This window comes from Pochonia chlamydosporia, chromosome 2 (assembly GCF_001653235.2).
Source record: "Pochonia chlamydosporia 170 chromosome 2, whole genome shotgun sequence".
NCBI lineage: Eukaryota > Fungi > Ascomycota > Sordariomycetes > Hypocreales > Clavicipitaceae > Pochonia > Pochonia chlamydosporia.
The window spans coordinates 1,252,233-1,319,348 of record NC_035791.1 but is presented as its reverse complement, the minus strand read 5'-3'; the positions used below and the strand labels follow the sequence as shown (position 1 = coordinate 1,319,348).

Below are 67,116 nucleotides of genomic sequence, written 5' to 3'. Positions count from 1 at the left end.
GATTTGCAGAAACGCAGGAGCAGACTGCTGCTACGGACTGAAGAACCGCGGCGCCGGTCTGTAGTCCGCAGGCGGAACTGACGCAGTTGAATGCAGCTTGCTGGATGGCGGACGATGAGGCGCATTGGCATGATAGGTTTTGCTGGTCACATCCGACTTTTCCTGCTGCGGAACCGATACAACTCGACGCACAGGCGGGTACCTTGCTCTTGACGGCATCACAAGGGGACGAGGGAACACAGGTAGGACCAGTGGTCACGGTTGGACCGGTGGTGGTACCCGTGCCCGTGCCAGTGGGAGTTGTCGAGGGTGCTGGCCCAGATGTAGTAGAGCCGCCTGGCTTGGACGTACTTCCTGTTGGGGATGTAGATGGAGCATTTGTGGTGGTAGCAGGATGAGATGCTACGCAAGCACAGAGGGAACTTCCCGCATCGATAGCAGGGGGGAGGTCGGTTGGATTACAGGCTGCAAGCGCACAGCCAGCAGCAAGGGACTGGATGGCACTAGACGACTTTGGATTACACTGGCCTGTGGCTATCATCAGTATGTATGTTTGCGAATATACCTTCTTAGGAGTATGGGCATCACCAACAGCTCAAGTCAGCGGTGTTGGTACACCCGACTGAGGCAGCGGCCTTTGAAACGCACGAGAACGGGCATTTGGGGAATTTGCTGGTCAAAGAAAGGCAGGGATCATCCGTGGCAATAGCATAAGACGAGAGAGCTATGAAGCTCAAAACGAGGGAGTTCTTCATGATTATGTATAACGAGTGTACCAAACGAAGGAAACGACGGTGGTATGTGGTGATCTGGGATATTGGGCATCGGGACCTGACACCAATATATAATTTGGACTAGATCGTACTCCTGGTCGAGGGATTGAAGAGGGGAAACAAGCATTGCGGTGTAACTCGCCCTTCCGCTTCTACCCAGGCGCATGGTGATGAAGGTCGTGTAAGTGGTGTGGTTGCCGGTTGTCGGGATTGGCTTCAGTTTGGGCAACCAGCCAAATTGAGTTGATGCGGGGAATTCGCCGTGAGTGGCTACCAGTTTGAGATGCTTGTGATCGTTGAAGGATTAAACCAACGAAAATATAGAATGCTCAGGAACCTGTTGAGGTGACATACAACTGTAGCATGTGAACGACGCAAGTCATGTATCTAGCATCTACACTCGCATTAAGTTGAGACAAACCACCACATCTCATCGCCTTGTCCGAAGAAGCGCCAGCAACTCACGATGTCCTCGACTAAGCAGCTAGGTGGGTGTAGCAACTGAATCTCTTGCTGGAAGAGTTGTCCCCAAGCCCTGACGGCGAACCCGTCGTCTGTGCCTAAACAGGAACGCTTTCACTCTGATTAGCACTTACTTGGTTAGAGTATTGAGTGTGGGAAGACGATCACCGTCCCATTAACCAGTTTAGCCACGGCAGTGCGCTCAACCAATGACCAATGCAGCGCAACGGCCAATCACCACTGATACCCGCCCAGAAGGGAGTTTCATTTCTCGTATTTTCCGGCTGCAGAGTGGCGTTCAGACCTTGGTGGTGTTCGTCAAACTAGTTTGGGCTGATGGCGCTGCTCATCGCAGAAAATCTGGGGTAATGCATCCAGGATCTATTTTGGAAGAAGAGGAAACTATGACGTCTGCACCCTGAGAATGCCGCTGCGAATTACAAGAGAATGGGATCTCATGTAAGAAGATTCTTGTGAGCAGACAAGTCTCATAAACCACCAACAGGGGAAGAGGAGTAATAGGGTTGGTTGTGAGTCAGTGAATGCGGTGTGTTGCAACAGTCAAATGCAGAGACCGTCCCTTGAAGTAACCACACGCCGAATAGCAGGGTCGGACAACATGTCACTGATTTTGAATGTCACGCACACCGGCCAACCCTCGGTGTCTTCAGCGAAGCCTCGCGGACTAGCATTGCTCACCTCGTAAGGGTACCAACGAAGGATGAGCCTTGTGCTGCAATGGACACAGCACGGCTTGAGCTGCCGTGTGGAAATGAGCAGACCATTTCGTCCCAAGTTGGTAGGATCAACGGGCGAGTGGCGCCTTTCACACGTTATTGGCGATGGGACGCCACGGATGGACTGGAGCTGGCCGTGCCGTTGATGGCTTTCTGCTGCTGATCGACAATTGGGGACAGAATGCGGGGATTTTTATCACACTCATTGCGACGCTGGGACACTCAAGGTGTAATGCTGCTCGAGTTACATCTTGGGCGCAGAGGTTGCCGAGTGTGTTTTTGAGCGCGGTGAAGAAGTTGTTTGAGAAATGATGTAAGTCTCGGATTATTCGCATGGCTCATATGAGTTCTCTCTGCAAACCAGTTACCTTTACTATTATAGCAGTATGTCGGGCCTCATAAAGGGAGATTGCTGCACATAGATGACAATGTCTTACCTCTTTTATGACTTGTGACACTACAGTGTTTAAGAAACAGTATTCATGAAATACCGCAGGTCACAATTGTTCTGATGCTTAGAGACACTATACACGGTACTCAGTTCTCAGAATGGATATGTTGCACAAATAAAAAACTATGCCGTTTCCCAGCAATCGCCCAGTTCAGACTTTAGTTGGGAACCTGCAACGTGAGTGAGTCATCGTAAGCATCTCCGTTATGCCAAAATCCAAGACATTCAACGACCACCGCTTCAACAACCACGACTTCCCAAGTAAATCATTTGTATCACCCAACCGCCACATATGGCAGCCTACGTGTGGATCAACGGTTTCCCAGCCGTCGGAAAGCTCACCGTCGCCAGGGCCCTCCAAGCAATGCTACCCAACAGCGACTTGATTGACAACCATTCGCTCATCGACGTCGTCCAACTTCCGCGAGACCACCCCGAATACAACCGCCAGCGAGAACAGGTCCGCGACGAGGCGTTCAATCGGTTCGTCTACCCTGAGACAGACGAGCAGAGCGCATGCGGGAACAAACAAGAACAGATGAGGCGCATTGTCATATTCACAGGCATGACCAATTTGACACCCCTCAAGGTCGCAGTTATCTCTTGTATCTAATTCCTCGTTGTAGACTTCTTCACGAACGGAAAGATAGGAACAAAGTGGTCTACTGCGCATAAAGTTGCGGCTGACAGGGCAGGCCGCCCGTTTATACCCATAAATCTGTGCTGCGAGCGGCAAGAGAACCTCGCTCGGTTGGTAAGCCCAGAGAGGATGAAACTTGAGAGGAAGAAATTGGTTGATCCGGAAGTGGTGGCTGGTTTTTTGGACAAGCTTGTGCCGTTCTCATTTCCTGGGTTGAGTGTGGAGATTGATACGACGGGATTGCAACCTGAGGAGACGGCAAAGAAGATTTTAGCTATAATACAAGAGCATGGTTGCTGGCATCAATGAATATGATCTGGTTGTCTATTGGGATACATTTGACTCTTGGTGAAGTTAGACTTCCGACATCTCATGTAGCACAAACACACGTCAACGAAACATTACTTAACTCCGTAGCATCATAAAGTCAAATTACATGTTAAACTACCTTTGACGGCCTTAATAAATGTGACACTACTACAAAGTCCAGCATTTCCAAAGTTGGTCAAGGTCACTGTCAACGACCCAAAAAGTCTAGGGCAGCCGCTTGATCAACTCTCAAAACGGCGAGTAACAACGACCCACTTTTATCCTGTGCCTTGCAGCAAGCTCAACGATCTCCAAGCAACACCTCCCAGCTCCGTCACAAACAAAGAATTGATCGCGACCGACATCTGCCTCGTCACCCATTCACATCACAACCAGCCCAATGCCTCCGTCAATGGATCAAACCGAGGCGGAGGCGGCGCCCGAGGACGTCACATCCACCCACCAGGGCGGCGATGTCGAAATGACGGAAGAGAACGAAGTCACCAGAGGTCCAGAAGTTGAAGAAACTGCCGCCAACGATAATGAACCGCCCGCCAGAACCTCCTTCATGTCCTATCTGTCGTCGCCAGTCGTCACACTAGTCATTGGCCACGACGAAAACCAGAGTTTGCTCACCGCGCATCAAGCACTGCTCTGTAAGAGCCCGTACTTCGCAGAGCTGTGCCAATCCTTCGTTGACGACGGCAGCGTACGCAACCCAATTGCAGTCCACATGAACATGTTTTCCGAGAGAATGCTGACCCCATCCAGCCGCGACAACTAGAACTTGACGAGGACACATTTGCTGTCGGTTCATTCCTCGAATTCCTCTACACAGGCGAATATTTCCCCAAGAAGATCCCCGGACAGCGAGTTCTCGAAGTGGATCCCGACATGCCCAAGGTAGATGACACAGGTGTACATCTCCTCAAGCATGCGCGCGTGTATACATTGGCCGAGAAATTTGGCGTACCGGAGCTGAAGAAGCTGTCGTCGAGTAAGATCCACTGCATCGATTCGACGGCCAAGGGCGAGATCGAATACGCACGATACGTCTATGCGCATACTACCAACGACGATTCCAAGGTTCGCGCACCGATTGCGAGCTTTTGGGCGACGAGATCGCACACTTTGCGGGCCGAGGCGGAGGACGAGTTCAAGGCTTTGTGCTTGGAGTATCCTCAATTTGGTTACGACGTTTTGAGTATGTTATTTTGCCATTGTCTTTTTCCTCTCCGATTTTGTGTTTCTGTGGTTCACGTCAAAGTTGATCACTTTGCTGACCGGAATTTTTACAGCCCGCGTCCTGGACGACAAGCTCAAGCGCGAACGGACGGACAAGATGCACCCTTCTACAACGAGTGGCCGCAAGCGTGCAAGACACAGCAGCAGTGCGGCGGGATCTGTCGCTTAATTTCGATAATGAGTGTATTTAGCTATAGGAATATTGGGCCATGGTTGCGAAATGCGGGAATAGTGCGATTGGGACAGGCGCGGCGGTCGTGTCTGACGTTGACCGTTGGCTGAATTGGGATCGGGTTTAATGTTTGCCTTGTATTATAATTGGACATCATGGATTACTTAATGTAGGATGGACTGACGTAGTAGATATCTAGAAGTTGGTCTGTTATCTCTTTGCGTGCAATATTGCTTCTGAGTTCCTGAATGTGATAGTTGTTATGGACTAGCCAAGCTTAAGGCTGGTATTAGCCCAAGAGGACGGGAACAAGACGCGGCATTGTAGTAGGACGTATGGATGCCTAGCTTCGTACTACGCCCTGGCTGTCTGCATCGTCAGCACGGGGCATCTGCTACGTATATGTAGTTTGTTTTAAGCCGTTGGCAGCAGTATGGGATCTGCATTCATCTCCAGGTACCAAAATGTCATGGGATATGGAATGCATCCGTCGCCGACGTAGGATCAGCCAGCTCCATCCTGCAATTGGGAAGAGCCCGTGGACAATAGGATAATACCACAGATGGTGTCGCGTATCCCCGCCATCCTCAAAGTAGGGATTCGGCTGGTAACATAATGACGCAATGTTGAAACTGCCAGAAAGGAAACGAACAGTGTAGCCGTCCATTCGCTGCTGAGACGTTTGCTGTTCTCAATTTGACTTGAAAGGGTAACCAAGAACCTGCAAGACCTGTGGGAAGACGAGGGTTGCATATCCAGGAAAGGATACCCTATCCAGATTTTCCAGAGTTTACATCTACAATAAATATTGTATGGCTTCGCGGCAGCACGGTCCTTTGAGAGAGCTTGTCGAGGTACAACTGGTGTTCATGGCATGGCAATGGGCCATTAATCCTAAAACTGTCATCAACATATCGCCCTCGTATCATTTGGGGCAGCTGACTCCAGAGAAAAACATGTTGCTCCCAAATAACCATTGAAGAGAGACAAATGAACGCATCGACGACATTAGTGGCTGACTTACCCCGGTGGATTGACATGCCACAGACAGCCGAGGCAAATGCGCGCATTGTCATGGCGTTCAAGTCGACCACGCCGAACATCAGACATATTTTCAATCCGGCAAGGTGGTGTTGTCTGAGCTTGGAAGATAAAAGACATGATGTCGGAGCCTGGCATCCGCCGCTTCCTCATGGCTTGCCGAGAGTCCGAGAAGTGTGGAGATCAAGAGGAGCAGGAAGGTGCGACCCCCAAAGGAGGTTGCCAGTGCCTTGCATACGAGCAGCTTGATCGTCTCGTCTCGGAAAAAAAATTCACGTCTTGGTTCTTTCACTTGAATCCTGTATTTGACTTATCAGTTTGTCTTCTCTTTTGGAAAGTGTAAACATTTTCCAAGTTGTTTCCCAAGTTGCAAACATGGGTGAAGAATGGCCCACTGCTCAACATTCAACAGGGACCCTGCCATCGGAGCTTTGCGAACGGGTCGAACAGTTCGCCAAGCACGCGATCTGAGAAATCTCTTGGCCAGGCTAGCCTTGCCGCCTGGGTCGCTTCCCACCACGCCACCGGAATTCGGCATGGAGACGTCAGAAATGGGGAGAGACAATGACAATCATTTGCTCATCGTGATGCGCCATGAGACACACCAAACTCGCGATACGGCATCAGTCCGCAATCTTCGGCAGCGTCTGTCCAACCGGCACATGGAAGTTTTGCAAGTTTTGCATCTCCGAAGGTGGCAGCATTTGATCGATGGTTTCAAAGGCAAAATGAGTCACGGCCCGATACATGACGGCATGGCACCGTGGGGCAGAAAGGGATGAGCCGTCATGCTGCTTCTTTCACGTACCGCAGACTCTCGAATTTGTGTCGTTAAAATGGCACGAAGAAATATAAATCAAAGCGACGGATAGTTTTAAAGACTTGGCGATACGTGGAGATCCCACTTGAGCGCAGACACTGGGTCTCCCTTATTCAGACAAAGCGAAACTTCAATCAGAAACTGCAACCGTGGGGGCTCTCGTGACCAGGGTGGTCTCGGATGTCGAGGCAGCAAGCGAACTTCCCCTCATGCTCGGACCGTCGCCGTAGTATGATGAATCAACCTTTACGGAGTACGTACAGCTTTGAATCGAACCTCTTGCTGGATGAAAACGGGACGCACTGACGGCAACATAACAATTCTAAACTTGGCGGAGGTCTGCTGGGTTTGGTGGTTTGGCGATGGGAACAGCCGCCCATCTATTTCGAATTGTGGCGTCGGTAGCGTCAGTGCCACTTTTGTTGGGCATGGATGGAATGAAAAAAAGGCTGACAGTTTCAAGACGTTTGGCACGATACCAGGAGAAGCAAACTTGTCAATACTGGCACTTGGTGTGCTGCTCGCGATGTTTTGCAATCTCAACATCCCGTGTTCTCCTGGAGTCAAGTGATGAAAATTCCTTCAACTTGAGCAGGGCTCTGTGGTAGTTGCCAATGGACGCAGCTGTCCGGCAATGGCATGCCGACAGGCGGAGTCAGAGTGGCAGATGAGTGTCTGGTCGGGAACAACAAGGGGGAATTAATCGACAGCACCGAGCTGGTTTCCACATGTCTGTTGCCTTACGCACCGACTTACGTAGGGATTGACAGGGCTGTGATAGAATAGACGCGCGTGACCGCGTACACTGGGTATTTGATGTCAGATCGTTAGAAAACTGGTGCCTGGGTGTTTGTTGGTACGCATAAGAACTGGTAAATGTTGCGACATTTGTGGCTAAATCGATAGACTGAGCCGACTGACGGCCCCCTCGTGAAGGAGCCCAACACCAGACTCAAGCATGAACATTGAACGGAGCTAAGGGTCCAGGGAGCTGCACCAGTGCACCGGACCTTGACTTCCCAATGCCAGTCAAATTTGATGTCAAGTTGTTCGATGCCGAGATGTCCAGTCCAGATGTCAAGTCGCTCCGGACATGGACCACACTCGAGTCGCTCAGGGCTGGGACTGCTACTGACAGAGCTCGACCATTGCTGGGCTAGGTCAAGTTGGCTAGCTTGGCTGGCTGGGCTGGGCTAAAGATGGGCCTGGCCGAGTTACCCGATTGCACTTTACGGAGAAATGGTGCCGAGAGCACCAGCAAAACAGCCAAAGTGTGGGGCATGGCTTGCCGTCTTAGCCGTCCGGCCAGTGCCTGCCTTTCCTCCATGTTTTGACATTCCCGGCTCAAATTGAAAGACCAGAGCCCGTTTGTCTTCAAACGTAGAAAATGCACTTGTTCGTCCGCTGGTGCTCTGCTGGTTCGGTTCCTGTAGCTTGCACGAGGACAGTCCAGACGAGCACAAGCACGAACACGAGCACGAGACCGAGTGCCATTGCTGCTGCTGCCGCCGCCGCTGCTGCATCAACACCAGTTGACCATCTGCTGCGCCAGCTGGCTACACCTGACAACGCTGCGCTCACCTGTTGCACCTTTCCCGCACCTGTGCCCCGGATACGTATCATGAAGTGGATGAGACATTGAGGGACGACGAGACAACCGCCATATCGCCACCGGGAGACACATCCAAAGGGAGTCAACCCAGAAGAAAAAGCCCGTCGACCCGCATCTAACATTCGTCGCCGATACGAAACCCTCGACATACACACACCACCACAGTGCCAGCCGCTGGTCACGACAGAATCAACTCTCTCTTGGCTAAACCGGCGCAGAAGCCTCGTAAGACGCAACACCATACTGTTCGTGCACCAGAGCCGCCCTTGCTGCTCATTATTGCATGGGGTGATACCGCCGGCAGTTGCGAATCGGTCGGTGACAAAACAAGGTACAAAACGGGACGGGGAGGTGGTGGCTAGATGAGAACATCGGGGCGACACCAACGACTGACGACTACCACCACCATCGCATTCGACTGGTTTCTATTTCCATCATGGCGTCGCCGTCCTCACCGACCCTCGGCGAGAAACTGTCGGTGACCACGGCCATTATTGGCCTTCTCGCTGTAGGTGGTAAGACCATCGATGCCTTGTGGGATCTCAATACACCAGCAACCAAGGCCAACTCCATCTTCGCCACAGCGCTGCAGGAAATCAAGCAGTGTCGGTCCACAGTTCACATCTTGTATAAGACGTTTTCGCTCGTTGAATCGGCACAGTTACCGTTCCCTGAACGGGGAACATGGATCGAAGCCGATTATCTCATTGCGACACTGACCGATACCGTTCTTGCCGTGTCCGACATGCAAGCCATCTGCGCAACCTTGAGCCTCGAAAGGGAAGGACTGGCAACTCCACCACCTGAGGATACCACTTTAGGCCGTGGCTATCCTTCTTATGAACAAAGCATCAAATCATTATGCTCGCGCATTCGATGGCACAGCCTCTCTATGACGATGATGATGACCATCTTGAAGTGGTAAGTACTTTGTTCTTTTATGTTTCTGTATTCTCCATCTCTTTTTTGTTTCATCACGGCAATTCTTGGCAAACCTTAGCCCTGCAATTTAGTGCAGATGCCAAGGAAGCCACCTCGGGTGCACAGCGGGAAACGTGAAAAATTGGAGACTTTCAGACCATCTTGCTCACCAGTTGTGTTTTCACTCTTCTAGTCCAGGCGAATCCGATGCCCAGAATAGCAGGGTGGGTCTGGAGCGACGAATGACGAGATTACTGGCAGCAAACACCAACTTATCTGGAAGGATGCGTCAACTCGAAGACGTGTTTGACGGTCAAGCCATGGACCGGGAATCACTTCCACATTATAGCCCATCAGCTCGCCAACAGGCATTTTGGGTACCACAACGAGCTGCGTCATCGGCCTCCTCAATAGTAGCCACTGGCACCGGCGGCGACCGAGCCTCCGACAACCAGGACACTTTACGAGCGTTGTCACCCTTCTCTGGCTATACACTTGCGGATGTGCCCGTACTTTCCGTCATTCCGTTACCCGTAACAACCGGCGAGTTGGTGGATGGCAACGAATTTTACACATTTGCCTACGCCCGACGTGTGAGTCGTGACCTGGGTGAATTAATGCAATGCCAAGCTGGGCAAGGCACCAGCCAAAGTTTGGGGGTGATATTAGGGCGAACCAATACCGGCATGGAAAATGGTGCGAGCACGAGCAGCACAGGGAGTAGTAACGAGAGCGGCCCTGTCGCAGTTGAGCCGCAAACTGACACTCAGCGCAAGAAATGGCGGTTTCGCACCTTCGGAGTAAGGCGCCGGTGGCGCTTCCCATGAATTTGGAAGATGTTTGATCTTGGCCACAAAACTTCACCGGCTTAGAGAAGTGACGTACACAGACAGACCCCTTTACGAACTCGAGCATAGCGACGTTTTTCTGTTTTAAATGAACTTTTGGCGACATTGGAGTCCTGCTGCAACAAGTATTGGACATCTTACTTTTGTTGGACCTCAGTTTTGTTCTTTTTATGGTTATCCAAGTTTTTTGAGTTTTCGGACATGGTCTAGCTCAGATGATAGCATATTGTTCCTGGAAACTGGAGCCGGGAGGCTTCTGAATTGGGTATGGCGTACAGGTGGCATTGGCGGCATTGGCAATGAATGTAGTCACAGGAAAACGGTAGAGAATGAAAATACATACATTGATACAAGATAACGAGTGGCTCGTGATTAAAACGCCCAACTGCTATGTAAGACGGATGTGTTTGCTATTACCATGGTCATCTGCAGACGAATATAGGTGGGTGCAGGGTTGGGAACCAATGACTTGTTGTCATATCCAACCTGTCACGATACATATGACATCTCGACGGTATTGATCTTTTACTTTGCTGAAACACAGTCGTTGACAGCCGCTGGAGCGATACCTCCGGGCGGATTGCTATGTCCGCCTGGCTGGGATAGCTTGGGTCAGATACATCCAGCTCACAGAGTCTATCATGTCAAGGCTACCGTAAGATCTACAGCCACTCTGTCAATCACGGATGTTCTACATTCATCGTAGGATAGTTGCGGCTACCACCACCTGAGAGAGTCGTACGCGATGTGGCAGTTAGTTTCTGAGTCCTTCTAACCACAATTGTAAGAGGATCCTCTCGCCCCGTTGATGTGTCGTTTCCATAATTATACCCGAGCAGCTGCTGCATGTAAGAGAAATTTGAAGTTGGGTCGTATCCATACCCAGTTTTGCAGTAAGCAACGGCGCCGGTGATATCAGTCAGCCTCATTTCATGGCATGTTGACAACCGCATGAGACCTATCGACATATCCAACGCGTTATTCAAGTATCGACGGGAATTATGGATGCAACTGGTCGATGGAGGAAGAATTGATGCCTGAATTGAGCGGTCTAGAGGGGGAGAAAAGTACTTTGTATAGTACTTGAAGGTGATTTCTCCTACCTAGGTGGTCGAAGACAAACTGCATGTCATTGACATGGGATCCAAGGAGCGCGATCCCGAGGATGTATCCCAAAGAAGGCTCACAGAACAAGGCCAAAGCTCCTCTTGTTGACACCGAAATTGCTCTCGTGGACTTGGGAGACCGATTCAAGGACACCAAGTGCCGTTGCTTTGGGACGAAAAGGGGCCTTAGCTCTCTGGGATGGACTATCTGGTGAAGGCCAGGAATCCGGCGGTATACCGCCCATGAGATCTAAACTCTCGATGGGGCGTCATAGAACAAGGCCACAAGCAGCCTCAATGTAGGCCATATGCAGGTGTCGGCAAAAGTTCCAAGTTCGGCGAATATTGTAAGAGGAGGTTAGGCATCGGGCAATAAGCCAACAATGTTGGTATTTGCGCTCGGTGACTCAAGGACGAAGCTGAGAATCCTTTCCTACAACACGGAAAAGTTACCGGCTACCAATCAATGAGTTAAAAGTCTGAACAAAGAACGTTGTTGCCACGTAAAGTGTCCTTGTACGTACAATACAGATGCCACACCATTTCTGACTCAGATATCGGCCATGACTGATGTACAGGCAACTCCGCCGCCCCCAATTGGTTCCGTAAGATGCTTCGCAATGTGGTGACTACATTTAATGTTGTAATAGCCGTGTTTGCCATTGATATCAGTCGGTTGGCTGAAGAACTTTGTCAACTAGCCCGTGCGTGTATGTATGCACCCGTGTGACAGCAGTCTCGTAGGTCAACTTCAGGCCGGTGGTCCGCGGAACAGACCCGTCAGCAGGGAGCTTTCGATAGCATCATGGGGGCAACGCTCATAATAGATCGAGACGTGGCTGAGGAAAGCGGCTGCATCCGCTGTAGCGAATGCAACGGGACGCGGTTTAACGCCTCCACGTCAAGGTCCTCTGTTTCTGGGTCGGGCGTCTCTTTCGAGCCAAGACCATACAACCACCCAAGAGAACGGCTGATGCTGTTTGTCTTACTATCGGTAGACTTGTGACATTGATGTTGATAAGATGGAGGGAGCAATGGTGCCAAGTAGTGACCCAACGTCGGGCCTCCTCTGCTCATGTAAGTCTATCATAACTGACAACTTTGATCGAGGCTTGTTTTCTCGTAAAACTGGACGCCTGCAGCTCCTTGCACAACCTTTACAGTACCCCTTTATCGTAGATTAGCGCCCAATCGGTGTGTGAATGCAGTGTTGCCTGTGACAAGTCCACATGGCTTGGTTCGTCGTTTGTTACACCAGTCTGGCAACCTCTCCGAAAAGCCGCAGTTTTCTCAAACTTGAACCAAGTAGATCATGTTTTCTCCTTCAGCTGACCAGGATTGCCAACCACCGTCGATGCCGCAATGTTTGCTGACCCTTTGGCTGCATGGTTTGTGTGTAAGCGCGGAGTGATCTCCACGAATGGCCATAATTGGCCCGCAAGCACACGGAAGGCTCAGCCTTGTGTGACGATACATTCTGCAGGTTCAAGCTAACTGGCGTGTCGAGACAATCACTGTCTCTCAGATACCTACTCTGGCATGGTACTGGCGCGCACAGTGATCATGCCGCAAGCCGTGTGAAATCTGGCGCCGTCACATCCACCATCACGCAGCCATTTATGAAATCATGGCTACTCCGACGCTGGCCTGCATACCGTTTGATTAATGACTGTACTCTGTACATATATTGGTTTTTCTTGGATACAAACTAGTCTCTCGTAGTCAGGCCGCTGTCGCTTGTCCGCCCTGGATTGGCAACTCGGCAACAAACCTGGCCGCTGCGTCGAGTCCATGCTGTTTCACCACATCGAGACCTAGTAGCGCGTAGTCCCGCCATTTTGATGAATTCTCACGTCATGAAAGGAGGCGGTTTGATTATTGACCCCGATTAGGATGGTCACATTCGGCCCTTGAGGCCTGGTGCCACCTGAAGTTTGGACTGAATGGTCAGCACCGCATTTTGTGAACTTTATATACGAGGAGTTGACCGATCTTGAGCGAGGCTCAAGGCGGCTCCGTAATTTCTTGAATCTGATGAGGAAGAATAAGATATGTATATCGTTCTGTTCGCCCACACAGGATTCATGCCAGTATTGTTTTCAACTACACACCTTTTTCTACTTTTACATTTATCTTCACTATGAGTTTTGATTTTATTTTACTCTCCTTCAAGCATATATCGAATCCATCTACGAACTTCGAACGATCATCATTCACGAACACGTGATATGCCGCCAGCTATCGTGGCATCACACCGGTGTGCCGAGAAGTTGATGAATCTGTTGATGCACTCACTCCCACCGGGGTTCCATTTGAAGCCGGAAAATGGAATATAACCACACTCGAGCACAGCCGTGCTGGTGGGCCCAGCGAAAATGAAAGAGACGTGTGTAAGCTGCCTCACTTACCACCGGGAGCGTTCCGGTAACACAACATCATCCTTCACCTGTATGCCCTGCCCAGCTGACCACAGCCAAGTTGGTGTGGTCACTGCCCAACCATGGCAGATTACGCGTTCAAACATTCGCAAAGGTTCGGAGGATCAGGCAGCACTCACCGGTTGACGATAAAATCCTGTCTCGGCCAGTTGTTGTCACAACAAGGGTGACAACGGTGGCTTGCCAGTCATGCTGTGGTGCTGCCGTTTCTCTGAACAAGCAGGGAGGAGGCCTCAGAGAACGAGGTTTGAGGGAAATCCCGTAATGAAGCCGAAGAGATCTGCGACAGAGTGTTACACAGACTCGAACGAAGCAGAATCGACGAATCCCGAGTTATGAAGCAACGAACGAAGGAACAAGGGCCAGACGGGCTCGATATTCGAAAGAGATTATACTACGATGCCATCATAGTCTTGACAGTATTCATCAGAAGGATATCCGTCAACACAGTGTCTTTCCACTGAGTTTGTCCAGATCGAATGTGCTGCTCTCTCCAGTGTGGCGGACCCCTGTTCCCCAATACCAGGGACTTCACCATGGACACTCTTGACCATCACAGTAAGGCAGATTCGTGCTGGCCCGGGCTCTGCAGGTGAATTCTGGGTTAATTCATCTGCTTGTAGCAGCAGGTATTTGCTCAACAAAAATGTGCTCTGAAAGGTGCTGTGGTCGTGGCGGAGCCCGCTGTGCTGTCGCCGGGACTGGGACTGATACCTCGTGTACATGGAAGCCACACGGCGAAAGAAGTTTGACTGAACACTGTACGGTGGTTTCATGCGTTTTTGCAGTGGGATCAATTCACTGAACACTTGATACGGGAAGATTTGGCGGTCGAATTCTGCCCCTTCGGCGAGGTATAAAATCTTCTCCTGGTGTTGGCACACCCGCTGCTTTTTTCTCCTCAGGAAACTCTCCCATCGATGCAGCAAGAGTCTCACATCTTTATTGAGCGTCTTTTGAAATTTTGAAGCAAATATTGTCCAAATCACGACAAAACCCATCTTCCACATCACCCAGGAAGAACAGGCTCCATCTGACAATTTCAACACCACGCAATCTTGTCGTCGGAAATGGACAACATTTCCAATCGAGCTGCCTACAACGGGTATGAAGAGAGTAATAGTAATATCTATGCATCACGCTGACATTCCGGCCTCAGCTCAACGCCCCGAAAGCCGGGCCATACTTACACCAACTACCAACCCCATGGTACGACATCCGGGACTGCTGGCACATCCTCGGGCGCCGGCCAGGCGTATGTGCCCCTCGGGGACCAGAATCGGTACCAACGCGTATCGGAGGACGCTCGGCGGGCTGATCGGGCCTTCGGGCGCTAATAAGACTCACGGTGATCCAAGAATGTGTATGGCTATCCATGGGAGCTTCTACTTGTCGACGTTGAAAAGACGGGGCGAGCCGATGTTGAAGATGTGAGAAGTGATCTGGTTAGGTTCTGAGGCAACAAACCGTTGGAAACCTAACGGATCTGGAGCAAACTGTGGGCGTTGGGTGAAAAAGCAATTCGATTTCGGGGCGGGTTTTCTTGTTTTCGTTAGACAGCATGGTCGTACCTCATAGATTTCTTATCATATTTTGTCTCTTATCGCCTATCCTGAATCGTATTTATGCTCCTATTCTAAATTTTCTCCAATATCGTTGTGCTGCAGACTCTCTGATGCTTACGAGGCTCTGGAATATATTGAATGGCTTGACGAAGTTGTAGGTATAGCCATGGAAGCCGAGAATGATGTACTATGATCACAGGAAGCTCTCGTCTTTGCCAGAATGACCACTACGACAGCAGAGCTGTTTAATGTGCCGGTATCTCGTTCAACCGAGTTAGCTTCTGGACTCTCAATGTATCCAGAGGAGAATTTATTCAACATGCTTCCACTATTCCGAACTTCAAACTGATGGTTTGGGTTCTTGGCGTGAATGGCTAGAGTCGATCGTAGTGCCCTCACAAATGGACTTGACATATGGACTGATTCCATCATGCGTAACAACTCCGCAGTCCAGTCACCTTTCTCACAGAGACAGGCTAATTGAAACCAAAGAACTCCCAGTCAACACCCTCAGAAGCAACCAAGGGAGGGACTGAGGAGTACGAGTGATTTTGCTCCTCTCATGGGCACTACACTCTCCCAGCTACGAATGGGTAGACGGGCAGTGTCCGCCAGTCTCTACATCTTACCACACAAGACCTGGTCAGTCAGAAATCCGAGCCCTTGATCCACTCAGAGTGTGGCCTCTGGCTCGAGAAACAGCTCAACGTACAAAGGACTTGGACGGTTGCAAGGGGGGGACAAGGCGAGCACATAAACACCCTCCTTGTCACCTTGATTTTGGTGTGTTTTGCACACAAGACACAGGGGGGTAGGGAGTGCATTACGAAAGAAGTGGTCCTTTACGCTGCGAAAAGTCATTCGTATTATTTTGTGCATTTCATGCTTCAAACAACTCATATTATGACTAACAGCTTCGCCCCGGCTTGTTCATGTTGTTCATATTTCATATACACCCCCGTGTAAGAGACACACCCCAGCCTGGAAGAGGACAAACTGGTTCATCATCCCTTACAGGAGGAAGGCAGCCACGCCAGCCACAGCGGCAGCGAAGCTGTATCCGTTGGCAGCAGCAGCAGCAGCAGTGGGCGCAGTTGATCCAGAAGGCATATTCGTAGACGTACCACTGGGCATATTTGTTCCAGAGGCAGTGCCAGTGGCGGTTCCAGACGGCATCATGGTACCCGTTGCGTTGCCAGGCTTCATAACGGTAGGGTATTTGTCGCACATGGCATCCTTAGGTGCCTTGGGGCAGGTAGCTTGGTCGATGCAGATGGACTGCAGCTGAGGGCCCTGGGCCTTGATAACCGTGGTTGGTGGTCCACACGCAACGTTGAAGATGGAGTTGAGAGCTTCGGCTACGGTGGTGATGTCGTCCTTGGCTACGCCAAAGGAGGCCGCTGCGAGACCGACTTGAGTAACGAAGTAGTCCATCTCGGGTTTGCCCAAGTCCATGAACTTGTGGACCTCTGCCATCGATGCTCGCCCACTGTAAGCCTTGAATCCAGTCATTCCCTGCATGCTGCATCCCAGGAGAGCCCCAAAGAACTCGTAAAGGTGAGTGAGGAGGAAGCTTGACATTGGTTAGTCGGGGTTTATCGATAAAGCAAGATGTACTTACTACTGGTGGGATGACATGTCATTGGCTGGCTTGTTCTCTTTGAGAGGCTGTCTTTGTTTAGTACAATCCTTCTCCAGTAACTAAGAACGGGTTCAACTTACTGCCGCACCACCGCCATCGAGGAAGTTGACGGACTCGCCCATCTTTCCACCGGTATTGGTCGAAGCCAGAGCCCCAGAGAAGTAAGGAGCCAAGTTGACCTTCTTGCCGTCTATCTCACCGGGGGCAAGGATACCAGGAACGGCATTGTGATTAGGCATGGTATCTATATTCTCGAGTTAGTGTTCAGTAACAGTGACGATAAGATGGAGAGGCCCGTACAGTTTCCAATGACGACGGTGTTAACCAAAAGAGTCAACAGAGTAGCTTGGTTCGTAGCATTGTTGGTCTTGAGCAATGCGGTCGTGTAATAGTCGCAGATGCTCTGGTCCTTTGGTCGTTGAGCCTCGACGACAGAGCCGGCAGCGGCTGCTAAAACAACATTGCCGAAACGCATTATGAACGAGTTATCTGGTCAACGCTAGAGTTTGTTGAGTTGTTATAATCTGTGATATGGTATACGGTGGACGATGTGAGCGAGAGTGTTGGAGTACGGTCGTCCCAAGTGAAAGCTGAGTGAAGAAGGGTGGAAGGGGAATAAGCAGGGACAGCAGAACATAGCAACTTATTCAATAGAAACGGGGTGGCAACCGAGCAAGTGGCAGTATCCAGCCCATGTTTCTGTCTTGGAAGGTAATGAGCTTCCGGATAGCTCATGCTCCGAGGCAGGGTACCGCCGGCCCCGCGTCTCCAAGTGTCATGGACTCTGGGTTGGACGGAATTTGCCATGGCCTTGGGACATTACCTCTTTGTTCTAGTTTAGGACAGCTCAATTACAGACTTGGTTAGAGGCAACTCCGAAAAAGATGGGATTTGGACTAGTCTGCATGTCCAAGACGCACAGGTGTAAGAGGGAGGAGTAGTACGGCAGGGCGGCATTGGTATACGCCAAGCAAGATGATTCGTTTGTAGGAGCTAGTGAAGTGACTTTGGAGCCCAGATGTCTAAATCTGGAATGTCACTTGTAGAACACATGGGCTGTCGTTTTGTGCCAGAGCTTTGTGCCAGAGCTGTGGATGAAAATTCTCCGCAAGGGAAGTACAACTTGTCTGAGAACCGAGCTTGGATGCGGGGATCGGTGTAATTATCCAACCGTTTTCAATCTTTAATATTGTTAACTTTCTTGCTTGGCTTATCTTCTCACTCTACACTGGTAGTTGTTGTAGTGAAAGTTCCGCTCAATGGGAGACAATTGACCGATTGTGTCGTTGCTACAGTTTGAAACGTCCGCGCCTTAAACAAAAACGACGACGCCGTCCATATCTACCTGACCTCTTACCTGCTTTAAGATTACCATGGTAACATCATCGTGCATTTAGCTCCAGCCCAGACTCAGGTCCGGTGGCACTAGTGCCCTGCCCTCGAAATGAATGATTCCAAAGACTTCACACACCCTTCGGAGGAGCCTTGGCTCTTGGCTCTGGACTTGCTTCTCCACCCACACATCAATTATAGGGCTGCTTAGCTACTTGCCTTTGCGTTGGCAGACCTCCTGCTGTCTTATGCTGGATGCTCCTGGTGGCAGGCGGCAGGCGGAACGAGTCTATCCCGCGCCTACTCATAATTGCCCGCCTGCGAATCTGGAGACGAGGGCCGTGCTGGTTCCAATGAACCTTCTGGCATTGACATTATACACGTCTTCGGGCGCCACGGTGGAACTAACAAACTGACGGGAAGTTACAAAGCTAACATTATGAAGAGATGGACCGGTGTCTCCTTTGGGAAAGGATCGTACGCGATCAAGCAGCTCTGCCTAACGGTGACTTAACCACGGCGCGTCTTCTATACTGGGAGGCTGAAGTCGACGGTAACAAAAAGTCTGGGTGGGCTATTGTACCGTGCCAGATGACTTACACAAGACCAAGGCCATACCAGACACCGTTGTGACCACATCAGCATATAACCGTCGTTGCCCAGTACCCTATGCTTCCATTTCATAAACCCACCACAAATTGGTTTCATACCAGGAAAGTCCCACGAAATTGTTTTCATCTCCAGTGGAAACAACGGCAGACTACTCCATTGACAAAGACAACAATGTGGAGAAGAAGCGTAGCGCCGTCTTGGTGCCGGGCTATCCCCATCCAATAACAAGATTTGGTTTAGCAATCAACCAGATATCGATGCCCCCGTTCCTTGATGACATCAAGACTTGTCGTTGCCCTGCATGGGCTGTCTGCTCAGCCTCGCCGCTTCGACTGTCTCTCCCCCGTGGGAAAATTGTGGAACTGGATTCCCCGGATGTTCGTCTTCCCGCGACGGATGCAAGCCTGCCGACGCTAAAACAGATTTCCAATTGAGTCCGGACCATCGGGCCAATAGGCGTCAAGGTAATGAAATGCCGTTCACGACATTTCTCGGAGCGACATGGATGTGGGTTGTTTTGGTCATTTTCTATTTGTCGGGTCGTCGTGCTTGGCTGACAAGGATGCCCGAGTGTACAAGTGCCCAATTGCTTTTGTAATGTTGGTTCAGCAATATCATCGCGAGTTGTCCGAGCTGTCACCGTGCGTTGCCGTGTTAGACAGTTGGGTGCTTTGACCGACGACTCTCGTCACGGCGGTCACGATAATATGTCTGGTGAGCTAGGGTGGTCCGCGCCTCGCATCCCGCAGTATTAAATATGTGGTCCAACGTAAGGGTAGAGAACGGAGGTTGTTGGAAGAGTAATAGTGAGACAGCACTCTAGATTTGATCGTTGTTGCAAAACTGAGGCATGTCGCTCATCACTAACAGGAGAAATCCTCCTGGCAGCACCCCGTATCTTAAAGCACAACAATCGAAAGTCCCATGCTGACAACCAAATCGAAAGAGATATAAGAGCAACGTGCCGGCACGTTCGACGTTCACATGCCCCTTGAACAACAGAGGCCATGCCACCTGAGCCCCCCATTGTGCCCCAAGACCATCGTCCTATGTTATCCAGAGGGTGATTCTCCATGGATACACAAACACTACTTTACTATTCCCGTCTGCCGTGGCTGTGATGCTCACATGTCTATCTCTTTCAGACTCACTTGCTTGAGACCTTACACAAACCTTCTTCCACGTAGGATGTGAATTCGGACGGATTTCCCCCTGCATCGCAAGTGCCGCTTAGATCCAAACTACGTTGCTTGCTCAGGATGGGTGGATATCGTGGTGGAATTTGTTTTGCAAAGCGAGAGAGTAACATTTTTTGGGCTCTACGACTTGGGTCGAGCAGTCTTTTCACTTCCAATTTGCTTTGCTCAAGCCGATTGCATCGTCATAAGGAAGCCTCCCAGCCTATGCAAACAGTACGGTCTGACTAGGCTACCGGAACAACAGCAATTCCGCATCAGTATGTACCGAAAAAAATCAGGAGAAGGTAAGTTGGCCGGCAAAGGAGAACGCTCCGCTGATGTAGAGCCATGGCCTACGTTCCATCCTTTGGCAGGACGCGTCTTAAGAACCCCATCAAACGGGGCCTGGTGAGATGTCACAAAGCCTACGAAAACAAACTCAGGGGACAAAAAAGGTCCCAGACACATCAGTTACGGCTATTGCTACCTTTGCAGATTTCGAGGTAAGGTGCCGCCATGGACAGAGCGTAACTAGGACATGTCTCAGTGTCTCCGGCTTCAAGCCTCATGCTGTGTAAAACTTGCTTTGGGGATCCGTGTATTTAACTGCCGTGATATTCCCAGTCAATGTCAGCACTCACGGCTGGTAACACATGTCACCACATCAGGTGAGCTCGTGATAACCTACGAAAGCGTATGTTTCAACTCCCAAGTCCGTGACACCTGATGAATATATTACAGTATGGCAGTATTGGCATATACTAGTTATTAGGAGAGAATTAATTAATCAACTATCAGAGTAGTAAAATTTATGGAAGATATTCCGTTGCTGGGGTATCTTCGGAGAGAGGGAAGGGAGGTAGAAAAGAACATCAAGGCATCTCACATTGACAAAATCTCAACCTCGGTTCGAGAGCCCTTTGTCGGCGGCGTTCCGAGGGCTGCTTGACGAGTTCCCACCGAAGACCCTGATCGGCACATTGGGTCAAACAAACGCAATGTGCCCAAATCATTCAGACACACACAAAGTATTGTTAAAGGTCTTCCGTCACATTGCGACCACTTCATTTACCGGCTACGATGTCACTCGCGTGGGCACAAGCATGACTTTCGGCGGGCATCTTTGAAGCATTGTCTTTTACACATCCATTGAAGCATATTCCTTCCAAATTGTCAACCTCATGTAAATACACCTTTTTGTCGGGGAGTCTGCAGCTGTTGGAGTGCAGGGAGCAAAAGGTAGCAGAGAATGAATAGTACAACGTCTTTCGACTTTTTCAAAATACCGCTGTCCAGTAACCTTATGGCACCCCATTTTCAAGGTCTGCTGAATCCATGGCTTCTGCGACCATTCGCTTGGTGATAGCCTCTGTACAGGGGACACTATAAACCGTCTGCATTTCTCGATTTTACGAACACCGCCATTGACGACCACTCCCGGATGTAGGGTAGCCAGATATTCCAATGCAGACAAGAAGGTTGCCATAGATTGCGACCGTTGTCGATAGAATAGGCTTTATGACCTTATGACCCTGAAACCACGGTCAATCTAAGACTAAAGAAGAAACATTAAAGTTCGTGGCAATTAACCCAATCCTCCCTCTCCCAAGTCATCAACACCAGAACCGTCACTGCGCTGGATCAACCTTTCTCTAAAGAAACACCTAAATTGAATAAAAGACACCACTTCCTACCATTAATTTAACAAGTCTTGATGAAATATCTGTCTTAAAATACATGCTGAAAATGTGTCATTCTTCTTGCCTCATTTGCTACAATAACCTCCAGACCTGTGGCGCCGAAACCCGCCGATTGGTGGACCCCAACCAACAAAAATCTTCACCAATATCTCAACTAAACTTCATCATCACCAACACCATCACCCTCATCGCCAAACCGCCAAAATGGCAATCGACTCATCCAACCATGCCCCCTCCTCAGACACCCCCCGCACCACACAAGTCCAATCCCTCATGCACAGCCTGCTCGCCAAATCCCCCATCTACAACCTCATCCTCTCCGACATACAACTCACGCACGTCCACCCCGGCAGCGTCACCCTGCACCTCCGCCTATCCGCAACACACCTCAACAGCAAGGGCGGTCTTCACGGTGCCGTTAGCGCCACGATCGTCGACTTTGTGACCGGGCTAGCGATTTGCGCGCACGACCTGCGCGAAAAGACGGGTGCGTCGGTCGACATGCATCTGAGCTTCTTGTCGACGGCCAAGGCTGGCGATACGGTTGTCATTCACAGCACGGCGGAGAGAGTGGGCGGGAGCTTGGCGTTTGTTAGTATTAAGATCAATAAGTTGGGGGAGGATGGGACAGAAGTGCCGGTGACGTTGGCGCGGCATACGAAGTATGTGAGGTCGGCGGCTCCCAGGGAATAAGAATAATGGTTATGAAATTTACGTGATATGAGTTCTATAGAGTGGTGTTTAAATCTAGACTATGTAAAGTACGGGATAATAGATGGTTGTGTATTCATCCAAACGCAGTCGTATCATCTTGAAACATGTTTCGCACAATTTCATCAATGTTGCTTGAACTTTCATCGGGGAAACAACTCGCAAAAGAGTCATTACCAAGAAAGTCGTCAAAAAATGCACTAGGCTCAATCATAGGTGTGAAGCCCATTCCATCGGCAGATAAATCAACGTCGGGTAATGATATCGGCGTCACATTCGCTTGTCGCTGTACCGTCCGTCCTCGTCGTCTTGGCTCCCTCGCCGGCATCTGACTCTCCGGCGTGAGGAGATCCTTCATCGTAGAACGACCAAGTTCATCCAATATATCGCGACACCTTCTCGCCCCTGCCCAATGCTCGCCTATTGCGCTTAAAATACTAGACGCGATGCTCAGATCGCTCATCAGCTCCGGCAGCTCCGTTTGCTGTCGGAGGTCTGGCACCATTTTCACGCAGTACATTATGCTTAACGTGCTGAGGACAACGGCATGAAACGTCAACCAGCTGTGGATAAGTGTGTTTCTGATGTATAGTTTGTTTAAGAGTTTCAATGCCTCCCGCGCGCTGAAGTGACACTTTTCCAACGCCTGCCTGGTTGGTTTGGGGATGGCAGGACTTGGTCGTAGGAGGACCATTCGTAATGTGTGCCCCTGGATACGACAGACAACGTCTAGGTGTTGCGTTGTAGGGGAGCCGTCGCCGCTGGGGATGTGCTCTTCCCACTGATCGATCTGCTCGAGCATGGTGGTTTGCCATTCGAAAATGTCAATCACGGCGGGGTATGCGTAGACGGGGGTTTGTCGGACGACGCTGTTTGCGACGTACTTGATTTCTGAGTTGAGTTTGGCGAGCCGGAAAAGGTGTATTGAGTATGCGATGGGCTTGAATACCGAGTTATGGGAGTGAGGAGTCCCAACGGTCATGAGATCGTCGTCATCCACAAGCCGGGGTAACTGATTCGTTAGCTTTTGACGTATTTCTCGTTGATATTAGAACTTACTCTCAAGTCGCACGCTTCATCCCTTAAACCGATAGGACGGCCCATGGTAGTAGCAATGATTCGGTCCATCATAAACACCACCCAAAAGATTCTCGTTCTCATTTCCTGCTCAAGCAGCGAGATTCCACTCTGAGTTGTAATGTCACGTTGCAATCCCAGGTCAACAACCGCGGCAATAGCCTGGTAGTTCAAATACCAAATATTCACTCTGACATGCGGATTATGCAACGTAAAAATGAGAAGCAACAGCAAGCACTGCAGACCAGACAGGGAATTCTCAACGTTTACACGATCAAAATATCGCAGGGCCGACAAACAGTACGACTCAGCCGGCAACCTCGCCTTGAGTCTCTGAGACACCACCAAACTTCCCATCGCGAGAACCATGTACACCTGGAAGGAAACTTCAGGTGAGCCACCTTGTAAACTGTACATTTGATCCAAGAGCTTGGAGAACGTGGGCCGATGTAAGACTGGATACATTGCATGAAGACTGTCGAAGAAGGCATCGCAAATTTGGTCGGCAATCTCCCTCGCTGGCAGGCTTGCCGCACTCTGGACCGTCTCAATCAGATCCGTTGTAAACGCCATGTCCCTGCTTCCAGTAATTGCTTGTGAAGAACCCTTTGTGAGCATCACTCTGGCGAGGAAATAGCCACTTGAAGGACCGATATACCGCGGATCTTGACTACTTCCCAGGGAAACAAGGCCAATTTCATGAGACGAAGCTGTCCTCGTCTCGCTTTGATCAAGTGTTGACGGGACGGGTACGACTTGTCTCACGGGCGTGGCTTCACTGTGTAGAACGGACTGCAAATCCTCACAATTCGGCCCCTGACTCAAATCCACATCTGGACATTTTTCTTGAATAATACTTTCGAGCCACCGCACCCTGTCTTTCAAGTTTGTAATGTACCTGCCTCATATTAGAGTCGCACAATTATGTCAAGATGCAGAACTTACGCTCTCGGAAAGTCCTTCAACCTCGCACTCTCACCATCCACGCACTCCGACCCCGTGTTTCTACAATTCTTACATTGAGGAAGTTCACCATCGCACTATGAAGCCAGCACAATCAGCGAGCGACCAATACATCATGTAGGTAACCCACCTTGATCTTGCGGCGCTGACATCTCAGGCAAGCTAGCCGCAAGCGCGGATTGCGAGACTGCCTGCGAGTAGACGCCCTCAATGGGCTGGCTGTATGACTCTCCGACTCAGACATTGATGCTTGAATTGCATTTTGTTACCTTGTCGATGACTGCGAGAGGTGAAGGCGGCAAAAGGCCGATGGGGGAGGGTGACGGAGAAAATCCGTCAAGATGATTTTGTGGGGCGGAGAAATCCCGCGGGCAAGACCAACATCTACACTTTCAACCTGGTTCTCAACTTGTTATAAAATATCGAGGTCCCTGTTTCTTCATTTTCATGATTGCAGCTGATTGCTCACTTTGCTAAGACTATCAGTATCTCGCAATATATTCTAAATGGCCTCAATGGAGCAGCAAACAAAACGACATGCATCCCCATCCGAAGCAAAACGCCTGGTTGAGGACATCCTCAAGGGCAACAACGTGCCCGCTGCCAACGCCGCCATCATTGCAAAATGCCTAATTGCAGCTGATCTCCGTGGCGTTGACACCCATGGAATGAACCGAATCCCCTCCTACATGGAACGTATTCGACAAGGCATCCTCGACCCGGCCGCCCAACCAACCGTCAACCAAGTCACACCGGCAGTAGCTCAAGTCGACGGCCAAAATGGCTTCGGCTTCGTGTCCACGCATCTAGCCATGAACGCGGCCATCGAGTCAGCCAAGACTCTCGGCATCGGAATGGCAAGCGTCAAGCACTCAAACCACTTCGGCATGTCAGCGTGGGTCGTACAACAAGCCCTCAACGCAAACATGATGAGCCTCGTCTTCACCAACTCGAGTCCTGCGCTCCCGCCCTTCGGGGGTAAAAGCAAATTAATGGGCGTTTCACCAATTGCGTGCGGAGCACCGGGTCAGCCCGACTTTATCCTCGACATGGCTCCCTCTGTGGCGGCCCGCGGCAAGATCTACAAGGCGAAGCGGCGGGGGGAAAAGATTCCACTGGACTGGGCTCTCGATGCGGAGGGTAGACCGACGGATGATCCTGAAGCAGCTCTAGGTGGTGTCATGTTACCGATGGGAGGACCAAAGGGCTCAGCCTTGTCTATCATGATGGATGTGTTCTCGGGAGTCTTGTCGGGCTCGGCGTTTGCAGGGCATGTTACTGGGCCGTATGATCCTTCTAAGCCTGCGGATGTGGGTCACTTCTTGGTTGTTATGAAACCTGATTTGTTTATGAGCCTCGATGAGTTTAGGGATAGGATGAAGTATCTGTATGAGAGGGTGGTGGGCGCAGAGAAGGCGGCGGGCGTGGACAGGATTTACTTCCCGGGTGAGATTGAGCAGCTTACCCAGAAGGAGAGGGAGACGTCGGGCATACCGCTAGTGCAGGCGGAGATTGATGCTTTGAATGCGGAGGCGGTGAAAGTGTCTGCGAAGCCTCTTGTACTTTTGGATTGAGTTGTCTATTTTATGTTGTTGCTCACTTCGCTTTTGTAATATGACTGAAGTGAGTTGACGGCGAGTTTCAATGAAGGCTTGTCTAAACAGAGTTGAATATTTTTCCTAAATAGGCAGGTATTGTAGAAGTCTGCTTCGTGTTATTTAATTGGACAGAAATGTCGTGCTGCGATCAGATGCCGAAAGCGCAGCATGGGTGACAGTACTGACTCTGGGCACCGGTAATGGAAGAATGGTTAGCCATACCAGTTTTTACATCCGTGTATTCCTTCAATTCTGAACCAAAATCAGAGGCAAATTACCGGCATCCACACGGATAAATGATAGCAATAACCGGACCCAAGCTCCGAGTTCCTTGAGTCCATACCGGCGAAACCCCGTCGGCGGGTCCAACACGGAGGATGCCCGGGCACCAAAATCGGCGAATATATAACGGGCACCAGACTTATCTAGACTATCCAAATCAAGCAAATAAAGCAAAATGGTTCTCGTTCACATCGGTTAGTACGTTCAATTAGGCCAAAGGTGTGTATTAACCACAAGCAGTGTTGTTCAAGTTCAAGCCGGACGTCTCCACCGAGCACAAGGAGACATTCGCAAAGGAGCTCAGAACGCTCAAAGACTTGCCGAGTGTTTTGAATCGCCGGCTCGTGGTGGGTGGTCCGTCGGTCACGGATCCGATTGAGCGGAGTAGAGGCTATCATTTGGCGTTGGTGAGTTATCATCGGGATAGGGACGCATTGGCAGAGTGAGTGTTTGCATCACGGAATCCAAATTGACTTATTAATACTGAATCGTATTATAGATATCAAGCCTCGTCGGAACATCACCAGTACGTTTATACTTCTCTGCAGTTTACATGGCTGACACAGTCCAGCGTCACAAGTACATACCTCTGGCCGTTTAAAGAAGAAGTCACCCGGTTCGACTTTGACATGGACTCTGAAGACGAGCAACTCTTTAAGACATTTCTACATGTAACTACTTAACTATCAATTGATGTAATACTCCAACCAGCAATAAATTACCAGTTGACCTCGGCCAAAAACCGCGACCCCTGTCCCGCCCTTCACCTCATGCACCTCACCGATATCACACCAGGATCCTTCAGCCCATGCATATCCATCCCATCTCCAGTGCCGTTTTACATAACATTAACTCAGTTATCTGATCTACACCAGTCGACTTGTTCCAATCTCAGCCATAAACACGGCCTGCCAATTCCCGCGCCCGCCGGCCGCCCGCCACACCAACTTCGCCGAGCGGCCCCTTCCGACGCATCAAGCATACATTTGATGCGTCTGAGTGGATTAATTCCCCCACATCAAGATAAGAAACACTGATCACACCAAGTTAGTCACGACGCTAATCTGGTGTTGACTGCAACCCTCGGCGACGCTATTTTCATTATCGACGAAATCGGCGGGGTATTATTTTCTGCATGTGCTGTTTGCCATTCCAGATACAAAACCACATCACCACGCACCTTCGACCTTCATAGCTGACCTTCTATCTCAATCTACATCCATGTCTGTCTCCCTTCCGCCCAGTTGAAATCCACCCGTGCTTCATCATGAAGCTCAAACTCCCCCCCAAACCGTCCTTCCTCTCAGGCGTCCCCTCCAACGCCATCTTCATAGTCACCCTCCTCATCACCATCAACCTCATCGTATGGGCATGCATCGCCATCATCCTCCACTACCACCCGGCCCTCATATCCGCCGCAACCCTCTCCTACACCCTCGGCCTCCGCCACGCCCTCGACGCAGACCACATCTCCGCCATCGACCTCATGACCCGGCGTCTGGTGTCTCTCGGCCAGCGCCCCGCCACGGTAGGCACATTCTTCAGCCTCGGGCACTCGACCATCGTCATCGTCACCTGTATAGTCGTGGCAGCTACCTCCGGCGCACTGAGAGACCGCTTCGACGGGTTCACGAGGGTAGGCAACATCATCGGCACGGCGGTCAGTGCCACCGTGCTGATTGTGCTGTGTGTCGCAAACGGCTGGATATTGTACACGCTGGTGAGGAAGCTGCAGAGGGAGCTGGAGCGCCGACGGACGAATTCCGCGGAAGAAGAGCATGATGAGTTTAAAATTGAGGGGGGAGGGGTGCTGGTGAGGGTTTTTAAATTCTTGTTCAAGGGCATTGATCGGCCGTGGAAGATGTATCCCCTGGGCGTGGTGTTTGGCCTGGGTTTTGATACGAGTTCTGAGGTGGCGATTTTGGGAATCGCTTCGATTCAGGCCCTCAAGGGGACTAGCATTTGGCTGATTCTCATTTTTCCCATTTTATTTACATGTAAGTCGCACTCCCTACCAGACAGTGAAATTACCAGGAAGCTGGCAAGAAACTTGGAGGCAAGACTAACTTTGATAGCTGGAATGTGCTTGATTGACACGACCGACGGCGCTGCCATGGTCACGCTCTACAGCTCCAAGGCCTTCTCGAGAGACCTCGTCGCGCTACTCTATTATCAAATTGTTCTGAGCGGCATTACTGTCCTGGTGTCAGCGTTTATTGGCATAGTCCAGGTGCTGTCTTTAATCCAGAACGTAGCTGACCCAGAGGGTAGCTTTTGGGATGGAGTTGGTGCCATTGGCGACCATTTCGACATTATTGGAGGTAGCATTTGCGGTGTTTTTCTACTTGTTGGTATTACGTCCATCATTTTGTACAGGCCGTGGAGGAGACGGATCGAGCGACAGACTCAGGGTCTTACAGCAGTCGATGACGAACCCTACCACGATTCCGAAGATATTGCATCGCCGTTTGGCCAACCTGAAGTTCCCCAGGCCGGCACAGCCAAGTGATGAGTCACGCGAGAACAAAGCAATGAATCATTAGAATAGAATTAGACGAAACAACGCTGAAAATGATACGCTATTCAACACAATGAACATATTCCACCCTAGGCTGCTGTAACAACATCCGCTGCCATGACAACATCTTCTTGACGCTCGCGCTCGTCGCGCCGAAATATCTTGCAAAATCCAGTCCTGTAACACAAATCGCACCTTCTCTGTAAGATACCCCAATCAGGCAGCCTGTCAAATGGGGGATGTATCTGCAACACGTCGCATACCTGCCTCATGTCTTGTGTTTGCATGTCCTCTTCGACGCTGAGACCTTGCTCGCAGCGAGGACACAGCCAGGTGCCCTGAACTGTTCATTCTTGCGGCGCCCAAGGTCGTGACCACACCCCAGCCGGTTCAGTGTCACCCGAGAGCTTATAGTCGCCGTCGCCGTCGCCGTCGTCGAGGGCGCTACCGATGCTACTCCAAACAGAGGTATCCTGTGAGGGTTCTGACTCGCCGATGTCCGATGATGCCAAGTGGCGAGCCATTCTCGCATTGAAGGCAGAGTTAGCCGACAGGAAAGAGTCCAAGGAAGCATGGCGCTCATGGGGCGGAATATTATCGTCGGCTACTTCAACGGCCCAAGTTGCCTCGCCGTCTGTCTTTGGCGTGGGATCAAGGGTCTGAGTATTGACATGGACAGATGCCTCTACGTCCTGGGACTGCGAGCTCTGAGGCGGCAACGGGTCCGCCTCAGCATCAATTTCACCAAGAGGCACGGCCGCACCGAGAGGCGGCTCGTGGTGCTCACTTAACTTTGCGTCGAATGAGGATCGCTGTGATGCTGCACTTGGTGCTGGTTGACCATCTTGAGTGATTTCAGGCGTGACAGGCGAGAAGATTTTCCAGTCGTCGGTGACGGCTGTTAGTGTCAGGCTGTCCAGTACCTTTCCGCTGAAATATCCCAATTGACGGAAATCGCCATCCACGTCATCAAAGTCAGCATTCACCACTCTTGGCTGGGTAAATTGAGGATGACAGATATCCATGTGGCTGGCCAGCCTTCTCTTGTCGTCAAATGTTTCGTTGGGGCATACGGGACAGAATAGTATCGGCCAACATGAGGTGGGAGGTGTCTGAAGTGCTTCTCCAAGCGACATCTCCTGGTCGCCATCAGCATCCTCGTCGATTGATGCTAACCGAATTCGTGGCTGCGGTGTAGACTGCCCCGACGACTTGCGAGCTGCCCGACGACGCGTTCTCTGTTCACTCTTCAGTTGCAGGTGCGGGGGCACGACTAAATCGCAACTCGACGGCTTTGGTCTTGGATGAATGAATTTGTGAGGGAACCGAGGTGTGGCAGGTGTCAAAGCAGGCGTCAAAGCTCCGGATGCTCGTGGTTCAATACCGTAAAAGGCAGAAGTAGATGATCCCGAGGGGACGATGCTGAGTGGAATACTGTCCGGTAGTTGGGAGTCATCCGAGCAACTGCTTTCCCCTGATCTTGAGCCCCGACGGCGTCCAGCCCTGTGTCGAAGAAAGGAATTCCCTCGTTTAAGACTAAGATCCTATGATAATCCGAAAGGCATCTTGGTGAAGATGCCTGGGCAACGAGTGTAACCAAGTATCGAGCCGTTTAACGTGGCGTCAAACGAAAGTATGTCGTGGAAAGCGAGGGAAACGATGTTTTACGATGTGATGGACCGGTGCGTCCGGCTGACGATACAACGCAGTGTTGGGATACGAAGACCAAAAGAATGGTTGGATACGGGCTGGACGAGATGATGGAACGGTGTGTTTATTGTGACCAAACTTGTCTGGTTTGTTGATTTTGGCCTGGCCAACAGGTTCCGCTGAATCGTCGAGTCGAAGTTGCCGCTTTTGCCTGGTCGCAGGGGCAAGCAGGTGTGAGAGAAGGGCAGGGCAGCCATTGTGCGTCAAGCATGCAAACAGTGTCACATACCTCACTGCTCAGATGCCGGGTTCAATGTTGCCGAGAGTGAACAGGCCTGGCAATATCTGGCCCGATGGCGTGCTGATGGTCTGTCCGTCTGGTGCCATTTTGGTTGACAATCTAGATTCCACATCCATCCGTCTGCATGTGAATAGACCAGACCATGTGCAACATCGACTCAGGTACGCAATGGTAAAAGCCTAATGATAAAATCGTGCAATTTACCATCAGTATGGTTCAGGCTAGTGAAAACTAGGGAGACGGTTTGATGCTGAATAAAAATCAACGCTAATAATGCGATGGTTCAAACAGCTAAGTTGATGGTGGCCCATGGACCATGAATTTGGTGCAGATTGAATGGAGCAAAGCTGCGATGATCGGAGCCGCCATTCCTTATCGCTCTTATCGGAGCTCAGCTCACATGCCATATGCCATGCAGCCAAACTGCATCCGTCTGCATCCGTCTCCATCCGCCTTTAAGCTCGTCACTTGCATCATCCGCGCAGCCTCATTTCCAGCCGGTCATCAACCATCACCCACGGGTATTCACTTATGCTTTCATCGCCGCAAACTCTGGGTCATCACCATGTAGCGCCATCTGCATTTGCATTATTTTTCGCCACGACCTGCTTCAACACACCAAAAAAACATCCTCTCCCCTCTCAACTTCCACAAACCCTTCTGTTCTAACTAACTGCCAAGATGGCTGCCTCGCCAGCAGCTTCGTCTCGCCGCAGTGCGGCATCCTCATCGGCCTCCCTCAAGCGCTCCGATGATCATCCACCCAAATCTCCAACCATTTCCGTCGATACCCTCGTCAATCATTTACTCGTTGCCAAACGTTCCTTGTCCTCCATGAACCATGTGCTTCGTGCCAACGAGCTTGCGACCTCGGCGCGTCACTCCCAGGAGGAGATGCTGCTGCTGGCAGCGCAAACCGCCTTCGTCCGAAACTACATCCTCGATCAAAATGCCATACTGGTTCGCATCAGAAGGAGTCTGCAAGCGACCTATGAATGGGGCAAGCGAGACTTCAAGAAGCTTATCAAGATTATGGACGAAGTCGACGCCGCCTTGAGTGGAACCATGGACATGCTCCGAGAAACCGAAGTGCAGACACTCTTTCAACCAAACGATAGAGAAAGGAAGAACTTGTTAGATTTTGTTGATGAATCCAGCGTGCATGGCATGCGAGACGTCATGAAGAAAAGCATTCAAGATTTACAGGCAAGTTCTGACTCCACTCGTTCTGCACCCTTGTGGTCACATCATTATCGTCACCTCCGATGCTAACCATCCCCAGAGCATCCAGCAGTCATTTGACGGGGACCTACTTCGACTCGAAACCGACATTCGAAACCTCGCACAACGCATCAGCGAATCGTACTCGCAGCCACAAGTAGACGATGGGCAAATGGCGCCTGTTGCACTTTTACAGAGCCTTGATGATCACTCGTCGACCATGGCACAACTATTGGCATCGCTAACTAAGCACTTCGACATGTGCGTCACGGCTATACGTACCACCGAAGGGGCTGCAGCACTCGCCCGACGAAAGGCTGCAGAGGTCACACAGTCACAGGGGAGTGATGGCGTGTCAATATCTGGCGTCATCGCCGAGCAGGAGTCACACATGTCTGACCTCGAGCCCAAGACTGCCGAAGACCGAGCTGAGATGCTCAAAGTGGTTGTTCAGGATGCTGAGGAAGTCGACGATGTTGTACGAGAGATCCAAGAGCGCCTCGCGGACATGGAGCAAGAATACACATCAATACATGAGCATGTAGACCGGTCCAAGGCATCCTACTTTGGCGTACTGTCAGCGTTTGAATTAGTGGGACAAGTCGGTGACCGCATCGATGACTATCTTGCCGCAGAAGAAGACTTCCGACAACGATGGGAGCTGGAGAAGGAAGCCGTTTTTGGAAAACTTAGAGAGATGAGGGAAATGAGGGACTTTTACGAAGGGTACGCAAGTGCCTACGGCAGTCTTGTGCTGGAAGTCGAAAGACGGCGGGCCGTCGACGAGCGAGTCCAAGGCATCTGGCGAAAGGCGCAGGAGTCTGTGGACAAGATACTCGAGGCGGACCGAGTGTCCAGAGAGGCCTTCCGACAGGACGTTGGTGAGTACCTGCCGGCTGACTTGTGGGCGGGCATGCAAGGTCCAGCCAAGAAATGGACTGTTGTTCGTATAAATGACGACGACTCGGCTGCTGCCAGCATGGTTGGCCGACTGGATTCAGCGCAAGGATCGAGACTGACGGGCAGTGCACGACAAAGTGCGGATTAGACATGAGGATGTGTATACCACTCTTACCACTATTTAGTTGTGGCTTGTATATATTGTGGATAATAGCTAGTGGAACAGTTGAACAGTTGAACAAGTTTGTCAAAGCTCTGTCGCCGTCCTTGAAACGCTGCGTAATTGTTGAAACTGCCAAGCCAGCTCTTGATAGTCGTTGAGCTTCAATTCGATGTTCCGATTTCTCGCCATTGGACTTCCTATTTCGACTTAGCTCAACACCATGTCAGTGGCATCCCTGACACAACTGCGTCAATCTACGGGTACTTCTACCTTGAGACATCCAAAGCGGGGGGGTCTATAAGCTGACGACAGCTCAAGGAGGATGACAATTGCTGAATTTAAATTGGCCGGATCTCGCAAGGCTCGAAACGTGCCATCTCCAACCTCAACTTCACAACACCACCGGAAACAAGTGTTGTGTCACTATGCGGCTTCGCAACAACCTCATCCTCGGCCTATCAGCCCTAGCCGGCAAAACAACTGGCCAACTCGAATTCGACTGGGATTCCGTAACACCGACCACAGATCTCCAGTACCACGATTGCTTCAGTGCTTTCAAATGTGCCCGTCTCAAACTGCCCCTCGACTGGAAGAACACCACCGATCCGCGAACCGTGTCCATCGCCATTGTCAAGCTCCCCGCCAAAGTAGCTGACAACGATCCAACCTTTGGCGGGCCAATCTTCACTAATCCCGGTGGCCCAGGCGGTTCAGGTGTAAGCTTAGTCGTCGGTAGGGGCCGCTACCTCCAGGACTATGTCGACACGCCCGGCAAGAAACACTACGAGATAATCTCCTTTGACCCTCGTGGCATTGCGAACAGCGCACCACTGGCGAATTGCTACCCGGGGAGTAGTCTCGCCCGAGATGGGTGGATGCTGGAGCGAAGGGGAAACGGAGGCTTAGATCAGGGACTGACGACAGTGTCTTATGCGCTGGCAATGTTTGACTCTTTTGGGAAGAGGTGTGAAAAGGCTGACGCAGAAGGGTTAAATGGCGGCGAGATTTTCAAGTACATGGGCACGCCGTCTGTTGCAAGAGACATGGTTGCCATGGTGGATAGCATTGCTGCGCTGAGGAAGAGGGAGGCCGGTGGTGATGAGAGGAGCGAGTTGAAGAAGAGGGAGGAGGAGGATGTTCCGAGATTGCAGTACATTGGGTTCTCGTACGGTACTATTCTGGGGAATTACTTTTCCTCCTTGTTCCCGGAACGTATTGGACGGGTGATTCTGGATGGCGTTTGCAATGCAGATGACTATGCAACTGGAGCGGTGAGTTTCCCTTTTCCACCTACCCATACATAACTGATACGTTTAACAGGGCTGGTTAACAAACACGGTTGACTCCGACGAAATATTCGACAACTTCATCGAAGGATGCTTCAAAGCCGGCCACAAAGTATGCGCTCTGGGTCGGCCAGACGACAAATCCGCATCCGATATCAGCCGCCGTTTCTGGACCTGGCTCAAACAACTTGACGAATCACCCATCTCAGGAGTCGGCCCAGCAGGTGCATCTCTCGTCCTCACCGGCGAAGATATCCGCGTCCTCATCGCACAAGCCGTCTATACACCCGTCAGAAGCTTCATCCAACTCGCTGAACTGCTCAACAACGCAATGGCCCGCCAAAACTACGAGACAATCTTTGCTGTCATCGAAGCCAGTCTCGGCGGGCCTCTCCAAGACGCATGTCCCGTCGCTAACCAAACTGCCAAACCGTTCCAGAGCAACGACGCCCAAACAGGAGTCATCTGCCTCGATGGCGAGGGCATCCATGGCAAAAAACCATCCTGGTGGACGCGCTACGTCGCCAAGCAGGTCTCCCAGTCCACCATCTTCGGCAGCTACTGGTCCGGTATTCGGATCCCCTGCTCGGGCTGGCGCTTCAAACCGAGCTGGTCGTTCCACGGGCCGTTTACTAGCCCCAAACCATCTAAGACGGGGGAGAAGCCTGTCAAGGGAAGGCCAGCTGCGCCGATTATGTTCCTGACGAATCGGTTGGATCCTGTGACGCCGTTGTCTGCGGCGCGGGCTATGGCGGCGAAGCATCCTGGTGCGAGGGTCGTTGTGCAGGAGGCGATGGGGCATTGTGCTACGTTTTCGGCGTATAGTGAGTGCACGAAGAGGGTTGTTGCGGAGTATTTTGATACGGGGAGGTTGCCGGATGGGGAGAAGAGGTGTGGTGATGTTAGGTGCGGGCCGTGGGATGTTGGTTGTGAGGTTGGTGCGGCGGATGAGGGGGGTGAGAAGTGGTTTAGGAGGCAGTTTCCTTTGGGGATTTGAGTTGCTGAGTTGAGGTTTGAGCTGTGAGTTGTGTGAATTGGTTGTGGTTAGACTGGAGATTGGAGGGGAGATAAGATTTCTGGTGAACTGAGTTGTGATTGCCTATTTGGGCGTGTAACGGGAGATGTTGTTACGGAGCTGTGAAATTGCAGTTTATGAAGGCAATCTTTTGGTTCAGCGTGAATACTTGTGAAGTTTTGTGAAATAGGCTTACTTGAATGGCGTAATACCCGAACTGCATTCAGCCGTTTCGCGTGGCTGATGTCGATCCACGCCCTGCAGGCAGCAACGAAATAACAAAACAACTTCAACACTTGCGTTTCCCATCTTTACGTTAACTTCTTCTGACATGATAACCCACACTTGCACTTAACTCGCAACACTCACAACATCAGCATGGCGAATCAACCACCATCAGAACAGACCTTCCGCTCCTACACCACATACCAAAGCACGCAATACGCCAAATACCGCCAGGGCTATCCCCCCGAACTATTTCAACATGTTCTACGTCTCCACACCTCGACAGGCGGCCAGCTTGACACCGTAGTTGACTTGGGTTGCGGTCCTGGTCCAGCAATACGCGGCCTCGCTCCTCATTTTCAACATGCAATTGGACTGGATGCATCGCCGAGCATGATCGAAGCTGCCCGCGATATTGGCGGTACTACCGCCAACTCAGAGCCAATTCGTTTCGGCATTTCGTCAGCAGAGGATTTGGGTTCCCAACTCGATCAGCCGATCCCTGAAAATAGCGTTGATCTGATTGTTGCTTCTAGCGCAGCGCACTGGTTCGACATGGATAAGTTCTGGCCGCGAGCTGCGCAGGTCCTTAAACCAGGTGGAACCGTGGCATTTTGGAACAGACTCACTCCGAGGGTGGATTCATCTATGCCGAATCATGAAGCCATTCAAGCTGCGTATGATGAGTGGGCAAAGGAGTATCTGATTCCGTACTATGCTCCGGGCAACTTTATCGAAAAGGGTGGCTATGTGGATTTGGTGTTGCCGTGGAGTTTGAAGAGTCCTGTGCTTGGGTTTGAAGCAGCTGGTTTTCGTAGAGAGATCTGGCAGCAAGACAGTGATGAGGGTGCCACTATGGACATGGACATGCTTGAAAAGGCGTTGGGTACAATTAGTCCTGTTACGAGGTGGCGAGGGGCACATCCTGGTGATGTTGGCACGGAGAGAGATGCAGCGAGGGTATTAAGGAGGACACTTGAGAAACTGCTCCGTGAGAATGGCGTTGAGGAGGTGTTGAGGCAGGAGAGTCCAAAGGTGGTGGTCTTGATGGTTAAAAAGTCTGCGTCATAGCCATAGAAGTATTAATAGCACTGGTAGTGACATTCCCCTGTAGGATTGCGGCAATTCTAGCTGCATGTTAACGACCTGAGGCTATAACCCTTCTCTCAAATGAAGGCTTGCGTACATTTGCCAACAGAATGAGATCATGGCCAACGACAACAAGCACATCGNGGAAGAGAGACTCGTGGTAGAGCAGTTTTTATCGGCATATATGCAGTTCCAAATTAAAATGTCCACTAGTGCTCTATCCCTTCTGAGCCTCTCTGCGAAGGTACCAGTTTCTATTCAACACGTTCTCACCACCATACTCCTCCAGCAGCGTATCTATCTGTCCCAATTCGCCAAAACCCTCATTTAAAAACAACTTCAACGAGTTCCCAATAACAATGACATAAGTCGGCTGACCAAAACTATCCGATATCTCATTGCAATGCCTGGTCAGCATCGTACCTAGCCCCCTGCCTTGATAATCAGGATGGATGAAGGTGCCAGCTCGACCTGTGAGGCTTAGTTAACTTGCCCGCTGTGTCGTTGGAGAAGAAACTTACGGAAATGCGTCTGCGTGTCATACCCATGTGTGGTGGTACCTTGCAGAATATCTCCAAATAGACGACCTGCCAACTTTTCATTTATTCCCGGTGGCAGTGGTACCGACGACGGACTATCACTCAAGGGCGGTATTACCAGGCTTGTAGAGCCAACAATTTTCCTGGATAACATCAGCGAGTAGAAAGATGAGATCCCGCCTATGAGAACGTACTCAGTCTCAACGTCGATAATGACAAAGATCTTGTAACACCCCTGACTAAGTCTAAACTCGTGAAAGCGCCACATAAATTCACGCATATCCGTGGCATTTACATTTCGAAACATTAAGTTCCAGAGAGGAATCGCATCAAAGGCAAGAAGATTTATCCTTGTTACATCTTCAAGATCTTCAAGGCTAGCTTCTCTTATTTGGAACTGAGTGGTCATGGCGGCAGCACAATTGGCGCATTGATCAAGATAACTAGTTTTGGTCAAATGAGAAAACTTGAGAATGTGCTCCTCCCTTTATTATGTTTGAGACATCTTGGACAGCATAGAAGCCGACGAGCCGAGATCAAATTCGATGCTGACGTGATGTAAGCCCCCTCATCAGGATCGTCCTATTGATACGCTGGACATTGGCCGATGAACGAGTCCGTTGTGTCCACAAAGAAACTAGTCCAAAACTTTACTGGGGCAGAATAACGGAGAGAATTCACTTATGAGTGAGTGAACTTATTCCGTTTACCCTTGTGGCAAATCACAGCACTGAGTCAGGCAAATTCGCTGAGCTTATCGAAACTTTTGCTTACGTACGTGTCAGACTGGCGACTATCGGCGGGTTCAACTTCCTTTCAAATTCTTTAGATTCGTTATACAAACTCCACTTAGTTAATTGAAGGATCCAGGAGGCAGGGTGGGCGGCTGAGGCTTATAACCAATAGTGCTAACACAAATGCATGCTCTGCCGCCAATTTCAGTGTTGAGCCTGGCAAAGTCGTCGAGTGGAATGCCGGTTTTGCTGGTAATGCTGTCCCAAGTATCTCCCTTGATAATCTTATAGAATTTGTTACAGTCCCTGATCATGCCAGGCTGTGTGGGAGTGGGTGTAGCGATTCCATTGCCGGGAACAGCTGGCGTAGGGTTCACGGCAATGACCGAAACACAGGCGTAAGTATTAGTCCATAGTCCGATGCCATCCTGACCAGCCTTTGGGTTCCAAGTTACGAGTCGTGTGAGGGATATTTCGTTTGCAACAGCAACTCCAGCGCAGCTGTCACTGGGCCTCACAAAGTAAAACTTATTGCAGTTGTCGACCATGACCGACTGTGTAGGGGATGGGGTAGATATGCCTATGATGGGGGACTTTGGTAAAAATGACGCAAATTATCTCTGGACATTGCTTCATGGTTCCTTACTATTAGAAGGTTTGGTCGATGTGCTTGTGGTGGTAGTAGTTGTTACTAAGGTGGAAGTAGAAGTCGGTGTTTAAGTTATAGTAGACGTCATAATAGGTTCCTCTGCAGTCTTAACACAATAGGAACGATTAAGCAAATAATTCCCATAGTTAGTGGTAATAGATGGGTTCTGAGTTGTTAGCGTATAGTTTGATATGGCACGCGGAAAATGCAACGCCGAAAGAAAGAAAGAAAGAAAGAAAGAAAAGGGGGAAAGAGAACAAGCGCGAGGATCTTGCTGAATCAAATAACTTACCCATCGTACAAAATCATCCAATGCAATGTTATACAGATCTGGGATGTCTTTAAAGCTCTCTGAATCATCATTGTCTATCCAATAGCTGCATTCGGGAGTGGTTTTATCATCATATCAAAGCCAGGCTTGTTTCCCACGCGGCTATGCAAATCGCCAGATCGTCTGATAATGCCTGCCGAAACAAGGGGCACGACAAGAGTGGCTAAGTTAACTGGGTTAAGTAACATTTCGTCGTTAGAAAACGTCTAAATTGGCTGGAAAATATTGTTCTGTAATTTGTTTAATGACGGCTGGGGTACCTTTATGTAAACGAGCCGCGTAGCTAATACTCCGAAATGGCGGCACATAAGCTCAGGGCTACCGCGTTCTCATGCCGCTAATAGTACTTCGCTCTTTGGCAGTCAGGGAGTGTAAGAATGGAAATAAGCCAAAATTGGTGAGGCGTACTGATGTGAAAATTTCTGCATGCTCTATCTAGAACTGATGGAACTCTCACGAGACCACACCCGCCAAGAAATCTGCACAGGGTTACAATCCATTCTACTCAACGGCTTTTGTTGGAGCACGGCTGAACTCACGTTCTCACCCGATGAACTGGCACCACTATTGGTCTTCGTCCTGGTGCCTGGTGCCGGCATGCAGCGATTTGCCTGCCTCGGCCCCCAAGTTAGCCCTTGAGCGGACCACCCACCGCCGTCCAATGCTCCCGAACTCCGAAGACGGTCCTCGTCAGATTTTAGGAAACATAGCACACTGGAGTCCGTCCCCGCCATCTTGCGAGTCGACCTGCATTTGAGGGAACAAGGCCAAGACGAAATAGAATCTTGGGCAACGGTAGGACGAGTAGCGCACCACCGGCCGGTCTGGATGAACTTTTGACTTATGACCACGACCGGATAAACGGAGGACATGTGAAGGGGGAACAAAACTGTGGATACTGCCCTCTAAACGGAATACATCGTGCTATTGTTTAACTTTATGCACATATCAAAGAGGTTAGGTCGCCACTATTATTTGTCTCCCGCCAATACGGCCATTTGCCTTTCTTATTTATAGATACCAATAGCTCACACATACACGCAAAAAAACCTTCTCTCGCTAGAAAGCATGCGGCTAGCCATAGTCCTAATATACTTGCCTAACGTATTAGATGTTAAGCTTAGTTAGCTAGACCTCAGTCTATGCTTAAAATTTAACTTTACCATAAGGGTATCGTGGGATTAACGAGAGAGTACCTGTTAAAACTATTAACGTCTTGCCACTCTAGGCTATAAATATAATTACCTATGCCTTAAATAGGTATAGATACTAGATTATAGGCATATTTCTAGAGCTTAGATGCACTCTTAGTGTTTAGTAGAAGAATAAAATGCTCTTTATGCGCCTTAAAAGACTAAGCATAACAAAAGGTATCCACGTTAATATAGGGAAGCAATAGCTTAGTTTCCCCTCTATTACTGAAAGGCAGACAGAGCTAAATTTTAACACCCTAACTGCAAAATATTTATGTAAAGCGTGTTAGCATAGTAAACCCTAGAAACCGCTTTGTAGTATATACCTTAAATATATTGCTTAGCAGATTCCCAATTAGGTAGTAAAAGGTTTTACTAGTTTTATCTAGTTTAAATAGGTAAAGTAAAGTTTATATAGCTCTACCACGCATATATGCATATCTAGAAACACAAAGAAGTCTTCTTTAATCTTATTTTTATCTTTTCAGCAATAACTAGATAACGCTAGATACCTAAGAGTATAGTTAGAAGATAACTTTAGACCCCCTCTTTGCTTATTACAGTTTTCTAGCACTAAAGACGTACGTATAAATACATATAAAGCTTTTCTTACGGTAAGTATAATAAGACTAAAGGTGTTAGGGTGACGTGTTATTATAGCTATAGCTGCTTAGAGCTCTGTGAGTGAGTGTTTGCTTGATCAGGACTTTGCGACATGTTTGGCGTTTTCTGGGGCTCCTCTGGTGATTAGAAGCAAATATCGGAAAGATTCAGGTGATTTGGATCCAGTTGGATAGACTTAGTGTGCAAAGGAATGATTTATGTAGGAGGAAGAGTTGATAAACTTGGAGAAGGGCGGCTTACCAGCTTTTTACACCTCCGTCTTCAATATAAAACGAGTTCTTAAGACAGCAGACGACCACTTCTGCGGCCCTCTCTTTATACAGATTCTTAAGATCAAATCAAGAGCCACGTTTTGGGTCATCAACGACTACCGCCATCTTGGGATATAAATAACAGCCTATAAGCTGCCTGTTTGCGATCCTTACTCTATGCATAATGCCTTCTGTACTGGCTGAGTATGGCAATAAGACCATGGCAATACGATCTAATTACCGAAAACACATGGCATTGTATACATTGAAAACTACAAATGTCAGTGTATTCCCACCGTTTATAGTACCTATGTCAAACACTAGGGGCCAAACAGTGGTAGCTTAAGCACATTAATCTACCACGTCAGAACTATTGGAGCAAATTGGCCACCTATACAATATGTGCAGATCCCAAATGTATCTATCCCTCTGCATGTGACTCGATTACCATCCCTGAAGTTTTGGATACTGTGAAATCTCCTTGTATTAAACTGCTAAACCTCGGCTGGATTGCTGGTTGCTCCAGGAGACTGTACCTCTAAAGCCATATCGGCGAATTCTCGGATCATGTTACCCAAACGTTTCTTATCAGGATGGTCGGCCATGTCTAGAATGTTGACTGGGTACTGCGCCTGAATGTGTTCCGTACGTAACCGGCTAGAACCATAGCCGCTTTCCCGAACGTCAAGAAAGCCGAGCAGTTTATTGACGTCATCTGGACTTAACTGGCGTTTGATTACCTCGAACAGTGTATAGGGGATATAGTAATTCTTGCCTTGGTCTACTAACCCCTTTGCGGCCAAGTAGACCGTGCTTCGTAGATCTTCAATATCATTTAATGACACCGAATCGGTTGAGGCTACAGCCGAACTGAGCTGGCCAAGTGACATAAATGCCATGACAGCTAGCGTATGCGTTAAATACGTGTCCGAAGTTTCGTATCCATGACGAAGATAATACAAGCGCATCAGAGCCTCAAAATTCGTTCTCGACGTTTCTAGAGCTAAGCGAGCCATATTCCAGTCGGATTCGGTTACCAAGCAAGAGGATTTACCAGTCACTAGCTCATGAAGGTTAATTACGACATTGTGGAAAAGTAGACTGCCGCATAGTTAGGTTGCATCTTGAAATACGTATTTAAAAAGGGAATGCCATTACTGTAGTTTGATTTGAGCTGGAAAGACGATCTCCATAGGTGAGAGGCATGTAGGCAGAGCCTTGACCCACAGGTCTAATTCAGCTGATATCTCCCGAATACTGACTGAAGTGAGTTGTCGTTCGCGCTCTTCAGTGTCCCACAGTCTTGTTGCAATGTGTTTTAGTATAACCGCGAGGTGGCTCTTGGCTTTAAATAAGTGACCAAAATTCGTAGGGCAGTATCCTTGGCTAGTTGGGTAAAGTAAATCAAAGTCTCCATACCATGAAGGTTCCAACTCGATGTCAGGCAACGAGGTTCGAGGAGCCTCCCTAATTATCGGTGACATCATGAAATGGTATTGTTGTAAACTAAATTGCGGATAGTTAGTTACCTAGAATGAGCGGTCCTCTGGCGTTAAAACAAACTACCTGGTCCAGTTAAACAGGCTCCAAGCCGTAAAGCCATACGAAACCTGCTTTCTCTTGGAGAATGATGGGTCAGGAGCGTTGAAGATACCTAAGTCTTGCGCCATGGCTATAGCCTGTACCGTGTATGTCATGCCTAGTTTATCCATAGACTGCATGTTATACACAATATTCATCAGAGCTGCGCTCTGTATAGTTGTCAGGCGACTTCCTTGGTTTTGCTCCAATTCCCAAAGTCTCTTGGCTTCGGCAAAGAATTTGTATCCCAGGCTCTGCGGCTTCCAGTACTCTGACCGATCAACGAACTGACTACAGCCCTATCATAGAAAAGGAATCCTTTATTAGCAAGTATTGAGTTTGAGGATGTATGGACACTTACACATGCTAGAGTCAGAATAACGTTGACCAAGAGGGAAGAACAGTGTTGTCTTGACCCAGACACCATATCATCAAGAAAATGGTCTTTGTGGAAGAAAGAATACCAAGGGTATTCGAACAGAAAATAGGCATGTAGCAGTCTTCTCATCAGCTCATTGTCACTAGAAACGTGTGTCCAATTTGATGGCATCACCGACTCAAACCTAGGGTCCACGATCCTTGCAGCCTGATAAGGCTTGAGGTATTGCGGTTTATATTGATCCCACAGCTGTGAATCCACTGTTGCTCGGTTGCTTGTTGCGTCACTAGTGGCGTAGATTGCGCCGTGCATAAGCGAACGAAGATAAGGGCTATTGGATAATTTTATGGTTGATGGCATCTCCTTTTTATAAGGGAAATCAAAACGATATTTCGTATCAGTGGGTAGACGCAATTCAACTAGGGCATCTCCGGTACTAATCAGTCGTAAAATAGATTCCGTGCTGGCGCCTTCTCGTATCTTTCGAAAGATGGTATTAGCTTGTCCGTCGTCTTGGGCCCGCATGGCTTGTACGAGTTTTTCCAGGTCCGCGTGAGTTTCTTGAAGACGGATATGCTCGTTTTTAAGTCCCTCGTATTCTTGCTCTATAGTTCGAGCTCTAGTTTTCGTGATACGCATGCGATAGACGCAATCACCTCCTCTTCTAACACATGCATAGCATCTCGGCCGCTCACCGCTACACTAGCTAATGTAAGTATAATAGTTCGTGGCACCCTTTTGAATTGAAAAAGTGCGTACCTTTTGTTTGGCCTTCCTACAATGCTCACACGCGGCGGTCACAGCTTTGCGAGCTGCCTCAAGTGGTTTCGGTGGCTGGAGTCGAGAAGGTTCTCCCGTAGGTCGTGGTAGAAGTGGCCGAGACATGTTATACGACGGTAGCCCAATCTTGTAGTACTTGGAGCTAAATAGAGCTACAAGGTCTAATTCTGAAATGGCAACAGCACATCAGTTTCTCTACGGAAATCGATGTTCTGGTAGGCTTCTCCGCACCGAAGTCAAGCGAGACGTACTCAAATGTGAAGGCCCTCGTCTCATTGGCTATCAATTTTCTGTGGCCAATCACGCTTCTCGGGGTCGCGCACCGCGTTTGTGCTGCAAATTGTAATAGTTGATACAATTGCGATTATTAGCCTATCCTTTTGCCCTGTGGCACAACAGTTCAGCAGACCGTCACAATTGAGAAGTGGATAGCTTAAGCCCAAGGTGTTGCTCTCCACCTTATGAGGCTCGCAAGCACGTCTCACCCCCTGAAGCCATACAAAAGAGCCGTTAAAGCATACACGGAGCTGGTTCTGCTCTATGTAGCGGAAGCCTGGTATCAAGGTACATTCTATCCAAGTTGATCGCAGCCGTCTGTAGAAGTTTCGCCCCGGACAAAGTGATTAATCTGCATGGAGAAGGCCATAACGCAGTCCATAAAAGCTATTCTCACTAGATTAGAGACATTAGAACAAAAAGATACGTGAGAATATAAAAAGCATGGGGATGTGTCAAATATCCACCCCGTATCAACGACGCGTTGAATCAACACGTCATTATGTCGCTTCACGCGTTCTGGGGCTCAACTCAGGCATTAAGGACTGGAAGCTTACCTGCGGCGTCTTCTTCTTCGAGGCATATCTCAACGAGCCGCTATCATCGATCGAGAACACACCAGATGCATTAAATAAACGACTCCATCGATCTACCAGCCCACCGCACTCTCTGTCGTTCCCAATTAATTGGGGTGTGCTTTGGCGGCACGATGGCACGATTCTCAATGGTATACAGTATCGCATACGGGACAAGAGTAGCGTGGGCAAACGAGTAAAGGTGTCGTGGATTTATTCACATGGGGCCAAGCTTAAGCATAGTAATAACAAGTACTTCCTTTGCGCCGATTGCCATACTAAGAAGCGGTACATCAGTCAGCTGTTTGCGGCAGAGTCAACACGGCTGCAATACAGCACCTTATGGAGTTCCACACGATACAAAGGCCCTTAAATTTGACCGACGATGACAACGATACTAACACCAGCAAAGTTACAGCAAGAAGATCGCTAGACAAGAGGTAGAAAGCCTTGGGATGAGACGAAGGGTTAGCGATGTGGTTTGTGCGGCAAATTTGGTCACAATGCGCGGACTTGTCAGGTTAATGTGGAAACATCTAATAAAGAGGATAGCTGCAAAGATTGATTAATTTTTAATGTGGTTGTTTTTTTGGTACAGTATAATCTTCACAAGGAGGTGGTCTGGGGTGCGCGGGACACTATGTTGAGCGGCTCACTATGCACCCCGCGTTAACTCCCTATGCATCTCTTAATTTTTAAGCCATTGTACTAATCGACGCCACAGCGGCTAACGCTGGCAAACTGGCTCCGAGGGGCCCTGTGCCCCCACAACAGTCGTAATCGCCACTGAAGAGTATATGCAGTCGAGATCAAAGATGGATGGCAGACCAGTCTGCTGGTATAATGTCACACCAAAAATGGCGTAGCCAGAGACCACATTTAATGTGCCATGTCACACGGTGTGTAGGGGTCCAATACACCTAAAAAGTGGCCACTGGCTATGCCATGCTTTGTGTGATAGATGTGACACGTAAGCTAACTATATATATGGCTGCAGATTTACCCAAGGTTCCTGCCACAACGTGTGAATCCCCAGTTATCTTCACGCTTTATTAAGTGCAGTAAATTTGTGAACCCAAAAGTTAGCAACATTGGCTCAGGGTTGCCCAGTGGTATTACTGCCATGTATAACTTAGTATTTATGGCCGACGAAAATGTGACGGCAGAAGGCCACATAAAAATTAGTATAGTAAGTAAATCTCAGTCTTGTTTTCAGGGGCTAAATTTGAATGCGGCTTGGATTCCTGGGAGCCACAAATATTCTGGACTATAGCCATGCATAGGCATCGGTACTAGTGAATTAGTGCACAAAAATGTCGTCTCTGCAACATGTTATATCCGAAGTTTACGAGTATTACTTGCGTGGCGGTGGTGGTCAGAAGGACTAAACAGTGGCCTCACAACACTCCCGCAATCACTCGCCCGTTTACGACTAGTATGTCAGAGGGGCCATAGATAGAACAGAAGCAAAAAGGCTGTACTACTACTGGCTAGGTTGAAAATATAGGTGCTCCTGGAGCCAATGCCATCCGAAACGAGGTGCTCTGGGCTTTGCGCAGTAGTTAGGCTAGAAAAGCCGGGACCAAAGCCACAAAAGTCGGTGTAGATGATATGACGTGCTGGTAGGTTGGCGATTCCACGTTGTAAGAAACTATTGTCGGGCTTTGGGTGTACAGCTTACAGGGCAGATTGACGGAATAGTGCATCATTTTGGCCCTCTAGGGATAATCCCTCCGGGCGTAAATAAACTACATTACATTACATTCCCATCTGAATACATATATGTGACCTACATAAGATCTTCGCAATTCTCTTCCAAAGTTCTATTCATTATCGTTGCCAATGGGGCTTAGATGTCTGCAGAAGCCACCCTTACTCCAACCCAACAATTCACTTAGTTGTAAAGCCATAATAGGGCAACTATAGGATGCGGCTACTCCACATCACAAATGACAAAAAACAACGCCCTAGGAAATGTGCAGCATGCCACAACAGCCACAAGACATGTGAAGCAAATAAGCTCTATTGGGACTAAGAGCTAGCAAAGGTGAAAGCAGCTTTTTTCACCGCATGACCGAGATATCACCCGAATCAGAGGCTCTTGCTTCTCCGGCAATTAAAACTGGGCGGCAGACACCAGAATCAAGTTTGGCCTTAGAGCCAAGAGGGAGACAAATGATGTCTCAATGCAGGAGAAGAGCAGGCCGTATCAAACAATTAACTAAGCAGAGAGAATTTCCAGAACAGCATAATAAGTGCTAACTTTAGAGGCCACCGGCAAATACGCGCGTTTGTATCATCAACAAGAACCATTACAGGCCAAGAACAGAATACGCAAATTTCACATGGCAATTACCGAATTTTAACAGCAGAGTATAATACATGCAAATATAATGTACAGTACTCTAAACCTACATTACGAAATAATGACACCGGGAGAAACCGTTACGGCCAATCTCCTACAAGATCCTAAGATGTGGGAACGCCATTTACTCCAACCCAAAACTGCACAAGCCTATACAATGCAATAATACACCGCCTAGATGTTACACAATACGCAAAAAGTGGCGTTACCGGAAGCTACATTCCGTATGCGATATATTCCCAGCTGCATTATAAACTTCCCCCTCCCACCCATGAAATCTCCAGTGCTAAGAGGTATTAAACTATAATACGAAATTAGCTTCGCGTCCTGGGCTGCGGGCCGTTAGAGTTGAAATAAATCCAAGTCTTTCTCATCCCTAATTTACACACAAAACCTTTGTTCGGCAATGATACTCGTTGATTCTTCACCATATGACCTTTCCGCGAGTGCGTTTAGCTCTCTTCAATTTCAGAGTCTATATAACTCTCTCGACGCCAACGACTCTAACCCAAAAACTGAAGCAGCTTAGTCGCAAATGCCGTATCCAGGTGCTCTCGCGCCACCTTCGGGCGTGGTGCCGAATATGGAGCGGCCGGAAGACGTGTTAAGAACGGGTTGCTTCGTCACGCAAACCCTGAATATTACTATTGTGTCTCTTTTTGCTGCAGCACGGTTCTATGCCAGGAGACAAATCTTAAGAGGGTCTCATAATATGGAAGACTGTTGGTGGCCTAGGATGTTTGAATAACCCTTGTTTCTATATGATCTAGTTCCTAATTACTAACACGGGAGATCAGATGCCGCGTATTCTGCATACGTAAGAGAGATCTCCGCTACTGCTGTGATCTTTGTATTTTCTTATCATATTCTAGGGATTAATGCTAGGATACTGTATCCTGATAATCATTAGTAAGTAGTGTTTCTACCAATCTTGCGAGATATGTAGTGTTGATAACGTCTAAATACTCTTCGCAGTGTGTATATTTGGCGGTGGCCGAAACCAGTGGGAAGTCACAAATGATGACTTTCTGCAATTTCTGAAGGTAGAGTGACAACTCATTTACCCCATACGTTTGGGTCCTGAATACTGGCAGTAGGTAGCCGTATAATAGCATCTGACACCAGAGCATTTGTAGGCCTTCTTTGTTATTAACTGCCTCGTTTATCCACTCATGGCTCTCGCCCTTAAAGTCGCCCTTGTTGGCATTATCATCCGCATCTTCGGCGCCATCTACCAGAAAACACTCATCGGTATCTACATCTACATTGCTGTAATAGCAACGTTCTACTTCTCAACAATGCTTCTTAAGATATTCAGCTGTAAGCCTATCTCTGCTTACTGGCGTAATGAGAAGGGTTTTTGCATATACCAGGGGACAATTGTCATGGCCGACGCCGTTATGTCTGTTCTCACTGACGCTTTCATCCTCCTACTACCCCTGACGCTGACATGCACCCTACGACTGCCGCTCCGGAAGCGTTTACGTGTTGCTGGCTTGCTCTGTACGGGTGGTGTTGCCACGGCATTTAGTTTGTACCGGCTGGTGCTCATGCTCACGGATGGCAGGTCCGATAACCGGACTATTCTCTTGGTCAAGGTGGTCTTTTCTGGGTATGTAACGCTCTTCGTCTTGCTCCCAGTCAACCGAGAGTAAATGCCAACAATATACATGCCTGATTATCCTGACAATTTGAAGCAACGCTGAAATTGGCATTGGTCTAATATGTGCATGCCTCCCTGCCGTCAGCGCCATCTTCGCCCGCTATCTGCCAAGTACAGCAGCTATTGGCAACGAAGTTGTAGTTTTAAGCTCGTTCGATGTGGATATTACACATTGGGGGGAAAGGACCGCGGACGCTGGGCCGGATGTGGTCGTCGAAAGGTCTTCTAATACTACAAACTATCTATGATAGAGGATTGACTGGCTAAGAATCGTGGAAGTAAGGTTGATCACTTATCAACCTGGTGCCTAAGTTGGGAGCAGAACAAGGATCGGAGTAGTCTAGTCTAGACCGCCAAGAGTTGGTCGAGTCTGAGGATTTCTCGAGGCCATGGTCAGACTGGTCGGAAAAGTCAAACGATTCACTGCCAAGAATAGATTGCCCTACATGTAGTGATTCGGGTGGCTGGTCTAACCGGTCTGAGGGATCGTCAAACCAAGGTTTCTTGGTCTGGTCTGTTCTGACCCCATAGACCAGCGATGCACTTCAAGCAAATTGAAGTGAGGCTGGTATGCCCAGACCACCAGTTTGCCACATGATTACAAATTATGTCGACGAGGGATGCTGCTGCCTCAAGGGTAGCCGGATAAGAACATTGAACCTACTTGACATATTACGTAAGCGCCCGAGCAGTTTAAAACCCGTGTTGGGTTCCATCATACATCTACCTACGTCAGGTTACGCTTTCTCATACTTATTACTGCACCCGACTGATCTATTTACCAACACCGTCCACTTTTCAAGATGCATCACCTCCGTGAATCCCTGATAAGCCCCTCGCCAAAAGGTACCCCCGAACTCACTGCGTTAGACCGCGACTCCGGGGACCGGGAGGATGTGCGGGAAGCCGCCGCTCAGGGGCAATTTGAGGAACTCAGAGGAGCAGCCTTCTTTAATCGAACCTGGATTATCAGCGAACGATACTGTAAGATTGGAGATGGGGTAGACTCCCTTGAAGGCTACCTTCATTCCCTGTGGCATATATACTACCAGCTTAGCCGATATGCATCACATGAAACATCCGACCATGATCGCCTGGTCCTCGATATCCTCCGCATCCAGGGAAAGGGGCCATTAACCAGGCCTGTGTCGGGGTCGTACGGGATCGATATCGCACGAACGGTCGAGGGCACGCTGTGGAATGATCTGCCCTTCTTGGTCACTGACATGACTGACTTCTGGATAAATAACTGCGCGTCAATGGCGGGCATCCAGCGCATTAACTTTGCGTCCTTCTTGGCCAAGCTGGCATCAACCCGCATATGCAAGGACAGGATATGCCAGATCGCCCTCGTTCTATTCCGCACTACGTTTGAGGATAGACGAGACCTTTGCACCACGGAGGAGGAGGAGCCGGATAATGAAGACACAAGGCGGAGCATCGAGGACCTTGAAATTGTACACTTGTTGCCAGCTGCCTGTACATGGATTAAGGAGGCGGGACACAATCTCATTCTACTCTCGGATGTCTCATGGAATGATTGTCCAAGCACCATTGGCCAGGGTGGCCGGATGTTTATCCAGTCAGAGCTCGGGAAGCGATCACCAACTGGGTTTACACCATGGAGATGGATGTACTGGCTTAAGCGTCTCCATGAAATTCAGGAGGAGGCAAAAGAGACTAACAAGACACGCCTGGAGGAGTATGCCACCGATGCCATTGACTGTATGGTCTCAAATGTGGAGGAACGTAACTCTGAAATTCTTAGGGCTTACCAAACCGGTGGGGATGTCTTGCATCAAGATGAACATTTGTTATGCCTGAAGAATCTTGTAAAATGCGAACCCAACGGAGAATGATAATGTTAATTAAGTCTCTCTCTCTTTCCCCTATCTACCTCTTACTTTTTCTAGTCCTTGAATTGAAAGTTGTTCTCTCTTTTAGATGATCTGTCAAGATCAAGTGGCTCATTCAAAGCAAGGAGATGACATGGCTCAAGGTATGCCATTCCGGGATTCTGTCACGGCTGAAATGCAAGTTTATCACATCATAGACTCCGTCTGTTACTTTTTCTGTTACCCTGCACGCACTTCTATGCAAGAAAGTCAACTATAGCTCTAGTGCAATGCACTTTGGTATTCTTATCTAGTTATAGGTGCAGTATCATTGTAAATATATAGCTCAAACAATACAGCGGGTATATACCTGCAAGTATGGCTGTAAGATACGGAAAGTTTTGGCCTACTCTTGAAGATTTTAGTTTCCCCCAGCCGCAAGCCATTCATGTTGGCTCTTATATCTTGTAACTATTGTAGCTGCTGTGAACTGCTCCGTTTCGGTAACTTGTGCCCAACTCTTGTTGAGAGCATGTCACGTGGTGGTCTTTACACTTTCACTGGTCCCATGCTCGTTGGTTGAATTGGGCCTGATAAAAAACTTCATCCATAGCGTTTGCAGACTTTTGCTTTAGCTCAAAAATTATTTCACAGACAGTTGCTCCTCTGTTTCTTCCTTTCATCCTTTGCAATACCTAGGCCACCCACCGCATGCAAACCCCATCCAACAGCGGTCATGGACGACATGACCAAGTCTCAACCGCGGATGGAAGAGGTGACACCGCCAAACGAGGATGAACAGCGCGTGGGAGAAGAACTGCACCGTCGAATCGAGGCATTTCAACGTCGGCAAGAAGATGCAGGACGCCGACCTGAGGATGAGCAACGCCTTCGTGAGGATGAGAAACGCCTATGCGAGGATATTAAACGCCATATCGAAGAACTGAAGCGCCGAACCGAAAATGACATACGCCGACGTGAGGATAAAAAACGCCAACGTGAGAATGAAAAACGCCAACGTGAGAATGAAAAACGCCGACGTGAAGCTGCCGAAGCACTTATTGCGCCTCAGAACCTTCAACAATATCTCGAGTCGTGTCACTCACTTCATCTTTCGATGGAGGTGGTAACAGATCAACCCTCAATTGTGCAAGAAGAAACCATGACTCCCATGGGTCGAATTTTCCCTCGACAGATTATCCCCTGGGACGGTTTTGCATTGAGACAGGAAGAGATCTGGAACGACCTTTCAGCCAGCAACCTATTTTCTCAGCCTGGATTTCCATCCAAGTCGCAGTTGGAATATGTGGAGTCCAATCTACATCCTGCTAGAACTGACTATGGACTGCAAACCTTGCAGTACGATGTCGTTGAGACCGCGGTTCGGATATTGATGAAACGAGCGCTCACAGACCCGTTGCTGCGAAGTAGTCTCCGACTACATGGCGAATTGAGTTTTGGGAACGATACAAATCCCGAAACGGCCAGTGACCATGTATATTTTCATGCGGAGCAGATGCCGCTGGCAAGAGACAACACCGATACCACCACGAAAGTCCTCCTGCCAGCATCAAGGGCTTATCGCAAAGCCAGGGGCAAAGGTAATCGCGCAACTCAATTCTGTATGTACAAGACTTCAGACCGCCGGAATGTGCTTGCCGTCTTATACATAGCTCCGCATAAGCTAAGGTTTGATGAGATCACCACCGCTCTTGAGACGGAACTTCAGCCGGAACATGACGTGGTTAACAACGACTGCCAGGGCTCTACCTGCGTGGCTAGACGGCTTGTCGCCGCCGCCGTCACACAGCTCTTCTCCTATATGGTCGGCAAAGGCATACAGTTTGGCTACATATGCACAGGTCCGGCATACATCTTCCTCCACATCCCGGACGATCCTTCTACGGCCTACTTCTCTTTGTCCGTACCAAATCAGGATGTAAAGGGCGATGAGAACAAACTCTATCGCAGTGCTGTGGCTCAGGTTTTTGCTTTCCTCCTCCAAGCTCTCCGCGCTGAAGCACCGCCGTTGGCCTGGCATGATGCAGCCGAGACGCTTGGTACCTGGGCTTTCGAGTACGAGGATGTTCTGAGACATATTGTCAAGTCGGGACGCAGTCGCGAGGAGCAACACACCTCTGCCTGTAAGGCTCATCGCTCGAAAGGATTCGATAGATCGCCCATTCGGACCCGTTCCCGCTGCCGCCAACTAGATCCCCCAATAGAACAGCTGGAGGGTGATGATGGGAAGCGCCCTTACCTGGCACCAAGTCCACCGCGCTGTCATGGCAAAGCATCCCAGTCAGTGGACACGAGCTCGGATAGTGGGAAGTTGGACCAAGGACAGCACAGAGTCTTTCATCAGGAATCCAACCCAACGCAAAAGCCAACTATAAAAAGTCAGCCATTTTGCACTCAGAGTTGTCTGCTCGGATTAGCTTATGGCGAATCGATGGACAAGACTTGCCCCAATGCAAGCTACCATGGACAAACACACCTTGACCGACTTGAGTTTCTGCGGCTCGTCCGACACCAGCTTGCCACTGACCGCGGAATTGATGCGTATTGCGCGCCGCTCCATAAATCCGGCGCTCGCGGGTCACTCTTCAAAGTGCGACTGGCGTCTCACGGCTACACTCTCGTCGCCAAGGGAGTAGAAAGCGTAGACATTGCCCACTTGCAACACGAAAACAAAGTGTACAGCAGACTCGAAGACATCCAAGGGAAGTATATCCCAGTATGCCTGGGCACTATCGATCTGGTATTGCCATACTATTACGACAGTGGCGTTTACGTACAATTTTTGTTCCTCGGCTGGGCTGGACAACCGCTCTATAACTGTGTCGAACCAGCCTTGAAGGACGACTTCACCAATGCTGTAGCTGCCGCGTTCAAGGCAATTCACAAGTTGGGCGTTCTTCACACTGACGCGGAAGTTCGCAATATTCTGTTCAACACAACTAGCCGTGAACTCATGGTTGTGGATTTCGAGCGTGCCAAGTTCCACAGTCCGAAGGGGGGGCGAGGGGAATTACAGAAAGGGAAGATGGATGACTTTGAGCGTGAATTGTCTGACGCCATATATAGGACATCAGGCTTGTGGGCCTAGGAACTTTAGGGATGGGATGATGTGGTGAAACCTCTCATGTCCCTTCGAAGAGGAGATCACGTCTTGGCTGGAGGTTGTCTCGAAGACGAGGGAAAATTTCGGGACTGTCTTCCAAAACGAAATGAGTGTGCATGAGTGGCAAAGGACTTGTAATGTGACCCATAGAGTAGATACTGTAATAATCTTGTACTTTTGCGCAATAACAATCCTGCAGAGTACCATGCGCCGGTTCTTATATTGGGAGTGACACCGTGATCTATTGGCAACTGAACCATAGTCAGCTCGTCCTTGTTCACTGCTAAATGCAAGCTGCTGAGCCCTGCTGAATGCAACCCTAAATGGTCCCCGCCGGATGAGGGCAGCAACCGAAGCGTGTCAACATGTCTACCATCAATTGCGCAGTGTAATGACGTCCTTCCGGACGTAGGCATATCATCTGTGGCGGTTCAACAATCGGTCCTCACTAGATGCAGAAAGAACCTGTTGACAAAACTAGTGCGAAAGCAAATTTAACCGCCTCCATCTCCCCGGCTTCTGCTTTTTTTACTGGCATCTGCAACTACTCCATTGGCTCAATCGACATGCTATTGCCTCAGCTCCCACGTAAGATCCTATTAAATCATGACCTTGCAGATTCAGAGTGCGAAGAACCAACTGCAAAACGATCAAAAGCGGCAAGAAGGGCTAGACAAACCATTTTGCCGGCAACTACTAGATATCCCACTTCCTTGTTTAGGTTGCTTGGCTCTCATTTTGTTAACAACCCACCCAGAGTTAAAGTGCCTGAGAGATCTCGTCAACGGTCACTTCTTTTTCTGTATGCGCTGGAATTCGTGTCTGAGGCAGCCGTGGGAGCAATGAACCCGGCCGGTGACAGGGTGCACCTCATTTTGATGCTGTTTTGCCTAACCTGTCTTGAGATTAAGTTTTTATTTTTTGTGTTTGGTTTTTGAGTCTTTTTAATCTTGCTTTAGATTAATAAAGCGGAAAAAAAAAAAAAACTTTAAAAGTTTTCTTAGCGAACTGCGTTTCTTAAAAGTCGATAATGGATAAAGCGTAACAGTATATTCGGACATGTTATTTACTGATGCGAAGAGCATAGTCTCTTGTAATGATATTTTCTAAAATCTGTATTGTATTAGTAGGGATCATGATATTTATACCCTATCGTTACTCTATGTGTCATCTTTCTTCAGCTGATCTTTGTCATAATCTCAGCCTAGCGAGGTATGAATTAGCCTCTGGTATTGGCTCATGGTGTAGGTGACCGCAACGCTGAGACGTGTAACAGAACAGGGTGTGAAATTAGTTTAAGTGAAGCACACAGAGGAGAAAGGCATAATATCAATATATCTTATTCTAAGACGCTTATTATTGTACTTACAATTTAGACTCGCTATCTCGAATGATGTGCGTTGCCAAGCACAGGACCGTTTACAGGTGGGTCTCAGTGCGGCAGCTGATTTGCCAGGGTTCAACTACCACGCCGTTTCGGATTAAAGTTCAGACGGGTCGGGCCGTTGGCGAACCCCACTCAGCTCCAGCCGCACATCAGGCACTACCCCATACCAACACATAGAGATAAATGAAATTATGGTCTGATAATCACTCGTTTCAACGAGTTTTTCTCAGATTTAGCTCAGACATTTAGATACTAAAGTCGGCACTTTCATCGTACTTGTCAATACAATGGCACCTTGGGTAAACAGTGAGTCTTCATGTACCCTTGTTTGGCGAGCGTAGTGACTTTCTGACACAAAGCAGGGTTCATCCCATTTCTGGGCTACCACCATGTGCTCATGATCCTGCTTGTTATTGCTATCGTACTTCTGTGTATCTATCGATTGCTCCCTTTTTCTATCTCTTTTTTATTCGTCTTCTTTAACGCTTTATCGGACGCTAACGTTATGCCTCCACTTAGCAATCCTAATGGCTGGCTGCTCCAACTCTTCAACCATGCAAAACGTCTACCTTCTTTCCCTTTCATACGTCGCTAACGCAACGAGCAATTCACCCCCAGATCCTAACCAGCTAAACCCCGGGATCAACAAAACCTTCACCAATCTTACTTCCACTAGCAATCCCTCACTCATTGTCCGAGTCGGCTATTTGGGAATCTGCATCAGTGTCATTGACAGCCAATGGCTCTGTTCGAACAGTGGAAATGTCCTAGCAAACTCTCTTCGAGTCGGATTCAAAAGTCTAAACGCACACAAAACTGAGGACATCGACCCGTTGAATTTACTATGGATTGCGGCGACGTTCAAGGAAAAGATTGCGTTTAACGGATTGATGTGAGTGCAGACACAGCGTGGCTTTTGAACCTTCGGCGTATTGTGTAAGTCTTACCTTGCATTACTGTAGGCTCACTGCTATACCTGTGGCATTCATCGTATTCATCCTTCTTTCTACCTTCCCGGGCTGGCACGAGGAAGAAAACGAGGATGGATCAGATATCGGGGTTAAGCCCTTTCCATCAACTGCAGTCATGAGAGCCGCGATCACTCTGGTCGTCGTAGGCTCTGTCTTTTCGTTCATCTCGAGCCTTCTACAACACGTCGGTAGCGCAGCGGCATCGGCCATGGCCGAGAATTTGGCGTACGGATCTGTGAAGGGGCATGTCGGTGTGGCTGGAATGGTCCTGGCCTGGATTGGCACTGTACTTTATCTTTTGGTGGCTGGAGGCTTGTGGATGATGGTGGACTCCATCTCAGCTTTGAAGGGACTGATCCAATACCCTGATTCAGATCTTGATGGCTCGGTTGATTGAGGAATGGAAGGAGCATAAAGTGGGATTAATGGTTTTCTGCGTAAGTTGTACTGTCGATAACGTGAACCCAATCAAAAACATCTATGTGCTAGTCTGGTTCAAGAACTATCCAGACTCTCTGCATAACTGCTTGCGGTCTGCCAACGAACTGAATCTCGTAGTCCCGACAGCAAGGCTGTTTTAAGCCAGTACATAATAAAGAAAACAGCCAGCGTTGAAAGAAGAGCGGCAGTCAACGCAATCTGTATGCCATGCTCTAGGCTACCAGCCCACATAATAGCCACCGGGGTTAGAAAGGAGCAAATTACCGCGATCCACGCCAAAACGCTGGCGAGCGACGAGGAATTATTCTTAATGCTCTGGATTAGTCGAGGAAGAGCGTTTCGCTCTTTAGGAGTCGAAAACTTCCAGTGAAGCAGGAAAACAGGGAGAGAGGTAAATGTAAAAAATGCTACCGTGATTGCAACCTGGACATCATGTTCCATGTGCCGCGTCCACAGAACTGCCATGGGAATAGCGCAAATCAGCAAAATGTATGAAATGCCAATGATGATGAATCGAAACGGCTTGAAGAGCATGAGAGAAAGTCGTAGCAGTATTATGAAGAACATCTTGGTTCTTGTAAATATGTAACCCAAAGTTCTTGCAAAGCTGAGTCGAACTATATGAAATGAGTATTTCAAAAACAAAGACGTAGGGACAGAGCCTCGCTGCATTGGATGTCGGTTGCGGTCGGCGAAAGTTCTAATGCCGCTTGTGCCGGCGTCTCGTAGTTGACGCAGCCAAGTGCTTCGAAGTAGCAATCGAACAAGATACGACGACGTGGTGAAGCCGGCACCGATTAAAATAAACGTTGACAAGGGTGCCCGGTTTTCAAGCGGCTTGACCTGCATTCCAAAAAGTGTTGCCGCAAATGTAAGCGGAATAAAGAAGAAGGCTAGCTCAGTCAGTTTTGTGACAGACTTTGCCTCAGCAATGGATCTGCGGCTGTCAAGAAGAGACATATTCGAGGTCAGGGAAACTGAGGTTGCTTGTAACCTCCGCAGCATTTCTTCAATCTGCATTGAGAGGTCCTGTGATTCCTTAGAGTTGATGGCTGACTGGCCGGAATCGTTCTCCGAAGTCTCAGGGTCTTTTTCTTGTAAGAAAGTAAAAAACCTTTTAATGTCGTTATGGATTTGAGGCAATTCGAGTTGAGCACGGGTTATGATCTGTCTCCAGATGGAAAGTCGCTCCTCCATTGTGGCGTCGTCCAAAACGCCTAGATTTATGCTCTCAAGGACGTTGTCCAACAATTTGAGCAACCCCTGCATGTCATAGCGAACTATTTCGAAAAGGGGGCTCAGCATTTCGGGTCCTCCAACATCATCCCTGTCTTTGGCTGCTCGACAGAGGATGTTATCGAACATATGGCTTGTCGAAACGGTGTCGCATAATTGACGTTTTAAATCCCAAAGGCTTTGCGCTGATTGGAACACACTGTCGGAGTCGGCATCAAGAGGCACCCGGTTGCTTGTTTGCTCAATAATACAGAAGTTCCTTCTGAACTTCCTTTCCGGAGGCCCTTTGCGGATCTGCTTTGGCTTGGAAAATGGTCGCATCATAGACTGAAGCATAATATTTTGCCGGTACTGGAGTCTTCGTTCCCGTATGCGGACCGGAGGTTGATCCAGAGCTTCGAGGTCACCCTCGTATGCGTCGTCCTCGTCCAGGTCCTCGGAATAATCCTCGGTTGAACGGTCGGAATAAGTTCCCTCTTCTCCAACACTGTTTACGAACGTCTCTCGCTCCAAGATATTCTTCAAGAGCGGCAGAGGGTCAACTAGCAAAACTACTGCTTCATGTGAGTGCTTGCTTCAAGGTTTTGCAAGACAAAGAGTGGGAGACATGACTTACCAAATTTACAAGAGCAGCCGGGCAGTTTGCCGCTCCAGACCGATAGGCGCTCTTCCCAGCCACACAGCCTTTTTTTGCGCGATGTTGTCTTTGGATCTGTCCAGAGCTCCCACTCTGACCGAAATATGTTTGTCACAGTTTCAAAGACTTTCACCACGCGCGGCTTGGAGGTTGCATATTCCAAACGGTTATTAACTAGCAAATCATCAAGGTCCTGCTTCGAATATGGTGCTGTAGGTAGCCTCCACACAGGGCGATACCACTTCAAACAAGTGTAGGATTTCTTCATGCCCGAAGTTCTCCACGAACTTGCCGGCGGATCGTCGTACTCAGCATCGATAAAGCCAGAGTTTATGAGATGTTCTTCAAAGAACTCGGGGCTGATCTTGAGGTATTGACCAAGAAGGTCAATAACACTCCGGCTGAGATCCTCAACGAGGAATAGTCGATGAGTTATGTTAGTTGGAATAGAACGACATAGTTGCGCGAAGTGTTCCGCGCTGCGAATTGTGGTTTGACGGGAGTGTGATGTATGTGAAAAGTCTGTACAGATGATGTATGCGTCTGGATTGCGGGATTCCCGGCCGGAGTTTCTGCCAATATGGTCAAAGGCGGAGGCTGCGAGATTAACTATCTTGCGATAACTCCCATCGTTGGTATGTGCCGAATCCCCTTGGTTTGTTTTGGAAAGAGGCAAAGGTGGAGGCGGAAGTGAGCCAGCCCGTCGTTCAGATGGGGCTCTAGAAGGGCATCGAGGAACTGACGCCGTTGAAGGGCTTTTGTCTGAGGGCTCGACAGTTGTTCCGGGATCGACTTTCTGCAGCTCCGATTCGCATTTCGCCACGCTCACTTTTTTTGAGTTTGGCTGTGAGAACAAAGGCAAAGGTGCCGGATCAGCAGAACTCGAGCAAGCGTCAGGCGGGGGCCAGGTGAAGCCATCAACTGAAGCAATTCGACGGGCGACTGGAACATCATTTGCCTTGTTCAAGTCTGGAGCTGAGGTAGATTTAAGCTTTGGATGTTGCTGAGAATTTGTATCGTCGGACTGCTTTGTGTGTATCGACCCTGAACCCACTCTCTGCAATTCTATGCCGGGATGCTCAGCCTCATGAGAATCGGGATGAATGGCGGGGGAATTTTCGACCTGGGACTGAGGGGCTGGTGTCTCCGACACATCAGACAGGCTTGAGCGTGCGGACTGCCTAGGATCTGGACTGGACATTGCATAGTTCGTGACTGTAGGTTTCAAAGATGTCAACCCCAACTTTATGACTTGAAGTCCCGGGAAGCGAACTTGACGTTTTATTGGGGGCGGATTGGGCTGAGAAGGAAGGAGCCAATGACATGACTTAGGCCCTGGCCAAACTGAACATGCTTGAGGCAAGACCAGAAAGGCTTGAAATATTACTGGTGAACATTTTTTGTGTGACAAAATTGGCCCAGCTGAAGCCACTTTTTGCCTCATCAACAGTCCAGTCGAGTTGTCAGATATACCATGTTGGGAGAGACATGTCTTTTGATGACTGTTGTTTTTAAAGCTTCGTCTATGGCGTCAGCCTGTGCATCCTTTCTTTCAGTTCGTAGCTGACAAGCCCGTCGTCAATAGTAAGCGAGCACTGATGGTTCATGCACATCCAGATGCACAATATTTATCAAAGCTGACCACTAGGATACCTAGCTCGTAAAGAAGAGTGCTCCGCTGATTCATAGAGATAATCAAGTTTTCTCTATTGACAGCATCACTCTCTGTACTGTGAATAACCACACTGTGAATGGTGACATGCGGTATCAAACTAAACCATGGCTCCGTCGATTTTCATTTGTGGCATGCCTGGAAATAAACCAAGCTCAAAGATGTCAACGAGAGCAGCTCAAACCTCCCTTTCCCTCCGTCCTGACCAATTCAATCCGTCTTTTGACCAATCTACTCCGACCTCAGTATCAGAAAAATCCCTCGAATTGGTCTATAAAAGAAGGTCATTTTCCTTCCTTCCTTCAGATAGTCAGTCAAGTAGAAATCATTCAATTCAGTCTTTTGTTGCCCACAATCTCTCAAATCCGTAGCTATCTTGCGATAAAAGACATAGTCATATAGAGTTTTTCAGAATTCTTCGGCTACCCGGCGTCAACACGACTTCCCGCCTTGTCCCATTTAACTCCAATTGGCTTATGATTCCCCGAAAACCTTTGCCTGCCGAACTAAAGCTCAAACCTTAGGTCGGCAGGCGCTACAATTATTCAAACCTCAAATTCACAGATATAGAACTTGTAGCCTTTTCTCATGCAAGTCCCACGCTTTTGCTTTAATACTAACTGGTGCTGTTTGACTCCGTTAAGATTGCTCTTTATGCGACACAGATTAGTCGCTCCCGCTTCGTAACTTACTGTTAGCTAGATCGTGATGAAGTATTTAGACTAATCTTACCATATTTTATACTGCGAGGTAGAAATAACGCCTCATTGGGAGAGATAACAATGTCTGTATCCTATAACCTTGTAGTTTCTCCTTCTGCAATGTGAAACTCAAACTTCTTGATCAAGGGTATGTTTAGATCTATCTTATTGCCCTAAAATGTTAGGACGGCATTAGCGGCACAGATCGTAGATTTTCAGCCAGAATCAGCAGAGACTAACCTTTCGTATTATCCATTCAATTTAATTCATTGCCCATAGCTTTTTGGGATTTAACGGATCTCGGATTACATCTTCATCAAAGTGCCGGGTAGACGAATACACTTGCATGACTCTAACTCTATAGCTCGCGCGAGCTACTCTAGTAGCAAGAACAGAAAGTTGGCCAGTCTCTATCCTTTGCTGGTGGTCAAGCAAAAGGCCATAAACCACAACTAGCTGTGGATCCTGGCAAGGTATCACGATGGCATGGCTTGCGTTTGGATGCGGAAAATCAGTAAGTTATTGTTGGATACTCTGATGAACGTAGGCAGAGCTACCTAATCCCCCTAAGAGGATGACAAATTCCTGTGCCGATCCTGGTCTTAGGAAGAACACATTTTGAGAATGCATGGGTGTTTCTAACATACCACTTGATCAGTCTTGCCATGCTCAGCTAGCCAATTGAGTTGCTCCTTGGTCTGCTTGAGTACCCCCTCAACCTGAGTGTCAAAAAGAGCTTAAATCTCTAGCCTGGATAATTATCAGAAAACCTAGTTCCTCTTGTTTTTTTTTTCTGTGGTGGCACAAACTTTTTGAAGACCATTCGTCCATTTTTAACTCTAAGTCTAGAGTGACTAAAGTTATGGGACACGCCGTCTATTGGGATTTTAAACACGGGCTGCATGTACACTCTCTCCCCAAATTTATGCTTGACAATGCGAAAGTGATGGCTCCTAGACATTTGTATGGCAAAGTTAGTAGGCAGAAGGTCGCGGACTTCTGGCCACGCGTTAAGTCTCTGCTCAACAAGACGGATAAATGCGCGATCTATAAGCGTTGATCTGATGCCAACACCCTTTACAGCTGCCATTTGCGTCAATTGGGGACACTCGGGGTCTGCGGATTTAACTCGCATTAGGGAGAGATCAGTGGTACCACCACCTGCGTCAACGGTAAGGAAAATACTGTTCTGTTTAAACGTGACTGCACTTGTCTTTAAAGTCGCAACAGCAGCGGCCTCTGCCTCGGTAAGGTCAACTTGCGCCGAGTGCCTTTGGCCCTCTACCCCAAAGCCCGCATTGCGTATAATGCCCTTGAATAAGTTGATCGTTTCCATTCGCGTCCAAGTTGTTGGCACGCTGAAGAGGAACACGACCACTAGGTCAGACCATCCACCGGCCACGTGTCGTCGGCCGATTTGCATCTTAATCGTCTCTTTGATATGGCTGTAAAGCTGTCTGAGGTAGTCTGTCGTAAACTTTTCGACCTCCTCTATTGTCTTGGGAGCTTTGGAGAGGCTCTGCGCAGCGGCCAAGTTAGCGCTGTCAATAAACATTTTAAAGAACTCGCGCCGTATCTTATCGGATTTCGCATCGCCGTTATCGTTGTTGCTGCACGTAAATCCCCATGATAAGAGTGTTCTGTCGGAGTTATATACCAGAGTAGTTGGAACCTTACGCTCACCTCGATCACCACTACCGGGCCAGTCGTTGATGATTTGTGGTGGTGTGCGAGGCGTTCTCCATGCTACGCCTGATTTTGTTATCAACAAGGCAACTTTGAGGTTTCTCGGGGTGGTTACCGGTAAATGTGGTGCCCAGATCGACAGACACAATGATGTCCGGATGCTGGTTCATTTCTCTGCAGTCCCTTGAGTTTATTGCCCACGAATCATGTTACTGGCTTGATTACAGTCGAAACAGCCGTCAGACTTGACGTTCTGAGAGGAAATAAAACTTTTCAGCATAAAACATTCGCCGGGAAGAATGGAAAATTGTTAGCTATTTCGTGAGGATAACTTACTATGGTTGGTGGTCCTGACTTAGGAAGCCAGATCATGCAGCCAATAGTCTACCCTTGCAGATATCTAATCACTTCTTAGTATGCAAGCTGTGTGAGTGACTGTGATCGCGGTGGGAACTTCTCCATATGTCTCGTGGTACAATCACACAGGAAGAACTCATCCGGCCAGCTGCAGATACTCATTTCCTAATCCCTGCTTGCCCCTTGTCAAGGGAGGAGCTACATTATTAGGTAGCCTAGTTGCCTGTGTGGCCTGCTCGGCAGATGAATGAGCCTCGACCTCAATAAATAATTCCAGTCCCAGATCGTGAGACAAAACTGGGCGCATAATAATCTTTCAGTATTTGCGTTCTTCCTTGAAGTTCAAGACTCAGATCATCACTTTCTTCTCATCCATCCGCGGATAAACAACCTACCCTCCATCCAGTGATATCGTGATACAATCGACTACAGTCATGTCGACTGTCACAACTTCCGTTCATCCTAACGCAGTTCAAGGACCAACCGGACAACCTGGACTCCCCGGTGTGACTTCAACTACTACAACACTACTCGGCGCCTCCACGAGCGTCCCAACCACGTCGATAAATCCTCTTTTAACGACAGTCAATTCTGTATCAACACCAACTCCTCCTACTCCACCACCAATAAGCTCTCCTTTGGCGTCGGCAATTTCTTCTTATCCATCGATCACGTCTAGCAGCACGTCGTCGGGAGGCTTGGATGGACAAGCGTCAATGAGCTTCACCGGACGTCCGAATGGATCGAATACGACCAGCTCAACCCAGCCGGAGCGTACGTTTTTGGCTGGCGCTTCTACAGCTTCTTCGTCGGGTATGCCTGCCGGAGCTGTTGCCGGAATTGCGATCGGATGCCTTATTGTTGGTTTACTTGCTGGGCTATTGGCAGCTTGTGTTATCCTTCGTCGAAGGAGAGACCAAGCAAATGAGGCAAACGGTGTCGCTATTTATCATGATTTTATGGCTCCAGCCAACGAGAAGGCAACAGAAACTCCTGCAACCACCCAAGCCAGTAGTATACGACTCGACCGGTTCCTCCTAGAAGCGATTCCGGATAGAGAGATTGCGCAGGAAGTGCAATCGCTGGGGGCGCTTATACAGCAGCATGTCGGAAGCTATTACCACCCGAAACCAGTCCATGCTAACATAGGGGGCCTTTCTACAGCTCTAACAAGACTTGGATTCTCAGGTACGGGCTCGTCTGTAGGTGCGCAAAGAATTGCAGCCTTATGTCTTGACCCAAAAACCCGATCCTTTGGCATTCGTCATGTTATTATGCACGCAGCGTTCAAGAGCATCGACTTTTCTTCACAAAACGACATCCCGTCTATGGTACCATGGCCAATTACGTCGTTCTTACAAGCGATGCCTCCAGACAAACATGATCAAACTAACGATCCTCAAGGTAAAGTTTCGGCGAACCTCTACAGCTATCTGCTATACAAGTAGACTCTATCGTGCTAACAGAACATCAAGCGATGTCGTTGGTTCTACGCAGATGGCGCAACCTCTCAGTGTTTCTCTTACATCCCAACCGCAGCTATCGGACGCCTCTACCCATGGACGAGTCTGGAATCGGTCTGCAAGCTCGGGAACTGACCGAATCACTTAATCTGTTTCTGGGGGTCTTTGTGGCACCGGACGCAGCCAGCATGCAACAGCAGGAGAACAACTGGTTGTACAGCTGCGTAATACTTACAGTGGACCGCTTGTTTACAGTCCTAGTTACAATCTGTTATGTATCTCTGTTGTTGAAGTGGACGTTTTGAACGGACGGTCACAGATTTCGCAGAGATATTACTGCAGAATAGACGACGAACGGATGAGTCCTTTAAGACTTAGGAACATGTTAATTAGATCATCTAGCCAGCCCTCCAATTAGGAAGCCAGGGTTAATGATAATATCTCACTTAGAGCTACTAAGCTTACAATTTACTCATAATCTTTGTCTTGTAACTTGGTCTGAGTTAACTTGAAACTTGTTATAGGCGCAGATATTAGTTTATAGCGAGGACTCTAAAGTTCAGTGCAAGATAATGTTGAAATCTTCATTAAGGCCAATACATTTTCGGGCTTTATATTTAATACGAAGTGAAGCACTGCATCTAAGCATGACTTGATTTGTCCTTGCTCTGTTTCCACTGAAGAATTAAGAAACCTCTAGTACTTGGGTTTTTTATTAGCCCCATCCCAAGCATTTAGAATGCCGACTTGGACATATCACTTAGTGTTAGTTTCTTTGGCGGCTTCACGCTTCTTGATGGGATTCTTAGGCTAGTAAGACCGAGTGTCCGCGAATTTAGCGGTGAATCCCTCTTCACGCTTCTTGATGGGATTCTTAGGCCAGTAAGACCGAGTGTCCGCAAATTTAGCGGCGAATCCCTCATCACGTTTGTCCGTGACGAGGTCCCCAACAAGGTCGCGTTTCGTGCTTTTAGCAATCTGTAAAATGTCAGACACATCACATTAAATCCATAATAAAACAATTAAAACTCCGCAGGATAATAGCACTAAAGACAAACACGGACTTAAGGGGATACGTAAGTTACGCGCTCGTGTCGCTTGTAGTAAATAGCATCAGGTCCAATCTCCCTAATCTTACGCTTAATAGCGTCCAGATTCTACTTCAATTTGCCGTAAGAAGACAGTAAAAAGCAGAAGAAAGAAATTCAATGGAAGTAACTTGTACCTCAGAACCTTGCTCTGGCCGCGCAACAGGAGCTGCTGTAGCCTAAATAGCAAGCAAGCTAATAATTCCCATACCGAGAGTCTTTATGTTGTCAAGCTAGGTTAGCTAAATGTATAGAAAATGTAAATGTTATGATCTGTTAAATCAGGTGTATGTTGTGATGAATGCGGTTCATCTTGTATACGGAAATACTTAACATTTATGTAAACTCGACTGAACAACCTAAAGTGTACAGCAACCAACATAAATCTTTCTATTCCCTGCACTCCTTCTTTTAATCATTGTGTTGGTAGGAAAGATTCTTGCGTAATTGTTGCCTAATTCTTCTGCATCTTTGAGTCTTTGTAGCAGTTGAAACGAATTCGGTAGGTGCTATGTGCACCTTTCCGCGCCTAACAACGCTACTGCATGTTACGGCGGCCAGAGTTGCGAGATTTACTTCTACTTACCGGTTTTTCTCTTGCGGCAGGATATCTTCATAACTCTTTAATTCTGCAGGCTAACCAACAAGACTGATAGTGGAGACACGTAGTATCGCAGATCAGTGTGTCCGGGGAGTAGGGGTGGGAACAGAGATAATAATACAACATAACTAGGTCCTTTTTCTGTTGGCTCGTACGAGTTTATCTTCATTAGGGGGCAAAGAGGATCACCTGCTCCCTTCACCAGGCAAGCATATCCACAGTGGCCAACTACATATGCTGCTAGAACATGTGAGGAACTTCTCTCATAATTGTGTCATTTCATGATACTACCACGGCAGTAGCACGTTTAGCTCGCATCTGTGGCTTCTTATTCAAAGATATACTAGCTAGCTATAATATATTCACTCTAATGTCTGTGGCACGACATTTAGTTCAGTGCTACCGGGTTTTTCCACGATCTTATCAGTGTCTTAACTACTCTATCAGGTTTAATAATTTGATGTTTGACAGGTGCTTTGTGATCTTTTGCCCAGCGAAGTATCTCTTCTAGATCGCGGCACTGATGCCAAGTATAAAAATCAGGCATAGGGACTTTTATTCCCTCTGCCCAGTGAAAAGTAATCAACGTAGTATCAGCTGAGCACATTAATGCCTGACGAACCATATCTATGCAGTGATCTAAAAAAGATGTCAACTTGGGGTCGTAGGAATGGGTAGAAGGTCAATTACCGATATAGTCTCTCATGGTGGTCTTAGCAGACTTAAAGGAACTTGGTGGGTAGTCATCGGGATAGGTATATCGCCTAATCATGTCCTTTCAAGCATGGCCATTAGTAAAAAATCATGGACGGATTTGTTGGCCACTTACTAGGCAATGTAATTGGTGAAATATTTCCAGAGTTGCCATATATCCACCGCCGTTAAGATAGTCCATCTGCACTGTTAAGTTAAACCATTCATCTGGGCCCAATTTGCCAGATCGTTGTATATCCTCCTCTGTGACGCTAAGTACAACTGCTCCTCCATCGAACCAAGGACTGTTGGTGTAGCGCTCCCAAGCTTCATCGACACTCTTACTTGGCCGGCCACAATACGCGTTTTGGTCGAAAAGGCCCCCTTAAAACTTTGTCCATTTTGTCCCGAGATGTACGCCTAGCAAAGCACTCCATATCAAAGCGTCACTACTTGTCTGTGTGAAGATATTTGTCAAGATAATGCCCGCAAAGATTCCAATGAGAAAACTTAACACCGCGGCGCTGATTAAGTTCCAAATTCGGCGGCAAGGGCTTAGAGGTTTTACTTCCAGAAGTTCCGCCGAGTCACTAATAGTGTCGTCTTGTTGTTGCAGACGCCCATAGGTAAAGGGAGACATTGTGACTAGCAGACTCAGTGGATTGTTGAAATCTAGCAAAG

The 67,116-nt window shown here is 48.7% G+C and overlaps 25 protein-coding genes across 25 annotated transcripts in view; 16 read left to right on the top strand and 9 right to left on the bottom strand.

Annotated features, from left to right (window-relative positions):
• The window catches only part of VFPPC_02537 (CFEM domain-containing protein), a gene marked incomplete at both ends in the record, with an annotated part of 1,351 nt that extends 596 nt beyond the window's left edge, over positions 1 to 755 (bottom strand). The window contains 2 exons of the mRNA XM_018282170.1: positions 1 to 528; positions 593 to 755. The exon at positions 1 to 528 is cut by the window's left edge and continues 596 nt beyond it. Coding sequence (XP_018146535.1) covers positions 1 to 528; positions 593 to 755 — 691 coding nt within the window. The remainder of the gene's footprint in view (positions 529 to 592) is intronic.
• A 1,960-nt stretch (positions 756 to 2,715) lies between these two features.
• Positions 2,716 to 3,036, top strand: VFPPC_02535 (AAA domain-containing protein; the record flags this gene model as incomplete). Its single annotated transcript, XM_018282169.1, has 1 exon — positions 2,716 to 3,036. One exon carries the CDS (start codon positions 2,716 to 2,718, stop codon positions 3,034 to 3,036), a length of 321 nt encoding a protein of 106 aa, XP_018146534.1.
• Positions 3,037 to 3,772: 736 nt separating this feature from the next.
• Positions 3,773 to 4,786, top strand: VFPPC_13292 (BTB/POZ-like protein; the record flags this gene model as incomplete). The annotated part of the gene is made up of 3 exons (XM_018291069.1): positions 3,773 to 4,081; positions 4,144 to 4,576; positions 4,671 to 4,786. 3 exons carry the CDS (start codon positions 3,773 to 3,775, stop codon positions 4,784 to 4,786), a joined length of 858 nt encoding a protein of 285 aa, XP_018146533.1.
• A 2,150-nt stretch (positions 4,787 to 6,936) lies between these two features.
• On the top strand, positions 6,937 to 7,221 carry VFPPC_15518 (hypothetical protein; the record flags this gene model as incomplete). The annotated part of the gene is made up of 1 exon (XM_022428968.1): positions 6,937 to 7,221. The coding sequence occupies one exon, from the start codon at positions 6,937 to 6,939 to the stop codon at positions 7,219 to 7,221; it is 285 nt and encodes a 94-aa protein (XP_022284552.1).
• A 1,477-nt stretch (positions 7,222 to 8,698) lies between these two features.
• VFPPC_13291 (hypothetical protein) lies at positions 8,699 to 10,010 on the top strand (the record flags this gene model as incomplete). The annotated part of the gene is made up of 2 exons (XM_018291068.1): positions 8,699 to 9,183; positions 9,377 to 10,010. The coding sequence occupies 2 exons, from the start codon at positions 8,699 to 8,701 to the stop codon at positions 10,008 to 10,010; spliced, it is 1,119 nt and encodes a 372-aa protein (XP_018146531.1).
• Positions 10,011 to 13,964: 3,954 nt separating this feature from the next.
• VFPPC_17594 (hypothetical protein) lies at positions 13,965 to 14,585 on the bottom strand (the record flags this gene model as incomplete). Its single annotated transcript, XM_022429290.1, has 1 exon — positions 13,965 to 14,585. One exon carries the CDS (start codon positions 14,583 to 14,585, stop codon positions 13,965 to 13,967), a length of 621 nt encoding a protein of 206 aa, XP_022285683.1.
• A 1,566-nt stretch (positions 14,586 to 16,151) lies between these two features.
• VFPPC_02533 (hypothetical protein) lies at positions 16,152 to 17,257 on the bottom strand (the record flags this gene model as incomplete). The annotated part of the gene is made up of 4 exons (XM_018282167.1): positions 16,152 to 16,713; positions 16,762 to 16,808; positions 16,863 to 17,026; positions 17,083 to 17,257. The coding sequence occupies 4 exons, from the start codon at positions 17,255 to 17,257 to the stop codon at positions 16,152 to 16,154; spliced, it is 948 nt and encodes a 315-aa protein (XP_018146528.1).
• Positions 17,258 to 21,808: 4,551 nt separating this feature from the next.
• On the top strand, positions 21,809 to 22,297 carry VFPPC_02530 (thioesterase superfamily; the record flags this gene model as incomplete). The annotated part of the gene is made up of 1 exon (XM_018282166.1): positions 21,809 to 22,297. The coding sequence occupies one exon, from the start codon at positions 21,809 to 21,811 to the stop codon at positions 22,295 to 22,297; it is 489 nt and encodes a 162-aa protein (XP_018146527.1).
• Positions 22,298 to 22,391: 94 nt separating this feature from the next.
• VFPPC_02529 (C6 transcription factor) lies at positions 22,392 to 24,599 on the bottom strand (the record flags this gene model as incomplete). Its single annotated transcript, XM_018282165.1, has 4 exons — positions 22,392 to 23,327; positions 23,375 to 24,290; positions 24,338 to 24,432; positions 24,486 to 24,599. 4 exons carry the CDS (start codon positions 24,597 to 24,599, stop codon positions 22,392 to 22,394), a joined length of 2,061 nt encoding a protein of 686 aa, XP_018146526.1.
• Positions 24,600 to 24,870: 271 nt separating this feature from the next.
• VFPPC_02528 (malate/L-lactate dehydrogenase) lies at positions 24,871 to 25,929 on the top strand (the record flags this gene model as incomplete). The annotated part of the gene is made up of 1 exon (XM_018282164.1): positions 24,871 to 25,929. The coding sequence occupies one exon, from the start codon at positions 24,871 to 24,873 to the stop codon at positions 25,927 to 25,929; it is 1,059 nt and encodes a 352-aa protein (XP_018146525.1).
• Positions 25,930 to 26,410: 481 nt separating this feature from the next.
• On the top strand, positions 26,411 to 26,918 carry VFPPC_15516 (dimeric alpha-beta barrel; the record flags this gene model as incomplete). Its single annotated transcript, XM_018293269.1, has 4 exons — positions 26,411 to 26,429; positions 26,476 to 26,677; positions 26,735 to 26,761; positions 26,807 to 26,918. 4 exons carry the CDS (start codon positions 26,411 to 26,413, stop codon positions 26,916 to 26,918), a joined length of 360 nt encoding a protein of 119 aa, XP_018146524.1.
• A 2,182-nt stretch (positions 26,919 to 29,100) lies between these two features.
• On the bottom strand, positions 29,101 to 29,778 carry VFPPC_02525 (hypothetical protein; the record flags this gene model as incomplete). Its single annotated transcript, XM_018282162.1, has 1 exon — positions 29,101 to 29,778. One exon carries the CDS (start codon positions 29,776 to 29,778, stop codon positions 29,101 to 29,103), a length of 678 nt encoding a protein of 225 aa, XP_018146522.1.
• A 938-nt stretch (positions 29,779 to 30,716) lies between these two features.
• VFPPC_15515 (hypothetical protein) lies at positions 30,717 to 30,887 on the top strand (the record flags this gene model as incomplete). Its single annotated transcript, XM_018293268.1, has 1 exon — positions 30,717 to 30,887. The coding sequence occupies one exon, from the start codon at positions 30,717 to 30,719 to the stop codon at positions 30,885 to 30,887; it is 171 nt and encodes a 56-aa protein (XP_018146521.1).
• Positions 30,888 to 31,385: 498 nt separating this feature from the next.
• VFPPC_13290 (kinase activator (Atg17)) lies at positions 31,386 to 32,973 on the top strand (the record flags this gene model as incomplete). Its single annotated transcript, XM_018291067.1, has 2 exons — positions 31,386 to 31,862; positions 31,987 to 32,973. The coding sequence occupies 2 exons, from the start codon at positions 31,386 to 31,388 to the stop codon at positions 32,971 to 32,973; spliced, it is 1,464 nt and encodes a 487-aa protein (XP_018146520.1).
• A 440-nt stretch (positions 32,974 to 33,413) lies between these two features.
• VFPPC_02524 (proteinase) lies at positions 33,414 to 35,271 on the top strand (the record flags this gene model as incomplete). The annotated part of the gene is made up of 2 exons (XM_018282161.1): positions 33,414 to 34,259; positions 34,309 to 35,271. 2 exons carry the CDS (start codon positions 33,414 to 33,416, stop codon positions 35,269 to 35,271), a joined length of 1,809 nt encoding a protein of 602 aa, XP_018146519.1.
• An 891-nt stretch (positions 35,272 to 36,162) lies between these two features.
• On the top strand, positions 36,163 to 36,585 carry VFPPC_02523 (methyltransferase; the record flags this gene model as incomplete). The annotated part of the gene is made up of 1 exon (XM_018282160.2): positions 36,163 to 36,585. One exon carries the CDS (start codon positions 36,163 to 36,165, stop codon positions 36,583 to 36,585), a length of 423 nt encoding a protein of 140 aa, XP_018146518.2.
• A 1,410-nt stretch (positions 36,586 to 37,995) lies between these two features.
• Positions 37,996 to 38,424, bottom strand: VFPPC_02521 (lysM domain-containing protein; the record flags this gene model as incomplete). Its single annotated transcript, XM_018282159.1, has 1 exon — positions 37,996 to 38,424. One exon carries the CDS (start codon positions 38,422 to 38,424, stop codon positions 37,996 to 37,998), a length of 429 nt encoding a protein of 142 aa, XP_018146517.1.
• A 2,994-nt stretch (positions 38,425 to 41,418) lies between these two features.
• VFPPC_02520 (nitrate assimilation regulatory protein nirA) lies at positions 41,419 to 43,769 on the bottom strand (the record flags this gene model as incomplete). Its single annotated transcript, XM_018282158.1, has 5 exons — positions 41,419 to 42,025; positions 42,083 to 42,430; positions 42,491 to 42,804; positions 42,867 to 43,586; positions 43,644 to 43,769. 5 exons carry the CDS (start codon positions 43,767 to 43,769, stop codon positions 41,419 to 41,421), a joined length of 2,115 nt encoding a protein of 704 aa, XP_018146516.1.
• Positions 43,770 to 48,052: 4,283 nt separating this feature from the next.
• VFPPC_13289 (hypothetical protein) lies at positions 48,053 to 48,791 on the top strand (the record flags this gene model as incomplete). The annotated part of the gene is made up of 2 exons (XM_018291066.1): positions 48,053 to 48,492; positions 48,578 to 48,791. 2 exons carry the CDS (start codon positions 48,053 to 48,055, stop codon positions 48,789 to 48,791), a joined length of 654 nt encoding a protein of 217 aa, XP_018146515.1.
• A 555-nt stretch (positions 48,792 to 49,346) lies between these two features.
• VFPPC_02519 (hypothetical protein) lies at positions 49,347 to 50,402 on the top strand (the record flags this gene model as incomplete). The annotated part of the gene is made up of 1 exon (XM_018282157.1): positions 49,347 to 50,402. One exon carries the CDS (start codon positions 49,347 to 49,349, stop codon positions 50,400 to 50,402), a length of 1,056 nt encoding a protein of 351 aa, XP_018146514.1.
• Positions 50,403 to 51,114: 712 nt separating this feature from the next.
• Positions 51,115 to 53,487, top strand: VFPPC_02518 (serine threonine protein kinase; the record flags this gene model as incomplete). The annotated part of the gene is made up of 1 exon (XM_018282156.1): positions 51,115 to 53,487. One exon carries the CDS (start codon positions 51,115 to 51,117, stop codon positions 53,485 to 53,487), a length of 2,373 nt encoding a protein of 790 aa, XP_018146513.1.
• A 1,689-nt stretch (positions 53,488 to 55,176) lies between these two features.
• Positions 55,177 to 56,257, top strand: VFPPC_13288 (membrane fusion mating protein fig1 protein; the record flags this gene model as incomplete). Its single annotated transcript, XM_018291065.1, has 4 exons — positions 55,177 to 55,195; positions 55,252 to 55,320; positions 55,409 to 55,781; positions 55,852 to 56,257. 4 exons carry the CDS (start codon positions 55,177 to 55,179, stop codon positions 56,255 to 56,257), a joined length of 867 nt encoding a protein of 288 aa, XP_018146512.1.
• A 98-nt stretch (positions 56,258 to 56,355) lies between these two features.
• Positions 56,356 to 59,375, bottom strand: VFPPC_17595 (corA-like mg2+ transporter protein domain-containing protein; the record flags this gene model as incomplete). Its single annotated transcript, XM_022429291.1, has 2 exons — positions 56,356 to 58,091; positions 58,154 to 59,375. The coding sequence occupies 2 exons, from the start codon at positions 59,373 to 59,375 to the stop codon at positions 56,356 to 56,358; spliced, it is 2,958 nt and encodes a 985-aa protein (XP_022285682.1).
• A 1,909-nt stretch (positions 59,376 to 61,284) lies between these two features.
• VFPPC_02517 (Hsp70 family chaperone) lies at positions 61,285 to 62,403 on the bottom strand (the record flags this gene model as incomplete). The annotated part of the gene is made up of 3 exons (XM_018282155.1): positions 61,285 to 61,297; positions 61,357 to 62,299; positions 62,349 to 62,403. 3 exons carry the CDS (start codon positions 62,401 to 62,403, stop codon positions 61,285 to 61,287), a joined length of 1,011 nt encoding a protein of 336 aa, XP_018146511.1.
• A 621-nt stretch (positions 62,404 to 63,024) lies between these two features.
• On the top strand, positions 63,025 to 64,358 carry VFPPC_02516 (hypothetical protein; the record flags this gene model as incomplete). Its single annotated transcript, XM_018282154.1, has 2 exons — positions 63,025 to 63,994; positions 64,066 to 64,358. 2 exons carry the CDS (start codon positions 63,025 to 63,027, stop codon positions 64,356 to 64,358), a joined length of 1,263 nt encoding a protein of 420 aa, XP_018146510.1.
• Positions 64,359 to 67,116: the final 2,758 nt, after the last annotated feature.